This window comes from Lampris incognitus, unplaced genomic scaffold (assembly GCF_029633865.1).
Source record: "Lampris incognitus isolate fLamInc1 unplaced genomic scaffold, fLamInc1.hap2 scaffold_123, whole genome shotgun sequence".
In the NCBI taxonomy this organism is placed as follows: domain Eukaryota; kingdom Metazoa; phylum Chordata; class Actinopteri; order Lampriformes; family Lampridae; genus Lampris; species Lampris incognitus.
In genome coordinates this window covers 70,001-122,500 of record NW_026611097.1, presented here as the reverse complement: position 1 = coordinate 122,500, position 52,500 = coordinate 70,001, and the positions used below count along the sequence as shown (strand labels likewise).

The 52,500-nt window shown below is 50.4% G+C and overlaps 5 pseudogenes; all 5 read right to left on the bottom strand.

Annotated features, from left to right (window-relative positions):
• Positions 1 to 16,235: 16,235 nt before the first annotated feature.
• On the bottom strand, positions 16,236 to 16,434 carry LOC130132186 (small nucleolar RNA U3; annotated as a pseudogene).
• Positions 16,435 to 20,109: 3,675 nt separating this feature from the next.
• Positions 20,110 to 20,283, bottom strand: LOC130132187 (small nucleolar RNA U3; annotated as a pseudogene).
• Positions 20,284 to 21,277: 994 nt separating this feature from the next.
• LOC130132188 (small nucleolar RNA U3) lies at positions 21,278 to 21,472 on the bottom strand (annotated as a pseudogene).
• Positions 21,473 to 23,229: 1,757 nt separating this feature from the next.
• Positions 23,230 to 23,413, bottom strand: LOC130132189 (small nucleolar RNA U3; annotated as a pseudogene).
• A 27,241-nt stretch (positions 23,414 to 50,654) lies between these two features.
• LOC130132185 (5.8S ribosomal RNA) lies at positions 50,655 to 50,798 on the bottom strand (annotated as a pseudogene).
• Positions 50,799 to 52,500: the final 1,702 nt, after the last annotated feature.

The following is a 52,500-nucleotide window of genomic DNA, read 5'->3' as shown; positions in this document are numbered from 1 at the left end:
GATTAGAAATTGTGACATAAGATTAGGAAGGGAGTCGTTTTTATTGCTTTAAACGCATTTTCTCCTCAAGAGAATCATGATTTCATTAAAAACGTTATAATTTAAAAATACTTGTTGTACATGTCTGCAAAGACTCAGAGCCTTAAAATAAGTTTTTCAACCATGCGTTTTTTCACAATTTCGAAACATTATTTACTTTACAGACCCACGTACCTGGAGAAGAAGGGTAAGATGAGCGAGCGGGAGCGAGAGATGCCAGGGTGGTGTTTTTGATGGAGCGGAGGTTGTGAAATAGAATTTTGGTGGCGGTCGTGAAAGTCTGTAACGTCGGAGCAAATGCGGTAGAAACGGATGAGTTGTGATTTGATAATTCCTTTGAATGTGTGTTTGGGGTGATCGCTGCATCTATGGAGTAAGGCGTGTGTATCAGCAGGTTTGAAGTAAACTTTAGTCTGTCGTGTTTTATGTGTTGTATGGCCTAAAAAAACTGTAGTGTCCAGGAAGTTGATGTGTTTTGAGTCTATGGTGTGTTTGACTTTGATAGAAGGGTGGTGGTTATTAAGAATATTGATAAATTCAGGAAAGTGTGAGATGTCATGGGGCCCAATACCAAAAATGTCATCCAGATATCTGAGGTAGAGGGACGGTTGTAGGGGGCATTTGGCCAAGACTTCTCGCTCCCACTCGCTCATATAAAGGTTGGCGTAGGAGGAGGCAAATCTCTGACCCATGGCTGTCCCATTGACCTGGAGGTAATATTGATTATTAAAAAGAAAGTCGTTGTTGTTGAGGCAAAGTTCTATTAGTTGTAGCAGTTCTTCATCTGGTCTGTTCTGGGTTACTATTGAATATATTTCTGAATATTTTTAGGCCTAATTGGGTGTTGATGTTTGTGTAGAGGCTGTCAATGTCTGTTGTGAAGAGATACGATTGGTTGGGGACTGCCATGGGTCCGATGATTTCTATAAAGTGGCATGTATCTCTAATGTAACTGGAGTGTTGGGTGGAGAGGGGCCCCAAAAAGTGGTCAATGTATTGTGAGACGCGATAGGTGGCGCTGTTGCAATGAGACAATCGGTCTTCCGGGAGGGACCTCAAAAGGGGATAGTCCAGGTTTGTGGTTGTTTGTGTATTTTGGGAAGTAGGTAAAAATAACGGGGTCGTGGATTGTCCGGTCCGAATAGATAGTCTTTTTGTTTAGCTGTGATGTACTTTTTGTTGTGTAATTTTTGAACAATGGTCATAACTTTGCTTTGGGTTGGTGGTTGAATTGAGTAGTCCAGTAGTTTATAGTATGTGTTGTTATTGAGTTGTCTATTGCAGGGGGTGTCAAACTCCAGGCCTCGAGGGCCGCAATGTCTACAGGTATTTGTTGCAACCATGCACTACACCACCTGATTTCACTAATTAGCTCACCTCCTGGATCAAGGAGGGAAAGCAACTAGTTTAATCAGGTGGTGTAGTGCATGGTTGCAACAAATACCTGCAGACACTGCGGCCCTCGAGGCCTGGAGTTTGACACCCCTGGTATTGGCTTCCATGAGATATTGGTGGCGAGCCATGGTAACTATTTTAGAGCCTTTATCTGCTGGTTTGATGATATTGGGGTTGCGGGTAAGTTCGGTTAGGGCCCTGCGCTCAGTCCCCGACAGGTTGTCCGAGATGTCTGCCGGGGGCCATGGTGGTGGAGGACTCTTACCTTATTGCTGCAGATGGTTGTTTTGCTGGGGGGTTCTGATCTCGGCTGTCCGGGAGTGGATGGATGATTTTCCCGGGGCCGGGGCCCAGTTCGGCACTGGCTTGTTGCCGCAGACGGTTGTTTTTTTGCTGGGTGGTTCCGATCTCGGCTGTCCGGGAGTGGATGGATGATTTTCCCGGGGCCGATCCTCCGTTCGGCACTGGCTATTCGGGCGGCTGCGGCGAAGAGCAGATGATCAGATCCTGACATTTCGCAGTCTTGCTGCTTCCTCAGGGGATACTGAGAACAGCCAACATTTGACCGTTGGGGGAGGGAGGATTAGTCCCTCCCCCAAGAGTCCATCATCCTATCCTGTGGTCATGAAATGGTGTGGTGGTGTGTTCTGATTGGGTGTGCACTTAATTTTTGGAGGGAAACTAGTTTTAGAAATCTGATTGGCTATTCTGGGTGGCGAGTGTAGATCCGTATGATGTCTGGAGGCTACTGCTATGGATGAGAGTGTGTAGCTCACTTGGGTCGGCCGGGCGCTCCCGACACGAGGGTGCCAGTTTGAATCCCAATGGCCCCAGGCAGAGGAGTCAAAACTGTCCATGGGGTCGGGGCTTTTTTTTTGTGTGTGTTGTAGGTTGTGATTGAAATAGCGGATTTAGATCAGTGGCATGGGCTGGGTTAGGTTTTGGGTAAGTTGGGGTTATAAATTATATTTCTTTAGCACTGGCCTACTGATCTGAGGGATGGTATGATGGAGAAGGCTGCGGTCCCTCCCGCCAGGAACAAGGGTTCAATCCCCAGACAGAGTACAAGGGCAGAGGAAGGAGCGGTCAAATGGGGTTAGATTAAAAGAGAAGCTGCACGGATCCCTGGACGAGAAGGCCACCCAGGGTTAAAATATAAGTTTTTAGGTTAAATAATAAGGTAAAATCTAGAAGCTGGAGGAGGAGTAAGTGCTAAAATAAAAAAAGTGCTATTAAAGGACACACCAGCATAGTTAAAATAATAAAAATAAGACTAAAAACCATAAATAACTCAAAAAACCATGTCGGTGAATGTTCTGATTCATCCAGGTCATGGTTATCCACAGGAGTTGAATCAAGTGCAACTGGACTTGGTATATATCTGTGAAGACGTTAAGCCTCTCATCCAAGAGGCTTCTTCCGTTCGTGCCTTTCTGACTAGACCAAGCTAGTCTGACTGGCTGCTGATGAGACTCAGAATTTATCCTCTTGGAGTCGTTGTCAGAGCTATTGATATGCGTGGCTCTTTGTGATCCGATGTTTACCAACGCCCGTCGCCAACAGAGCCATAGATATGAGTGGCTCTTCTGTGTACCGATGTTTTGCCGCGCCCGTCGTTATCGGAGCTATTGATATTGTAGTGGGAAATGCCTGGGGATGTACTTGGAATGTTGCACTGGGCTCGTGCAGCTAGAGGACCAATCACAGGTTAGCTCGCGCTGTCACAGACGCAACTATATTAGACACCGCGGGAGAGACAAAGCGCCAGAACTGTTTAGTAACCATATCGTAGACTGTCACCTTAGCGTGGGATAGAGCAGGGAAACCTAGCGTATCCTGGGCTAGACAGTAGATACGGTGGCTAGCAGTGGTAGTGTTAGCAGCAGACTGCCTCGGTACCTGTAGCTAGCTGACTACCCCCGAGAGCTTCCCCAGAGAGACAGAGAGACATTCACCCGGTCACACCGGAGCCAGAGTACAGAGAGAGAGAGAGACACGCACCCCGGAGAGCAGCCATCCATCTCCCGCCCCGCCTAGAGCTCAGCCGCCCTGTTCCATCACCAGCCCTGGTCCCAAGGTGAGCTTGCTAACCCATTAGCACACGGCTAACTAGCAGGCTAGCCCTAGCATTGGCGCAGCTATCTAGCTAACGGTGGTGAAGCCCGGTTTGTCGCACCTAAAAGTCCCCGCCTCCATCCATAGTTATCCGGGCTATAGAAAAACCGCGACAAGTGGTGTCAGAAGTGGGATAAAAGGTTGGGATTCGCCATAATCTCAACACCGGAGGATCCTGCCCCGGTCACATGGCGGCATAATTCAGCCTGCACACTGTGAGCTAACCCAGCTAGCAAGAAGCCATTTTGTACTTCTTCGTGAAGTAGAACCCCAACGAAAAAAGTGAATAAGAAACTTCTTTATGAAGTGGAACCCAAACGAAAAAGTGAATAAAAAGACTCATTAGTTTCTCAACGCCATTCACACTGTGAGGATATTGTTTTTCACCGAGTTTCACCCTGAAAGTGCACAAAAGGACGTCCAGTGGCGCTAGCTAATTAGCATTGACATTCTGCAGCATTTCAAAGCAGCATTTAGCAGCTTTTTGGCGGCATCGCTTTAGCTAGCTAGCAACTGAGTGAGTCAGCCATTTTGTGAAGCACTGTTATTTCTTCAGTAGTCACGTAAATCAGTGGAAAAATAAAAATGTCACAGGACAAAGAAAATGTAAAAGAACAGTCTGAGTTGAGTCTGGATGGTGCTGGTGTGGGGACAGAAGACCCCGGAGAGCACGCCTGGATGAAGCTCTTCCTGGCGCAGATGGAAACCATGAACCAGACCCAGGTTCAGATGCAACGCCAGATGGAAAACATGGAACGCCAGACCCAGGTTAAGATGCAACGCCAGATAGAGATGCAGATGGAGGCCCTCACAGCGCGTATCAATGGACTAGCGGAAGCGGTGGTTAAGCGATCTCGTCCCCCCACACCTCCCATTCAGCGCACCAATTGGGCCCGTCATCGTTCAGATATCCAAGGTGAGCCTCCCGGTTTGTCGCCCATCGCTCAAGTAGTGAAGCAAGGGGTTTCTCCTAGTAGCCCTCAAAGCGATAGTGGTGTAGGGTCGGCAGGGGCTGTGCTCGGAGAACGAACTAGCAGAACGGTGCAAGACATGAGCCTACTCTCGCAGTTCACCCCGGCCCGGGAGAACCCAGGGGCCAGACAGCGAGACGGCGCTGATCACCTGTTGCCAGCAGCTATGGCCGCAGTGGCTAACTTGAGCGACCGGCGCAACGAGGAGACGCCAGCCAGGCCGAGCAGCAAAGCGGCCCCAGCAGCCCTGCGCTATACAGGAAATGGACCCAGTGAGCCCGCACCACTTACCAGCACTCCGATCGGTCATGGTGGAAAAAATGGAGCGACTGCAGTACCACCCCCCGACGGGATGCAGGGTGGCCAAATGTCCCTGGACAGCAACGGCGGCCGAAACCTGCTGGATGACAGCGTTGGAGGGCAGGCAGGTTCCTCTAGAGGTCAACAGAGCCAGACAGGAGACCTTCAAAGTCGGAGCGGCAACCGAAGCTCACAAGGTCCCGACCGAGGACACGAAAATGACATCAAGCTCCTCGCCACTTTTGATGGTAAGGGCGACTGGGATAGTTTCGTTGGACCATTCGAACGGATGGCGAGAAAGAGGGGCTGGACCGACGAGACCTGTTTGGACGCCTTGTATCTCCGACTGAGGGACAACGCTATGTCTTTTGTCATCGCGCAGCCGGCTCCGATAAAAGATGACTACCACGCGCTCATCACCCAGTTACGCCGCCGCTACGGTAAAGAGCTGCCTGAGGGAACGGCGCGCCGTAAACTCAGCGAGGTTAAGCAGGCCAGAGAGATGACCCTCTATGAGTTTGGCGAGGAAGTGAGGAGACTTGTCACACTGGCATACCCGCAGGTTGGTGTTACACTGCAGGAGGCCTACGCTGCAGAAGCCTTTCTGCGCGGGCTGAAGAACCAAAACATCGCGTATGAAGTCCTGGGGGCAGAACCCAAAACACTAGCTGAAGCAATCAGGAAGGTTGAGGCACGCGAGTATGACTTTAAAGCGATGCTGGGGCGAGAGGTTGAAGGAAAAGGGAGAATCCGGCGAGTAGCATGGGAAGACGAGCGGCGTCGCGATAGCTCTCCAAGTCCTCCGCCGGTAGGAGACAGCATGAGCACCCCCGAGCTCAAGACCCTGGCCAGTGGCATCGACAACATTAACAAGGTGAAGTTGCACAGGCACATCAGCCCAGACCACCTACTCCAAGTGTGTTCTAGAGTATGTCCACTGCTGGAGAAAGAGGTTCCTGCCAGCGTGCCTGGTCTCCACAGCATCCTGGGAGCCGGCAGGCAGAACCTCCTGCGTACCAACAAGAGCTGCAAGCATGTTGTGTCGAAGGGCTCAGCGCTGGCTGCTCTGCACTGTGGACGACCCCCAGAGCCTCCTATTATCTATGGGAGTCCACCCAATATCGTGGAGACGAGCAATGGGCGTCGGCTCAATGGCTCCTACCGTCTACGCCAGCTACTGCCTACAGCTGTCTACCAGCACATGAAGATGCACAAGAGGATTCTGGGACATCTCTCCTCTGTCTACTGTGTCACCTTCGACCGCACCGGGCGACGCATTTTCACGGGCTCAGATGACTGCCTGGTGAAGATCACGGGCACAGATGACAGGTGCCATGCTCTGTTGTCTGCTCCAGCACCAGCCATAGGGCCGCAGGAAACACCTGAAGGAGGTCCTCCCGCTGCTGACATGGAGGAGCCGGGGGCGCAGAGAACAGAGGAGTACGAAGGAGTGACAGAGCAGGAGGAGATCGATGAAGACCTTGATCTCCGGCTGGAGGACCTGTTCCACGCAAACGACGATGGAGGACCCAGCACACCAGGCTCCCCGGCTCGGTTCCAGCCGCTCCAACACACTGCTGCCAGCTACTCTTCAGGCGAGTCGACAATCACCCAACGTCGTGGGACAGCAGCCTGTGCCCCGGGCGGGCAGTCCAACGCCCCTGACCCAGAAGGAGACGAAGCCGACGCCGCTGAGTCCCATCTCTCGTACACCACCAGACGGGGCCGGCCAGTCCGGAGGCCCGCCTGGCTCCTAGACTAACTTTGACGGACGTGACTAGTTGACTTGGGGGTTACTAGGCTAGTCACAAGAGTCCAGTATGGATAGCGACCACCCACATTTGTTTGACGCCCTTTGTTCCGGGCCTAGTTCATTTCGCGGGTGTTCTGTCCCGTTTATCGTGTTAGATTAATCAGACTGATCTTTGTAGTCTGTTGTTCATTTATGTTGAAGGGACTCAACAGTGCTGGAGGGGGGCAGTGTAGTGGGAAATGCCTGGGGATGTACTTGGAATGTTGCACTGGGCTCGTGCAGCTAGAGGACCAATCACAGGTTAGCTCGCGCTGTCACAGACGCAACTATATTAGACACCGCGGGAGAGACAAAGCGCCAGAACTGTTTAGTAACCATATCGTAGACTGTCACCTTAGCGTGGGATAGAGCAGGGAAACCTAGCGTATCCTGGGCTAGACAGTAGATACGGTGGCTAGCAGTGGTAGTGTTATCAGCAGACTGCCTCGGTACCTGTAGCTAGCTGACTACCCCCGAGAGCTTCCCCAGAGAGACTGAGAGAGACATTCACCCGGTCACACCGGAGCCAGAGTACAGAGAGAGAGAGAGACACGCACCCCGGAGAGCAGCCATCCATCTCCCGCCCCGCCTAGAGTTCAGCCGCCCTGTTCCATCACCAGCCCTGGTCCCGAGGTGAGCTTGCTAACCCATTAGCACACGGCTAACTAGCTAACTAGCAGGCTAGCCCTAGCATTGGCGCAGCTATCTAGCTAACGGTGGTGAAGCCCGGTTTGTCGCACCTAAAAGTCCCCGCCTCCATCCATAGTTATCCGGGCTATAGAAAAACCGCGACAATATGCTCGAAAGGATACCAAACAAAAAACAAAACAATCGCTGTCAAACTGGATAACCAAACCAACATCACATTAGCAGGAGGGTGATCAGACAGAGCAGTTCATCTGAGTTCAGTCAGAAAGTTGAGGCGGGAATAACATTAGGGTTAGGATTAGGGTAAGCAAGCTGACTAAAGTTAGTTAACATTAGCTAGCTAACGACCGACTTAGTTTGAAAAAAGTTTTCATGCAAAAATAAATATTGGGTTGTTGTAGTTACAGCTCAAATAACGTCATTTGTTGGTGATAAACAGCCTAACTGAATGCAGCCAGGACTGAGGAGGAAATAGCAGGTTAAGTTAGCCAATGCTAGCTAGAGCCTACGTTAGCTTTAGGTGTAACAGTTGGCTAAATTTAATGCTCTGCTGATAGCTAGTAACCATTGGCTTGTTCTAACTAGTTCAAATTGTAACATATGACTGTCACATGACATATGGTTGCATTGTGCGTTTTTAGAGAGTTTATAATTTGCTCCATTTGTCAATATCACCAGCGAGGAACAGAGCAGAGAGGGAGCTGATGATGCCAGCATTGGCAGTGAGAGTGACAGCTAGTGGAGACGAGGCTGGCAGGTAGGCTTAAGTTACCTAAAAAGCTGATGAAGGTTATTTAATATGCTATGATACATGTCAAGTATCAGATGTCAGGTTAACTTACATTTGAGCAAAATGCCAACTCACATAATCGATTATAGGGAGGGGGCAGGTCAGACAGGCTAGGAAGCAGGCTGACACTACAGTCACCTGTGACAACGGGGCGATCAGCAAAGACTTGCCAGCAAATGAGGGACAGAGACAAGCTGCCACCATTGAGACTAGTGAAAGAGAAGCTGGCAGGTAGGTTTAGCTAAAGCTTCTCAAAGGGTTGTTAATATGCAATACATGTGTAAAGTATCAGACGTTAGGTTCATATACATTTGAGCAAGTTGCTAATTCACATAATTTAATAATTGATTATAGAGGGAGCAGAGAGCATAGAGGCAGCAAGCAAGCAGACACTTTCCCCTCCCCCTGTCACAACAGGGCAATCAGCGAAGCCTTACCCGACCCCTCAGAATGGCCTTCGCCCGGTCAAGTTAGTGACTCATTCCGTGAAATGATGACCGAGAACAGACCGGTTAAACGCCCTGATGGTCCATTTCTCAGGGCAGAGAAGAGCAAGAGGCAAATTTTCTAAAGCCTACTGTACTCGTTTACTACCGACCGGGCCGGATCTCCGCATAGGCCAACAAGGCTCAGGCCCCAAAATTATGGGGAGAATAATACATTTTAAAATTATTACTATATTAGTAGCATTTTAACAAACAATTCCTATGACACTTACACATCTAATAAATATATGTATATCAATCAGGAATAATTATTATGCCACAAAAACGCAAATTAAACTGTAGTATCCTTCAATTTAACTAACAACCCATCTCCCAGAACGCCATGCCGGATTTGCATTTAAACAAGTTAAGCAGGGATTTTTGAGTTCACCGACAGATAGATGAGGCACAGTCAAGAGGTTTTTGGTTTAAAAAACGATAACGTTTTATTAAATGACATATCGTTCAGCAGCATTTGAACACAGCAAAACATCTGAGATATTTCATATTTCCTTTCCCCAAGCCGCCTCCCTCTGGTGGATGTATTAAATCAAGAGTGCAGCACTCGGTAGCCTCCTGTTGCCTCACACAAGCAATGTAACGGGCATTATGTGGTATTAACTGTAGCCTTTTGAATACTTATTATAATGAACAATACTTATTTAACCCAGCCACTGAGGATGCACAAGCCAGTGCATCCTTAGTGCCGGTCCCAAGCCCGGACAAATGGGGAGGGTTGCGTCAGGAAGGGCATCCGGCGTAAAATCTTTGCCAAATCAAATATGCGGATCATAAATAAGACTTACATACCGGATCGGTCGAGGCCCGGGTTACCAACGACCGCCACCGGTACTGTTAACCAGCAGGGTGTCGGTGGAAAGTATGCTACTGTTGGGCGAAGGAGAAGGAGAGGGGGAAAGCATGTCCAGAGGCAGCTAGAGAGGAGGAAGGGTAGGCGTGTGGAGGTGAGAGTTGGAACTTTGAATGTTGGCACTATGACTGGTAAAGGGAGAGAGCTGGCTGACATGATGGAAAGAAGAAAGGTAGGCATACTGTGTGTGCAAGAGACCAGGTGGAAGGGGAGTAAGGCCAGGAGTATCGGAGGTGGGTTCAAACTCTTCTACCATGGTGTGAATGGGAGGAGAAATGGGGTAGGGGTAATTCTGAAGGAAGAGTATGTCAAGAGCGTGCTGGAGGTGAAGAGAGTGTCAGACAGAGTGATGAGTATGAAGCTGGAAATTGAAGGTTTATTGCTGAATGTTATCAGCGCATATGCCCCGCAAGTTGGGTGTGAGATGGATGAAAAAGAAGAATTCTGGAATGAGTTGGACGACATGGTGGAGAGGGTACCCAAGGAGGAGAGAGTGGTGATTGGAGCGGACTTCAATGGACATGTTGGTGAAGGGAACAGAGGTGATGAGGAGGTGATGGGAAGGTATGGAGTCAAGAAGAGAAATGTGGAAGGACAGATGGTGGTCGATTTTGTGAAAAGGATGGAAATGGCTGTGGTGAATACATATTTCAAGAAGAGGGAGGAACACAGGGTGACGTACAAGAGTGGAGGAAAGTGCACACAGGTGGACTATATCTTATGTAGAAGGCGCCATCTAGAAGGGATGGGAGAGAGGAAGGAAGACAAGGAGACTTGGTGGTGGAATGAGGAAGTACAGCAAATTGTACAGAGGAAAAGGTTGGCAAAGAAGAAGTGGGATAGTCAGAGAGATGAAGAAAGTAGACTGGAGTACAAGGAGATGCAGCGTAAAGCAAAGAGAGAGGTGGCAAAGGAAAAGGCATATGGTGAGTTGTATGACAGATTAGACACTAAGGAAGGAGAAAAAGACTTGTACCGATTGGCTAGACAGAGGGACCAAGCTGCAAAGGATGTGCAGCAAGTTAGGGCGATCAAGGATAGAGATGGAAATGTGCTGACAAGTGAGGAGAGTGTGCTAAGAAGGTGGAAGGAATACTTTGAGGGACTGATGAATGAAGAAAATGAGAGAGAGAGAAGGTTGGATGATGTAGGGATAGTGAATCAGGAAGTTCAGCGGATTAGCAAGGAGGAAGTGAGGGCAGCTATGAAGAGGATGAAGAATGGAAAGGCAGTTGGTCCTGATGACATACCTGTGGAGGCATGGAGATGTTTAGGAGAGATGGCAGTGGAGTTTTTAACTAGATTGTTTAACACAATCCTGGAAAGTGAGAGGATGCCTGAGGAGTGGAGAAGAAGCATACTGGTACCGATTTTCAAGAACAAGGGCGATGTGCAGAACTGTAACAACTACAGAGGTATAAAGTTGATCAGCCACAGCATGAAGATTTGGGAAAGAGTAATAGAAGCTAGGTTAAGAGGAGAGGTGACGATCAGCGAGCAGCAGTATGGTTTCATGCCACGAAAGAGCACCACAGATGTGATGTTTGCTTTGAGAATGTTGATTGAGAAGTATAGAGAAGGCCAGAAAGAGTTGCATTGTGTCTTTGTAGATTTAGAGAAAGCTTATGACAGAGTGCCGAGAGAGGAGGTGTGGTATTGTATGAGGAAGTCAGGAGTTGCAGAGAAGTATGTAGGAGTGGTGCAGGATACGTATGAGGGAAGTGTGACAATGGTGAGGTGTGCGGTTGGAATGACAGATGGGTTCAAGGTGGAGGTGGGATTACATCAAGGATCGGCTCTTAGCCCTTTCTTGTTTGCAATGGTGATGGACAGGTTGACGGACAAGATCAGGCAGGAGTCTCCATGGACGATGATGTTCGCGGATGACATTGTGATCTGTAGCGAGAGTAGGGTGCAGGTTGAGGAGAGCCTGGAGAGGTGGAGGTATGCACTGGAGAGAAGAGGAATGAAAGTCAGTAGGAGCAAGACGGAATACCTATGTGTGAATGAGAGAGAGGACAGTGGAATGGTAAGGATGCAAGGAGTAGAGGTGACAAAGGCATTTGAGTTTAAATACTTGGGGTCAACTGTCCAAAGTAACGGGGAGTGCAGTAGAGAGTGCAGGCAGGTTGGAGTGGGTGGAGAAGTGATTTGCGACAGAAGGGTATCAGCAAGAGTTAAAGGGAAAGTTTACAAGATGGTTGTGAGACCAGCTATGTTATATGGTTTGGAGACAGTGGCACTGACGAAAAGACAGGAGGCGGAGCTGGAGGTGGCAGAGTTGAAGATGCTAAGATTTTCACTGGGAGTAACGAAGAAGGACAGGATTAGGAGCGATTATATTAGAGGGACCGCTCAGGTTGGACGGTTTGGGGACAAAGCAAGAGAGGCAAGATTGAGATGGCTTGGACATGTGTGGAGGAGAGATGCCGAGTATATTGGGAGAAGGATGCTGAATATGGAGCTGCCAGGGAAGAGGAGAAGAGGAAGGCCAAAGAGGAGGTTTATGGATGTGGTGAGGGAAGACATGCAGGTGGCTGGTGTGACAGAGGAAGACGCAGAAGACAGGAAGAAATGGAAACGGATGATCCGCTGTGGCGACCCCTAACGGGAGCAGCCGAAAGTAGTAGTAGATTGCACTCTGTGCATGCTCCGTCCGTGTTCACCAGCTGTCTGTTATATTACATTTACTTTTCATGTTGGTGGGGCCCAAAACGGAGGCAAGGCCTAGTGCCCATTAACATCATGATCCAGCCCTGACTACTAAACGGGGAATGAGTTGACTGCGACTGGCTAATGTACTCTAATAAAACAAAGTTTGCTGCTTTGCGTGCAAACTTTTTGGAGGATCCAAACAACACGATAGTCGCTTAGTTGGTGGGTATAGCAACATCTGTCAGAAGTGTTAAAAAAAAAAAACATGACAGAACCCGATCATATAGATGCTCACCTTGCGTGGAAGGAATTACTAGAATCTCGGTTACGACTGGGAAAATGTATCGACAGTCAACTTCAAAATGCCATCACAGCGGAGAAGGCATGTTGGAAAACTATACTGACTAGAGTGTTAGACTGCATTCTTTTTCTTGCAGAGGAAAATTTGGCATTAAAAGGCAAGAATACTGAACTGGGAAACCCCAGAAATGGAAATTTCCTTGGACTGATTGAACTTTTAGCTCGATATGACCCTACGTTGGCTGAACAAGTCCGTAAAATTGCGACATCAAAGGGTGCTGCTGTGTCATATTTGAGTTGGTGCACGCAAAAGTAGTTTTTCCAGCCCATGTCTGACTGTTATTGATAAGATTTGTGAGAAAATAAGAGCAGCCAACTATTACGCTGCTTAATTTGACTGCACTCCTGATATTTCAAAACGGGAACAAGCTTCTATAATAATCACACGTCAATATAAACGAAAGAGGCAAAAATAGGAGTCATTTGTTGGATTCAGGACTGTTAAGTAACTGAAAACTATCCATTATATTTATCATATGCCATGTTATGTGCACACGCATGCACGCACACTTTGCTATCCAATATAGGTTTCTCTCACAGCTGGGGAACACAGTGTTGTTAAATAAAGGAGGGGGGCACATCTTTTTTAGGACCTCGGTTTGGTTTGGACCCAAGTACAGAAAACATCAGACGGAAACCAGGCTTCAAAACAAGCCAGTCTTTGACTTGACAAACTAAACCAAGAACAAACAATCCAGTCTTTACGACTTGACAAACTAAACCAAGAACAAAATAATCCAGTCTTTATGACTTGAGAAACTAAATCAGGAACAAACAATCCAGTTTTTATGACTTGAGAAACTAAATCAGCATCCCCCAAAAATAGTTCAGGGGACGCTGGTTTTTGTTAAAATTTGTAGGTCCCGGATTGGATTATTTGTTCAGGCACTATTTGAGGATGTGCAGTGAGGGCAGCTTGTTGCTGGTGGGTATATTGTAAAATATCACAGCAACAAAGACTTAACTTTTCATGGTAGCCAAGCTAACAAAGGCAATGACATTTCTGATGGAAAGTACCGAGCTTCTCGGGAGTGAAAGATTGGGATAAAGTTAACAGATGGCTCTATGTTGCCGTAGGTTTTGGGTTAGGGCGTTTACCTGCTCAGGCAGATAGTCCAGTTTTCACGTGACGTCACATTCATACGCCCACCTGGCGGGCAAAATACTTCCCAAAACGGCAGCATTATTGATCCATCCAGAACAAAAATACATACAACTGTCTGCAGTTTTGCAAGCTTTCATCCTGGTGGCAGTGTAAGGAGAGGGATTCTCCACAAGATACACTGCTCAAAAAAATAAAGGGAACACATAAGCAATTCAATGTAGCTCCAAGTCAATCACACTTTTGAGATATCAACCTGTCCAGTTAGGAAGCAACACTGATTTGTGAATCAATTTCACCTGTTGGTAAATTGTCTAATTTCCACCTGGTGGAAATTAGACAATTTGCAAGACAACCCCTATAAAAGGAATGGATTTGCAGGTGGTGGCCACAAACCATTTGCCTGTCCTCATCTTTTCTGGCCGATCTTTGGTTAGTTTTTCATTTTGCTAGTGCCCTCACCACTAGAGGTGGCATGAGGCGGTATCTGCAACCTACAGAAGTTACTCAGGTAGTGCAGCTCATCCAGGATGGCACATCAATGCTTGCTGTGGCAAGAAGATTTGATGTGTCTCCCAGCACAGTGTCCAGAGCATGGAAGAGGTACCAGGAGACAGGCCAGTACACCAGGAGACGTGGAGGGGGCCGCAGGAGGACAACAACCCCGCAGCAGGACCGCTATCTGGTCCTTTGCGCAAGGAGGAACAGGAGGAGCACTGCCGGAGCCCTACAAAACGACCTTCAACAGGCCACTAATGTGCAGGTTTCTGCTCAAACAGTGAGAAACAGAATGCATGAGGATGGTATGAGGGCCAGACGTCCACAATTGGGGCCTGTGCTCACAGCCCAACACCGTGCAGCCCGATTGACCTTTGCCAGAGAACATCTTGGTTGGCAGATTCGCCATTGGCGCCCTGTGCTCTTCACAGATGAGAGCAGGTTCACACTGAACACATGTGACAGACGTGAGAGAGTCTGGAGACGCTGTGGAGAACGTTCTGCTGCCTGCAACATCCTCCAGCATGACCGATTTGGCGGTGGGTCAGTGATGGTCTGGGGAGGCATATCCTTGGAGGGCCGAAAAGACCTCTACGTGCTAGCCAGAGGTACCATGACTGCCATTAGGTACCGGGATGAGATCCTCAAACCCATTGTCAGACCATATGCTGGTGCAGTGGGCCCTGGGTTCCTGCTCATGCATGACAATGCTCGTCCTCATGTGGCCAGAGTGTGTCAGCAGTTCCTGTATGTCGAGGGCATTGATGCTATGGACTGGCCTGCACGTTCCCCAGACCTGAATCCAATCGAGCACCTCTGGGACATCATGTCTCGTACCATCCGCCAACGCGATGTCGCACCACAGACTGTCCAGGAGTTGACCGATGCCCTGATCCAGGTCTGGGAGGAGATCCCCCAGGAGACCATCCGTCGTCTCATCAGGAGCATGCCCAGACGTTGTAGGGAGTGCATACAGACACGCGGAGGCCACACACACACACACACACACTACTGAGTCTCATTTTGAATCGTCTTGAAGAATTTCCACAGAAGTTGGATCAGCCTATGTTCTCATTTTCCACTTTGATTTTGAGTATGATTCTGAATCCAGACCTTAATGGGCTAATGATTTTGATTTCCATTGATCATTCTTAGGTTATTTTGCTCTAAACACATTCCTCTGTCTAATGAATAAAGATTTTCAGCTGAAATATTTCATTCATCGAGGTCTATATTGTGTTTTTAGGTGTTCCCTTTATTTTTTTGAGCAGTGTATATGTAAACATCACCAAATTGGAGCTCCGGCAGGGACTTTGCAATTTTTAGAACCTGAAATACTGCAGCGGGTGCTGTATATGGATTGCAATAGCCTAAAACTTGTAGTCTGAAAATATATGTTTTTCTTCTTTCGTAAGGCGATCTAAACAGTTGTTGCTTTGAACAGCTGGAAAATGGACAGGTCTGTGCTGCTGCTCTACAGTTTCCACTGTTGGAACTTTGTTTTGCCCACATCAGTCACGTGAATGAAAACTATGAATAATACCACAGCAACAGAGTAACTCTTCGCAGTAGCCAAGCAAACTACAACAATGGCATTTCTGATGGAAAGTACAGAGCTTCTCGAAATTAAGGTTTTGGATAGAATTAACGGATGGCTCTTTCTGCATGTATTGGTTAGGGTAAAGGATTTATCTGCTCAGGCAGGAAATACCACAGAAATTACCACAGCAACAGAGATTAGCTCTTCGCAGTAGCCAATCTACGGCAAAGGCATTTCTGATGGAAAGTACCGAGCTTATCGTAGTGACAGTTATGGATAAAATTAACAGATGGCTCTTTCAAGAAGTTTGGGTTGGGGTTTATGTTAGGGTAAAGGTTTTACCTGCTCAGGCTGAATGCCAGAGCCAACGCATGTCAACCGAGTGCCTTCGCCAGCACCCACGTGCTGGCTTACAGATACCCCCAGGTTTAGGTATATGGATAGAGTTTGATGGGTTAAGTATAAGGTCAATTTGGATGTTTATTCTTTACAATCGATCTCCCGTTGTCTTGTATCTTGATTAGTTTTTCCTGTTTTAAACTTGAAGAGTTGTTGGTGGGTTTTGGAGCAATACAAATATTTTTTTTTGGTTGAATTGAACTTTTCTGCAATTTAATTATTTAGGGTTAGGACTAAGTTTTAGATAAAATTAATTGATTAATTTCTGCATTTTTACCACTCAGAACATGTTCCTTCCCTTGATGTTCCCATAAAAAGAACACTGAACGGTCACCAAAAGCATAGCGCGTGTGATTAAACTACTTCTCTGTACCAGCTTCGTGCGCAGGAAGAAGCACCCCAGCTCATCATCGTGGGTGGCGGGACTCACTTTAGAAAAGCATTTCTCAAGATAAGAACTAAACAAATTATCCCCAAGATTAGGATAAGGTTTGGCTAAACTTAACGGGTGGCTCTATATCTTTCGGCTAGGGTATGGGGTTTTAATCTGCTCTGGTAGACAATCCTACAGAGAATGCCACAGCAATTAGAGACCAACTCTTCATGGCAGCCAAGCTAACTACAACAATGGTATTTCTGATGGAAAGTACAGAGCTTCTCAGAGTAATACTTTTGCATAAAATTAACAGACAGTGCTTTCTACATATTTCGGTTGAGGTAGGGTTTGGGTTTTATCTGCTCAGTCAGACAATCCCACAAAAAGAAAACCACAACAGAGAATAACTCTTAGCTGTAGCCAAGATATCCATGGCAAAGTCATTTCAGATAGAAAGTACAGAGCTTTTCAGAGTAAAACGTTTAGATGAAATTAAGGGTTGGCTCTTTCTACAACTTTTGGTTGGGGTGACGCCAAGTGTTTTACCTGTTCAGGCAGACAATCCCACAGCAACAGAGACCAACTCTCCGCAGTAGCCAAACTAACCACGGCAGTGGCATTTCTGATGGAAAGTACCAAGCTTCTAGGAGTGATAGTTTTGGATAATATTAACATATGCTCTTTCTACATGTATGGTTTGGTTAGGGTTTTACCTGCTCAGGCAGACAATCCCACAGAGTACCACAGCAACAGAGACTAACTTCATGGTAGCAAAGCTAACCTCGGCATTTCTGATGGAAAGTACCGAGCGTCTCAGAGTGATAGTTTCGGATAATATTAACATATGCTCTTTCTACATGTTTCGGTTTGGTAAGGGTTTTACCTGCTCAGGCAGAAAATCCTACAGAGAATGCCACTTCAAGAGAGAGTAACTTCGCAATACACAAGCTATCTAAGAGTAAAATTTTTGGATAAAATTAAGGGTTGGCTTTTTCTAAGCTTCTGGTTAGGGTACAGTTACAATAAGGGCTTTATCTGCTTAGGCAATCAATCCCACAGCAACCGAGACCAACTCTTCGTGGTAGCCAAGCCAACCACGGCATTAGCATTTCTGAAGGAAAGAACCGAGTTTCTTCGAGTGAAAAGGTTTTGATAAAATTAACAGGTTTTCTATCTACGCATTTCGGTTAGCAACATCTTTTTATCTGCTCAGGCAAACAATCGCACAGAGAATACCACAGCAACAGAGATTAACTCGTCACGATAGCCAAGCCAACCACGGCAGTGCCATTTCTGATGGAAGTACTGAGCTTCTGGGAGTTAAAGTTGTTGATAAAATTAACAGATGGCCCTTTCTACATGTTTTGCTTAGGATAAGCGTTTTATCAGCTCAGGCAGGCAATCGCACAGAATATGGCTTCACCGTAGCCAAACTAACCATGGCATTTCTGATGGAAAATACCAAGCTTCTAGTGGGAGTTTTAGATACTATTAACGCTGTTAGGGTTTGTGGAAGACCCAAAGCGCACGACACCAAGCAGAGAAAGAGTTTGCCGAAAGTGGCGTACTTTATTTACGGTTCATACAAAGGTCCAACGGGACAACATACACGGCAACGAAAAGAGTCCGGCGAGTCGCTTTGCGGGTAGTCACCAACAAACAGAGAAAATCTCACAGGTAATCCAAATTGCGGACACAGCAGGATGATTCTGCAGGGAAAAAAACTCCGGAGAAAATAGCAAATTCACGGGTTGAGATAAACTCGGAGAGAATAAACAGAGAAGTGTAACCACTTCAACAAGGATGTTACGGCACGAACTGGCAACGGGCTCCGGGAGACGAGCAAACTTAAGCCCAGCCCTGATGACTAAGCCCAGCCCTGACGAGCTGCAGGCGCGGGATGGGCAAGCCGTAACAAACGCACACAGTAAAATTCTGAGTGTTAATTTAATTGAGAGTGTATAAATGGAACCGAAAGGATCCATTTGTACACTCCGAGTTAAAATTAACACTCCATTTTTTACTGTGTATGCTTTTTCTACACGTTTCGGCTTGGTTAGGGTAAGGATTTTACCTGCTCAGGCAGACAATCCCACAGAGACTACCACAGCAACAGAGACCAACTCCTCATGCTAGCCAAGCCAATCATGGCAATGGCATTACTGATGGAAAGCACCGAGCTTCTCCGAATGAAGGTTTTTGATAAAGTTAACGGATTGCTCTTTCTACATGTTTCAGTTAGGTTAGGGTAAGTGTTTTACCTGCTCGGGCAGACAATTCAACAGAGAATACCACAGCAACAAGACCAACTCTTCGCAGTAACCAAGCCAACCACTGCAATGGCATTTCTGGTGGAAAGTACAGAGCTTCATGGATTAATAGTTTCGGATAAAATTAACAGATGACTCTTCCTACATGTTTCGGTTGGGATAGGGTAAGGGTTTTACCTACTCAGGCAGAACATCCTACAAAGAATACTACTGCAACAGGTAATAACTTCGCGATAGGCAAGGTAATCACGGCAATGGCATTTCAGATGGAAAGCACAGAGCTTCTCGGAGTAAAACTAAGGGTTGGCTCTTTCTACATCTATGGTTAGGGTTGGGTTATGGTAAGGGTTTTTTCTGCTCAGGCAGACAAACCCACAGAAGATACCACAACAGAGACCAACTCTTCATGGTAGCCAAGCTAATCACGACAGTGGCGTTTCCGATGTAAAGTACTGAGCTTCACAAGTGAAAAATTTGGATAAAAATCAACGGATCGCTCTTTCTACATGTTTCGCTTAAGGTAAGGGTTTTATCAACTCAGGCAGACAATCGCACAGAGAATACCACAGCGAGACTAACTCTTCGCAGTAGCAAAGCTAACCATGGCAATTCTAATAGAAATTACCAAGCTTCTTGTAGTGATAGTTTCGGATAATATTAACAGATGCTCTTTCTACAAGTTTCAGTTTGGTTAGGACAAGTGTTTTACCTGCTCAGGCAGACAATCCCACAGCAACAGAGACTAATTCTTCATCGTAGCCAAGCTAACCATGGCAATGAGGCTGAAATGTACCGAGCTTCTCAGCATAATGGTTTTAGAGAAAATAAACAGACAGCTCTTTCTACATGTTTCGGTTGACTTAGGGTAAGTGTTTTACCTGCTCAGGCAGACAATACCACAGCAACAGAGACTAATTCTTCATAGCAGCAGAGCTCACCATGGCAATGGCATTTCTGATGGAAAATACCGAGCTTCTCAGAGTAAAACTTTTGAATAATATTACAGGAGGGTCTTTCTACGTTTCGGTTGGGGTTAAGTACCATCTGCTCGGGCGGACAATCCCACAGAATCAGTGACTAACTTTTCACGGTCGCCAAACTAACCACAGCAACGTCATTTGTGAGGGAGAGTACCAAGCATCTCGTAGTGAAAGTTTTGGATCAAATTAACGGATGGTTCTTTCTACATGTTTCGGTAGGGTTTGGGTTAGAGTAAAGTTTTACCTGTTCAGGTGGACAGTGCCCAAGCGCTGGTTTGGAGAAACCCTCAGGATTAGGATTATGGAGAGAGTTTGATGGGTTAATGGTAGGCTCAATTTGGATGTTTTTTCTTCTTTACGATTGATCTCCCACTGTCTTGTATCTTGATTAGTTTACCCCGTTTAAACTTGAAAAATTGATGGTGGGGGTTGGAGCATTATAAATGATTTTTTTTAAGTTCACTGCTATGGCAGTTTGTTTTTAGGGGTAGGTTTAAATAAAATTGATGGCTCTCTGCATTTTACCACTCAGAGCATGCTTCATTCCACAAAAGCACAGAGCTTGTGATTAAACCACTTCTCTATACCTGCTTTATGCTCAGGAAGAAGCATCACAGCTCATCATCGTGGGTGGCAGGACTCACTTTAGAAACATCTCAAGTTAAAAAGTACAAAAATGATTCCTGAAATGGCACATCACGTTCTTCATAAATTTTATGTCCATTAAAATTCTGTTAACCTCTTTCAATGTTGTATTATTTAAATTGCGTGAACACAACATCCATTGCACGCTGTCCGTGTTGGGAGAGAGATCCCTCCTCTGTTGTTCTCCCTGAGGTTTCTTCCTATTTTTTCCTCCCTGTTAAAGGGGTTTTTTAGGGAGTTGTTCCTTATCCGATGAGAGGGTCTAAGGACAGGATGTTGTGTTGCGGTTAAGCCCACTGAGATACATTTGTAATATTGGGCTATACAAATAAAATTGATTTGATAGTAGGATCAGGTTTGGATAAACTTAATGGGTGGCTCTATTTCTTTTGATTAGGGTAAGGGTTTTATCTGCTCCGAAAGACAATCCTACAGGAGAATACCACAGCAATAGAGACTAACTCTTCACAGTAGCCAAGCTAACCACGATAATGGTATTTATAATGGAAAGCACCGAGCTTCTCAGAGTGAGTTTTAGATAAAATTAATTGACGGATCTTTCCACACCTTTGGGTCGGGGTAGGATTTTACCTGCTCAGGCAGACAATCCAACAAAGAACACTACAGCAACAGAGACTAACTCTTCGCAGTAGGCAAGCGAACCATGGCAATGGCATTTCTGATGGATAATACTGAGCTTCTCAGAGTGAAAGTTTAGAGTTGAATGCCCGGGCCAGCGCGTGTCACCAGAGTGCCAGTGCTGGCTTGGAGATACTCCCAGAATTAGAGTTAGGGATATGGATAGAGTCTGATGAATTAAGGATAGGGTAAATTTGGATGTTTCTTTTTTACAATTCACCTCCCATTGTCTGCCATCTTGATTAGTTTACCCTGCTTTAAGCTTGAAAAGTTGTTGGTGGGGTTTAGAGCAATATAAGCTTCTTTTTTGAAGTTGTCTTCTATTGCACTTTAATGTTTTTAGGGTAAGGACTAAGGGTTTAGGTCTGGATAAAACTGGTGGATTTCTGAATTTTCCCCGCTTTTTAACCCCTCAGAATGCGCCCCTTCCTCGAAGCTCCCATAAAAGGAGCACTCAACGGTCATATAAGCAGAGTTTGTCATTAAACAACTTCTCTGTACCCGCTTTGTGCTCAGGAAGATTCACGACAGCCCATAATCGTGGCTGGCGGGAATCACATTTCAAGTTGAGAACGGCAGAAATGATCGCTGAAAATAGTCTTCTGAGCTTTTGGTTAGGATTACGTTTGGATAAGCTTAACGGATGGATCTTACGGTTAGGGCTGGGGTTTGATCTGGTAGGGCGGACAATCCTACAGCAGAGACTGGCTGCCTGAGCAAAAAAAAAAAAAAGAAACCTCTTACCCTAGTTCTACCCCAAGTCTAAGAGAAATGTAGAATAAGCTATCCGTTAATTTTATCAAAACCTTTCACACCGAGAAGCTCTGTACGTTCCATCAGAAACACCACTGCAGTGGTTAGCTTGGCAACCGCCAAGACAGTCTCTGTTACTATGGTATTCTTTGTGGGATTAATTCTTAGCAGGAGTCAAGCTAACCACGGCAATGGCATTTCTGATGGGAAATACTGAGTGTCTTGGAGCTTTAGGTTTGTATACAATTAATGGATGGCTCTTTCTACATTTTTAAGGGTTGGGATAGGTTTAGTATAAGGGTTTTATGTGCACAGGCACACAGTCTCTGTTGCTGTGGTATTCTCTGTGGGACTGGTGCTTTTGAGCAGGAAAAACCCTCACCATAACCCTACGCCAACCCTGACCGAAAGATGTAGAACGAGATAGCTGTTAATTTTATCCAAAACTTTCATTCCGAGAAGCTCAATTACTTTCCATCGGAAATGTCATTGCCGTTGATAGCCTGGTTACGTTAAGTTAGTCTCTACTGCTGTGGAATTAACTCTTGGCAGTAGCCAAGCTAACCACGGCAATGGCATTTCTCATGTCAAGTACCAAGCTTCTCAGAGTGAAAGTTTTGGATAAATTTAGCAGATGGCTCTTTCTACATCTTTTGGTTAGGGCTTTATCTGCTAAGGAAGACAATCCCAAAGAGAATACCGCAGCAACAGAGACTGTCTGCCTGAGCAGATAAAACCCTTACCCCAATACTAACCGAAAGATATAGGATGAGCCTTCCATACATTTCATCTGAGAAGCTCAGTACTTTCCATCAGAAATGCTATTGCAGGGGTTAACTTGGCTATCGCTAAGAGTTAATCCCATAGAGAATACCACAGCAACAGAGACCAACTTAGCAGTAGCCAAGCTTACAACGACATTTCTGATGCAAAGTACCGAGTTTCTCAGAATGAACGTTTTGAATAAAATTAACGGATGTCTCGTTCTACATCTTTTGGTCAGGGTTGGCATAGGGTTAAGGTGAGAGTTTTTCCTGCTCAGAAGTACAATCCCACAGCAACAGACTGTCTGCCTGAGCAGATAAAACCCTTATACTAAACCTATCCCAACCCATACTTTCCATCAGAAATGCCATTGCTGTGGTTAGCTTGACAACTGCCAAGACAGCCTCTGTTGCTATGGTATTCTCGGTGGGATTAACTCTTAGCGGGAGCCAAACTACCCACGGAAATGGCATTTCTGATCGAAGCACCCAGCTTCTCAGAGTGAAAGGTTATGGTTGAATGCCTGTACCAACGCATGCCACCCGAGTGCCTCCGTTACTGCCCAAGTGCTGGCTTGGAGATACTCCCAGGATTAGGGTTTGAGTTTGATGGGTTAGGGTCAATTTGAATGTTTCTCTTTACTATCAATCTGCTGTTGTCTTCTATCTCGATTAGTTTATCCTGCTTTAAACTTGGAAAGTTGTTGGCATTATAACTGATTTTTTTTTTTAAAAGTTGTCTGCAATTGCAGTGTAGTGTTTTTAGGGTTAGGATTAAGGTTTAGGGCTTGGATTTGATAAAATTGGCTAGTGGCTCTGCATTTAAAAAAAATTAACTCTGATCCACTCCTTTCCTTGATGCCCCCATAAAGGAACATTGCACAGACACCAAAAGCACAGAGTTTGTGATTAAACCACTTCTCTGTACTAGCTTCCTGCTCAACAAGAGCCACCGCAGCTCATCATCGTGGGTGGCAGGACTCACACTTTAGCAACACATTTCTCAAGAATTACAGAAATTATTAATTAAAGCAGGGGCGACAAACTCTGGCCTCGAGGGCCACAGGTATTTGTTGCAACCGTGCACTACACCACCTGATTTAACTAATTAGTTCACCTCCTGAATCAAGGAGGGAAAGGAACTAGTTTAAAATCAGGTGGTGTAGTGCATGGTTGCAACAAATACCTACAGACACTGCGACCCTCGAGTTTGACACCCCTGCATTAAAGTATAGTCTTATACATCTATTGGTTAGGGTTACGATTAGGGTTAGCTTTTGATAAACTTAACGGATGGATCTTCCGGTTAGGGTTTTATCTGCCAAGGCAGACAATCCCACAGAGAATACCACAGCAACAGAGACTGTCTGCCTGAGCAAATAAAACCCCAACCGAAAGATGTAGAATGAGCCATCCGATAATTTTACACAAAACGTTCATACCCAGAAGCTCGGCACTTTCCATCACAAATGCCATTGCCGTGGTTAGCTTGGCAACCACCAAGACAGTCTCTGTTGCTATGGTGTTCTTTGTGGGATTAAATCTTAGCGGGAGTCAAGCAAACCACGGCAATGGCATTTCTGATGGAGAGTACCGAGCATCTCCGAGCTTTATGTTTAGATGTAATTAACGGATGGCTTTTTCTGCATCTTTCTGTTAAAGTTGGGATACGTTTCGTGTAAGGGTTTTAGGTTAGGGCTGGGGGGTTTATCTGCTCAGGCAGACAATCCCGCAAATAATACCACAGGAAATTAGACTAACGCTTCACGGTAGCCTAGCTAACCACAGCACTTGCATTTCTGATGTCAAGTACCGAACTTCTCGGAGTGAAGTTTTGGATAAACTTAACAGATGGCTCTTTCTACATCTTTTGGTTAGGGTTTTATCTAATGCAGACAATCCCACAGAAACTAAGGTCTGCATGAGCAGATAAAACCTGTACCCTAACCCTACCCCAACCGAAAGATGTAATAAGATCCATCTATTAATTTTATGCAAACCTTTCACTCCGAGTAGCCCAGTACTTTTCACCAGATATGCCATTGCCGTGGTTAGCTTGGCTTTCGCGAAAAGTTAGTCTCTGTGGTCATCAAAGTGGGATTGTCTGCCTGAGCAGATAAAACTATTTCCCTAACCATACCCTTCCCTAACCAAAAGATGTAGAAAAACCCATCCATTAATTTTATCCAAACCTTTCACTCTGAAAAGCTCGATACTTTCTATCAGAAATCCCATTGCCGTGGTAAACTTGGCTACCGCAAAGTTAGTCTCTGTTGCTGTGGTATTCTCTGTGGGATCCTCAGCCTGAGCAGCCTAACCCCACCCGAACCCTAAGCAAAAGATGTAGAAAGAGCAATCCGTTACGTTTATCCAAACCTTTCACTCCGAGAAGCGCGGTAATTTCCATCAGAAATGCCACTGCCGGGGTAAGCTTGGCTACCGTGAAATTAGTCTGTTGCTGTGGGATTGTCTACCTGAGCAGGCAAAACCCTTACCCTCATTTCCTCGTCGTTTCCTCTATCCACTGCACTGCTGACAATACTGCAAGCATTTCTGCCGTGTATACCGATATTTCCTCATTGATCCTTTCCCCCTACTTTAATATGAAATTCTGGAACAATAAACTCTACTCTATTTACTGAACTCTTTGATGCATCCATATAAATCTGATGTAACTGTGGTAATTATCAATATAAGCCTGTGTTTTATGTGAATCGTAATTCAAATCCTTACATCTGTCTTCTAGCAATGCGGTCGCTGGTCCTAGCTTGCAGAGCAGTACGAACCGGGCTGAGTCTGCGGAGTCCATAATGTGGCCAGTTTATAGGTTCACAATGACAAAGGACCCACAAAGCAGACTGACACAGGCAGCAAAAGCTCCAAAAAGGTTTAACCGGGCAAAAAGGGTCGCTACACGGCAACCAGTCAGCTCAGGCAGAGGCATCAGGCTCATCACCGGGGTAAAGACGAACTGGCAGCATGAGGGAGAAACGCATGGCTTAAATACACACATGGGGGAGATGATGACACACAGGTGCAACACATTAGGGCGGGACCGGTAATCACACAGAAGGGAAACTTGACAGGAAGTGGCATCTGAAAACGAGACACACGTGAATACCACAATAAAACAGGAAACACTGGGGAATATGAAAAACTCATAAAACATGAGCTAGGATGTGGAGCGGGTCATGACGGTCTGAAATGTTGCTTTGGATGTGCTGTGACAGTTGCAGACCACAATGATCCTGTACTGCTTGATAACTTTGGATTTGTAATGCGGTGCTTTAAAACAGGTAATGTACCAGTGGTGTAAGATCAAATGCCCTTGTTACGTCTCCACGTCCGCTAACTCCTGCGCCGCCGCGTTATGTTAATGTGTTACGTTGACTTCCGCTAACTCCTGCGCCGCGTTCCAAGAGTAGCTGGCTGCAGACAAAATGGCGGACCTCCGCAAGAGGCCCCCCCGCAGTTGATAGGACCATCGCGTGACCTCCGCAGTTGACAGGAGCATGCGCAAGAGGCAGTTGACAGGAGCATGCCCAAGAGGCACCTCCGCAGTTGACAGGAGCATGCGCAGGAGGCACAACAATAGCGATACGTTGGCTAGATAACGTTAGCCAACAATGTTAGCAATTGCGTTACGTTAGCTAGATGTCTAACAACACTAGCGAATGCCAGCTAACGTTTGCTATGGATGGTTAGAATGTGGGCTATTTTTCTAACGACTCGACCCTCATTCATCAGTTATTATCGGATACAGAAAGTCACTGCCTGAATGTGTAACAATTATGGTAAGATTTACAGAAGCCCATTGAGGGCAAAATAACCTAGACTCAATGGCAAACAGATGCCCCTTTGAGCAAACACTGTGAGCACAATACACAGGCTCTGATAACATGGTGCCTTATCTAACCACAGTTTAAACACACCCATAAAACCTGCCATTATCTACTGCTGGGACAAATGAGACTGAAGGGGCTATCTACCGAAACTTACAAACACACACAAACTCACTTTGTAGTATAGGGCCCAGGTGAAGTAGTAGTTAAGTCAACATAGGCTTTTAGTATTCAATGTCTAAACGTAAAATACCTTCAAAACCTATCAAGCTGATCCCGAATGTGATGTGTACTCAATTGAGAAATTTGGCATTTCCTCTCATACAAGTCAAATCTTACAATTACCAGTGCCGTTGTGCACACAGTCTAAGCTACATATGACAATGAGACCATTTGTTTTAGCCATAATAACAGTGGGATATCCCACTCTATTAAGGATTAATATGCATGTACAAACAATAAATTGGGTTAAATATAACAATAATCTTTATTAATGTGACATTGTGCGCAACATTTGACATCTTCACATGAAAAACATCTGTGACCAGGGGCTTGGTGGGGGTCCCCGGGGTGGTGGGCTGGATGGAGGGCCCCTGAGGCAGACGCACATTTCTAACCATTACATTCATGTTGTCTATCCATGTAAATAAACCAGTACACATATTTGTACATGTTGTTATCAAAGCACCTCAGTATTGTGTAAAGAGACTAAACTTAGCCAAGGCTACTGTGAAAGAACACGTTCACGTATGCGATGCGAATAACGGTCAATGAACAGGCTTGTTGAACTAGTTAATGTCAAAGAATAAAATTAACACACTAAACAATACATTTACACATGCAAGTCACCCCTGCCTTTATGCTCGGCCTCGATCCACTGTCTCTTGATAATATGGTTAAATATAACAATAATCTTTATTCATGTGACATTGTGCGCAACATTTGACATCTTCACATGGTAAACATCTGTGACCAGGGGCTTGGTGGGGGTCCCCGGGGTGGAGGGCCCCCAAGGCAGACGCACATTTCTTTTTTTCTTTTCTTTTCTTTTTTAAGCAATTTATTTTATTATTTTTCAGTGTTATCATCGGGTTCAGCATTTTACAGAATGTGGTTGAGGTTTTACATAATAATAATGTAAACTACTAATAAGACACGTTAGTCCCTAGCTAACGGGTCTGACCCTTTAGCCGAGCGGTTAGTGATGTCGCCTTGTGGTGCAGTACACTCCGTTCGAATCCCGCACCGGGCAAGAAAATAACCGGTTACAATAACAATAATAATAAACATAAATAAAATAAAATAAAAATAAAATAAAATAGAAATAAAAATATAAATGCTCGGCGTCGATCTACTGCTTCTTCTGCATCTTGATAATATCATTAAATTCTTGCACTTCACTAAAGAATACATTGGGAAAAGAAAAGAGAGAAAAGGAGAGAAGAAATACAATCGATGGGACATGAGAAGTCATGGTGTATCATGAATATTAACACAGCTAGGGGGTGTTAGGAACAAAGTGGTAGACTGATTTCAGACATTTGTACCTTTCATCATACAATGGTCCCGCGTTAAATCTTCTCTTTGCCTCAGCTAGAGAGAGGTTGTCCACTGCCACAAGAGCGTGGACAATGGCCTGGTAGAGATAGATAACCTCCAGTTAAAAGGGCTCCCATATTTACAACACAATACAAATTAGTGGTGGGGCGAGCATAACCCATTCACTAAATCGCGGAATGCCCTTTAACAGTTATAATACAGGCTTTGATGACTGGATAAACAGACAAGTATTGAAATCAATGTAACTAAGATCAGATGGTTGAGTTGAAATCAATGTAACTGGAGTTAAACCTCACCTTAGGCATCAGCACATCCAACACGAAGCTGACTCTCTGGAACTCTGTCGACATAAGGTGCACATTTTGTTGCTCCTTTGAGGACCAAGTTGATGTGCTTAAAAGCTTCATCAATTTGGTCGTCCTCTTCCAGGTAGGTGAAGACCCTGTCTGGTTTCGTAGACCTGAAATTCACCAGCCACTTGGAGCTGCCTTCACCTGTGATTATTTCCTACAGAAACAAAGACCATGTCAAATAAATGCACTGCAGAAGATCAGGCTTTGATCATCTTTTGTTATGCTCGCGCACCAGAACCCGACCCGTGTGGCGAAACCCAAGGCAGACAGATACAGGATGACTTCGAAATCCAAAAAGGGCGGTGTTATGGTGGGAGGGGAATGTATGGTGCAAAAAACGTTCCGTTAGTGGGATGTGTGAATAAACTATGTGTGGTGTCCCGTGGTTTGCGTGTATAACTATGTGTGAGTGTTCTTAGCCTATGTGTGGTGCGGTATGTAAATGACAAGGAGGTGTTGAAATAATGTGCGTGCACCTGGCGAGAAAGTCCAGTCCGTGATCCATGAGGGGTTGTCCGAGGAAGTCCGGCTCCGAGATCCGGGAAGTCGAGTCCGAAAGGAGGGATTCCAGATAGAGGGACAAGAGGGGAGATCGCAGGAGAGGTCAGGGGAAAAACGTGAAGGTCGCTGGGGACGAGGGAGACGCGGGGAGCCGTGGAAGTCGCGGAGGGAGAGTCTTGGGAGGAAACAGAGACACGAAGATAAGACACTGGGGAATAAACAGAATGCAAAGAACGCTGGAGGGCTTGTCAGAACTTTACCGCAGGGTTCAGTACGTCGAAGCCCGGAGTGGTGTTCTGGGAGACTTCTTGTAGAGGGCTGCCTGATTGCCACAGGTGTGCCTGATGGATGATGGCAAACACCTGGTGCAGTGCAGCTCTCGTCTCCTCAGAGCGCGAGCCGAGCGCTCGGATGTTTCCGGCACGTCCGAGCTGGGGGAGTGGCTTGAACGTGCCGGGGAGGCAGCTCGGGGCGGTGTAACCACAACATCTTTTTTGCAATTAGAATTGTTTTTATGTCCAAGCATTATTATTATTGGTATCATACCCAGTGTTGTAGTACTCGAGTCCAGGACTCGGACTCGAGTCCGACTCGAGTCCTGATTTTCATGACTCGTGACTCGACTTGGACTTGAGCACTGATGACTCGACTCGGACTCGAGGTTCAGTGACTCGACTACAACACTGATCATACCAGTAGCCGTTTGTCCGACCCCTTCAGCTTCGTGATGAAGTCCACCAATCTTTCATTGGCAGACCTGCGAGCTTCTCTTGCACGTTTTGCATCTTTGCTGTAGTGGTCATCAAGTAATGTAAAGGAACCTGTTGTGGTTACACCGCCCCGAGCTGCCTCCCCGGCACGTTCAAGCCACTCCCCCAGCTCGGACGTGCCGGAAACATCCGAGCGCTCGGGTCGCGATCTGAGGAGACGAGCGCTGCACTGCACCAGGTGTTTGCCATCATCCATCAGGCACACCTGTGGCAATCAGGCAGCCCTCTACAAGAAGCCTCCCAGAACGTCTCTCAGTGCTTCGACGTACTGAACCCTGCGGTAAAGTTCTGACAAGCCCTCCAGCGTTCCTTGCATTCTGTTTATTCCCCAGTGTTGTGGTTGCACCGCCCCGAGCTGCCTCCCCGGCACGTTCAAGCCACTCCCCCAGCTCGGACGTGCCGGAAACATCCGAGCGCTCGGAGGAGACGAGCGCTGCACTGCACCAGGTGCAGGTGCGATCTCCCCCACCAGGTGCGATCTCCCCCCTTGTCCCTCTATCTGGACCCCTCCTTTCGGACTCGACTTCCCGGATCTCGGACCTGGACTTTCTCGGACAACCCCTCTTGGATCACGGACTGGACTTTCTCGCCAGGTGCACGCACATTTTTTCAACACCCCCTGGTCATTTACATACAGCACCATACATAGGCTAAAAAAACTCACACATAGTTATACACGCAAACCACGGGACACCACACATAGTTTATTTACACATCCCACTAACAGAACGCCTTTTTTCCCCATACATTCCCCTCCCACAATAAAACCCCCCTTTGTAGATTTTGAAGTCATCTCGCGTCTGTCTGTCTTGGGTTTCGCCACACGGGTCAGGTTCTGGTGCGCGAGCATAACAGAACGTCGAAGCCATTATGGACCCAGGCAAACCCAAGGAGCGGACGGTCCCTGTGACGCTCCAGAGCCCTGTCCCCCTAGAGGCAGTAGTAAGAAGTCACAGTTGCCAACTTGCCTCTCTCCGCTCAGAGCTTACTACTGCCTTCACCCGTGTCACCGGAGAGATCAGCGATCTTCAGTCCGGCTCCCAGGCCGCGACGAGCGCGTTAGATGCCCTCACCGCGCAGATCGCTGCACTCTCCACAGCGGTCTCCAGGATGAGTGACCACCCTGCCCTGGCCTCGGTCTCTGCCCCCAGCTCGGCCTCCGGTTTCCCCGTTTCTGGTCCCGACGTTCCCCCTCCTCCGAGTTCCCCCACTGGACCCCCGGTGAGAGCCTAACCTCCCCTGCCCCAAGGCCTTCGGTGGCGAGTTCGAGCTGTGCAGGGGTTTCCTTGGTCAGTGTGAGCTCCTGTTCAAACACCAGCCAGCTAGGTATAGGACAGGAGAGACCAAGGTAGCCCTTGTCATGTCCCTCCTCACCGGCAAAGCCCTCAGCTGGGCCATAGCGGCGGTAGGCCATACCGAGCAGCTCGCCTCGGACTATGGTGCCTTCCGCCGCGAGGTCAATCTGGTGTTCGACCACCCAGCTGACGGGCAGGACGCTGCCGGCCGCCTCCATTCCATCCAACAGGGAGCCAGGTCGGTGGCAGATTATTCCTTTGAGGTAAGGATACTCTCGACAGACAGTGGGTGGGATGACACTGCGCTCAAGAGCGCGTACAGGAGGAGGCTGAGCGAGCCCATCAAAGATCTCATCGTTCGGGACCGCCCTGCCTCCTTCAACGAGCTCGTAACCCTCGCCCTCCAGATGGACGAACGGCTGCGGGAGCGGCGCCAGGAACGCGCACCGCGCGCTGGCCCCTCCCATAGACCAACCCCCGTCCGTCCTACCGGTGCCTTCCCTGGGTCAGCGTCCCGTGGGCTCTCTCCACCCTCACATTCCCCCTCGCAACCCTGGGTGGCTTCTGGATCCAGGCCGGAGGAGGAGCCCATGCAGTTGGGTCGGTCACGGCTCCCGCTGGAGGTTAGGGAGCAGAGGATGCATGGCCACCTCTGCCTCTACTGCGGGAGGTCGGGCCACTATATCAAGGCCTGCCCGACTCGCCCAAAAAGACCCGGCTCACTAGTGAGGGGTGTCCTAGTGAGCCTGACGACCCTTCCTCAGCCCCAGCCCAAGGAGCACAACCACCTTTTTCCGGTCACTCTCACCTGAGGTAACCACTCACTGTCTGTTGGTGCACTCCTGGATTCGGCGGCGGACGAGTGTTTGATGGACATCTCGCTGGCCCGGCAGGCCGGCATTCCACTCGTCCCCCTAGACACACCCCTCACAGCCCAAGCCCTAGATGGTCGTTCACTTGGTAAGATCACACACAGCACTGCTTCCCTCACCCTCACGCTTTCGGGTAATCACGTGGAAGCTATCCGTTTCTTGGTTTTGCACGCCCCCACAGCGCCCCTGGTGTTAGGAAGACCGTGGTTGGAATGGCACGATCCCTACATCTCTTGGTCTACAGGGCGGATTTTGGGTTGGAGCGTTGCGTGTCATGCCAACTGCCTTCGCTCCGCCCACTCCCCGTCCAGCGGCCTCAGACCCGTGCCTCCTCCCACGGATCTCACTGGTGTTCCTTCCATTTATCACGATTTAGCCCCTGTATTTAGTAAAGACAGTGCACTTTCCCTCCCCCCTCACCGTCCCTATGATTGTGCCATAGATCTCTTTCCCGGGGCCGCCCTTCCCACCGGTCGGTTGTATAACCTATCTGTCCCGGAGAAGGAGGCTATGCGCAATTATATCACAGAGTCCCTGGCCTCAGGAATCATAAGGCCCTCGTCTTCCCCGGTGGCGGCGGGCTTCCTTTTTGTGGCAAAGAAGGAGGGCAGCCTGAGGCCTTGCATAGATTATCGAACGCTAAATAATATCACGGTGAAAAATAAATATCCACTCCCCCTTATGAGTTCCACGTTCGAGCCACTCACTCACGCCACGGTGTTCACGAAGCTGGACCTGCGCAGCGCGTACCACCTGGTGCGCATCCGGGAAGGGGATGAATGGAAGACGGCCTTCAACACCCACCTAGGGCATTTCGAGTACCTCGTTATGCCCTTCGGCCTCACCAACGCCCCGGCCGTCTTCCAGGCATTGGTCAACGACGTGCTCCGGGACATGCTGAACACGTTCGCGGTGGTGTACCTGGATGACATCCTCGTGTTTTCCAGGACTGAGGAGGAACACCACCAGCATGTCCGCCTGGTCCTCCAACGGCTGCTGGAGAACAGGCTCTTCGTGAAAGCCGAGAAGTGCGTGTTCCACTCCGCCTCCGTGGAGTTCCTTGGCCACATCGTGGAGAAGGGGTTCGTCCGCACTGACACCAGGAAGACCCGAGCAGTGGAGGAGTGGGCACGGCCCACCAACAGGACGCAACTCCAGCGCTTCCTGGGGTTTGCAAACTTCTACCGGCGCTTCATCTGGGGGTTCAGCCGTGTGGCCGCCCCCCTCACTGCACTCACCTCCAACCTCCGCCCCTTCTTCTGGACCTCGGAGGCAAAAGCCGCCTTCTTGGCCCTGAAGAGGCTGTTCACAACGGCTCCGGTGCTCGCCCACCCGGACCCGTGCAGGCAGTTCATCGTGGAGGTGGACACATCGGACACGGGCATGGGAGCCGTCCTCTCCCAGCGGTCGGAGGAGGACCAGAAGATCCACCCGTGCGCCTTCTTCTCCCGGCGTTTCAGTCCTGCGGAGAAGAATTACGACATCGGCAACAGGGAGTTGCTGGCCGTCCACGCCGCCCTAGAGGAGTGGAGACACTGGCTGAAGGGAGCAGGGCAGCCGTTCATCGTATGGTCCGATCACAAGAACCTGACCTACGTACGGACGGCTAAGAGGCTCAACCCCAGGTAGGCGCACTGGGCTCTCTTCTTCAGCCGGTTCGACTTCACCCTCACCTACCGCCCGGGCACCAAGAACGTCAGGGCAGACGCCCTCTCCCGTCTGTTTCCCGTGGGGTCCCCTGACGCCCAAGACACCATCCTTCCCCCGGCCCGGGTGGTGGGTGTCGTCACCTGGGCCATCGAATCAGTGGTGAGAAGGGCCCAGCGCGCCCAGCCCGACCCAGGCAATGGACCCCGGAACGGGCTATTTGTGCCTCCCTCTGTCCGGCCCCAGGTGCTGGAGTGGGGCCACTCCAGCCATCTTGCCTGCCACCCCGGTGTCTACCGAACGGCGGCCTTCATCCGCAGGGGTTTCTGGTGGCCCACCATGGAGGTAGACACCAGAGAGTTCTTGGCAGCCTGCACCACCTGCGCCCGCAGCAAGGCTCTCCATCGCCCTCCAGCAGGTCTCCTGCGCCCCCTTCCTGTCCCCGGCCGACCTTGGTCCCACATTGCAATGGACTTTGTAACTGGCCTCCCCGTGTCCCAAGGCAATGACACCATTCTGACCATTGTCGACCGGTTTTCCAAGGCCGTCCACCTTGTTGCCCTCACCAAACTCCCCTCTGCAGCCGAGACGGCGGACCTTCTCGTCTCCCACGTCGTCCGACCCCATGGGATTCCCCTGGACATTGTCTCTGACCGTGGTCCCCAGTTCACTTCGAAGGTATGGCAGGCCTTCTGTAAGGGGATTGGGGCCACGGTCAGCCTCTCCTCCGGGTATCACCCCCAGACCAATGGGCAGGCAGAGCGGGCCAATCAAGCCCTGGAGGCGGCTTTGCGTTGCGTTACCACCAGCAGCCCCGCCTCCTGGAGCAAGTACCTGCCCTGGGTGGAGTACTCGCTCAACTCCATGGAGAGTTCGGCTACCGGTTTGTCCCCCTTCGAGTGTTCCCTGGGCTATCAACCCCCTCTGTTCCCCCATCAGGAGTTGGAGGTGGCGGTCCCGTCCACGAGGGCCCATCTCCGCCGATGTCGGCACGTTTGGAAGACCGCCCGGGCCGCTATGTTGCGAGCTACAGAGCGGGCCCGGCGCAGCGCCAACCGGCGGAGTGCCGGCCCCAGCTTATCGACCTGGCCAGAGGGTATGGCTCTTGGCCCGGGACCTGCCCCTCCCTACCCTCAACCGGAAGCTGGCTCCCCGCTACGTCGGTCCCTACACCATCGACCGCATCGTCAACCCTTCGGCGGTGCGTCTCCATCTCCCTACTCACTCAAGATCCATCCCGTCTTCCATGTCTCGCGCCTCAAACCGGTAGCCACCAGCCCCCTGTCTCCCCCTGTCCAAGCTCCTCCACCCCCCAGGGTCCTCGACGGTGGTGACATGGTCTGGGATGTCGACCAGCTACTCGCCGTACGCCGCCGGGGGCGTGGGTACCAATACCTGGTGGACTGGGTTGGCTACGGGCCCGAGGACCGCAGCTGGGTTCCCCGGTCCTACCTGGCCGACCCCGCACTCCTGGAGGAGTTCTATCGGGCCCACCCCAACGCCATCGGACGGTCGCCCGGTGTCTCCCGTAGGAGGGGGGGGTCCTGTTGTGGTTACACCGCCCCGAGCTGCCTCCCCGGCACGTTCAAGCCACTCCCCCAGCTCGGACGTGCCGGAAACATCCGAGCGCTCGGCTCGCGCTCTGAGGAGACGAGCGCTGCACTGCACCAGGTGTTTGCCATCATCCATCAGGCACACCTGTGGCAATCAGGCAGCCTTCTACAATTAGCCTCCCAGAACGTCTCTCAGTGCTTCGACGTACTGAACCCTGCGGTAAAGTTCTGACAAGCCCTCCAGCGTTCCTTGCATTCTGTTTATTCCCCAGTGTCTTATCTTCGTGTCTCTGTTTCCTCCCAAGACTCTCCCTCCGCCATTTCCACGGCTCCCTCGTCCCCAGCGACCTTCACGTTTCTCCCCGGACCTCTTCTGCGATCTCCCCCCTTGTCCCTCTATCTGGACCCCTCCTTTCGGACTCGACTTCCCGGATCTCGGACCTGGACTTTCTCGGACAACCCCTCTTGGATCACGGACTGGACTTTCTCGCCAGGTGCACGCACATTTTTTCAACACCTCCTGGTCATTTACATACCGCACCACACATTGGCTAAAAACACTCACACATAGTTATACACGCAAACCACGGGACACCACACATAGTTTATTCACACATCCCACTAACAGAACGCCTTTTTTCACCATACATTTCCCTCCCACAATAAAACCTCCCGTTGTGGATTTTGAAGTCATCTCGTGTCTGTCTGTCTTGGGTTTCGCCACACGGGTCAGGTTCTGGTGCGCGAGCATAACATCTTCCCCATCTTTACCTGGACGAATGTCCCCCAGCCTTCCAGGGAGAGGTTGTGTGGGCCGGCCAGTCCCCCTCTAGGCCGACACTTGGTCGTTTCCCGGTTCAGAAGACGCGACTTGTAATGAATGAAAGGTCACGTGTTTAACTTGACCTACTCACGGGTGTACGTGTGGTGCGTGTGACGTATACAGGAAGTGAGACGAGGAAGTTAGAAGCGCATGTTATGAAGGTTGTAACTCGGATGAACGCTAGTAAAAGCTACACAGTTAAGAACCTACGAAATCGGCTCGTTCTTGAATTATTCTTATGTCAGTAAGACAAGGCGTCTACGGACATTACATGGTGTCAGAATAGTCTGTGTATCGGAACACGAGCGGTCATACCGAAGTTTAATCCGCCGAGTGAATTCAAGTTTGACTGCCCCGTTGAATGGCCGGAGTGGAAACAACGGTTTTCGCGCTTCAGGCTCGCGACAAAGCTGGATAAAGACGACGGGGAGATTCAAGTGAGTTCGCTGATTTATGCAATGGGCAGCGAGGCTGAAAATATATTCAGCTCGTTTGACTTCGCGGCGGAGGGTGATAAAGTGGACTATGATATCGTACTGAAAAAGTTCGACGACTACTTTATTCCCCGCCGTAACATCATACATGAGAGGGCGTGCTTCTATCAACGTAGCCAGGAGAGACAGCGGAGATGTACATCCGGACATTGTATGAGCTGTCTGAACACTGTGAGTTTGGGGACAAGAGGGATGAACATATCAGAGATCGTCTGGTAGTGGGCATAAAAGATAAGGTGCTCTCCCGTCAGTTCCAGCTCACAGCGGACCTTACTCTGGTGAAAGTCATTGAACAAGTGCGCCAGGCGGAGGCAATAACAAAGCAGCTCAGCCTCCAAGCTAACCAACCAGAGGCCCAGCTGGCTAACGTCAATGTTGTCCGATGGCGGGACGAACGCCAAAACAAAAAGGGCGGACAGCGTCATGGTGGCAGCAGACCTGCAACCAACAAAGTAGATGAATGCGGGAGGTGCGGCAAGACGCAGCACACCGATGAGCGGAAGTGTCCTGCAACGAACAGTAAGTGCAACAAGTGTCATAAAAAGGGACATTGGGAGCGTGTATGTCACTCTAAAGCGGTGAGAGAAGTCACTGAAGAGGTTAAACAGCTGTACTTTCTGGGAGAAGTTGGCAAAGAGAGCAGTCAGGAAGATTGGACTGTTAGTTTAACAATAAGTGATGTACCAATAACCTTCAAAATTGACACGGGGGCTGACGCTACTGTTATCAACCAAGGGACATTTAAAAAGCTGAAGCCAAACATAAAACTGGGACCTCCTGACACATGCTTCATAAGCCCAGGTGGAAACATCAGCTGCATAGGACAGTTTCAAGCCACAACCAACTACAAGGAGAAACAATACTCCTTTCCAGTGTATGTGATCAAGGGGAGAGGCAGCTGTCTGCTGAGTCGTCCAGAGGCAGTGGAGATGGGTCTAGTGAAGTGGATGAATGAGGTCAGTGGAGTTTTCGGTTCAAGTGGACTGCTGAAAACAGACCCAGTGAAAATAGCTCTGGTGGAGGGTGCCCAGCCATACGCGGTGCATACAGCCAGACGGATACCGCTGCCACTTGTACCACTGGTTAAGAAAGAACTGCAGCGCATGGAAAATGAGGGCATTATTGAAAAAGTGACTCAGCCCACAGAATGGTGCGCCGCTATGGTGCCGGTGCTGAAACCGAACAAGAAAGAGGTTCGCTGCTGCGCTGACCTCAGGAGGCTGAATCGAGCGGTGAAACGTGAGAAATATGTGCTGCCCACTATGGAGGAAATAATGCCAAGGCTCGCAGGGTCAAAGTTCTTCACAACGTTGGATGCAGCAAGTGGGTTTTACCAGATCCCCTTGCATGAAGACAGCAGGGGGCTCACCACTTTCATCACCCCATTTGGGAGGTATGCTTTCTGCCGCCTTCCATTTGGTATAACGAGTGCTCCAGAGATTTTCCAGAGAAAGATGGCGGAAACTCTGACCGGGCTAGAGGGCACAGAGGTGTACATGGATGACATCCTTATACATGGAGAGACTGAGGAAATCCATGACAGGCGCCTAGCAGAGGCGCTGGGGGTCATTGAAACAGCAGGTCTCAAACTGAACCAAGCGAAATGCAAGTTCAAACAGAAACAAGTCCGCTTCCTTGGTCATATCACCAACGAGGCAGGCATCAGACCTGACCCGGACAAAGTGGCCGGAATAGAGAACTTTCCTCAGCCCCAGAACGTGACGGAACTCAAGAGGTTCCTCGGGATGGTGAACTATTTGGCAAAATACGTCCCAGAGCTGTCCACTGTAGGTCAGCCGCTTTATGGACTGCTTAAAGCAACGACAGAGTGGCTGTGGGGACCTGCACAGAACACAGCATTCCAAGACCTTAAAGCAGCACTCGCCACCGCCCCGGTACTCACCTTTTACGACGTCACTAAGGCTACGGTGGTGTCAGCAGATGCCAGCAGCTACGGGCTGGGAGGCGTTCTGCTCCAGCAGCATGGGGAACACTGGAAGCCCGTGGCCTACTGCTCCCGACGGCTGAGTGACGCAGAGACAAGGTACGCACAGATCGAGAAAGAGTGCTTAGCCAGCGTCTGGGCATGTGAAAGGTTCGAGAAGTACTTGTTTGGGCTTGACAATTTCAGACTTGTCACCGATCATAAACCACTAGTGCCTCTCATGAACAGCAAATACTTGGATAATGTGCCCATTAGGTGCCAGAGACTGTTAATGAGGCTGATGCGTTTCAATGCAGTGGCTGAATACGCACCAGGCAAGACTTTAGCTGTGGCTGATGCACTCTCCAGAGGCCCAGAGCAGTGCTACGGAGATGGTGCTTCTCATGATGATGTTGCAGCGCATATTGATGCCATCGTGTGCCAGGTGCCTGCCACACCTCAAAGGATGCAGGAGATAAAACAGAGCACGGATGGGGATCTGCAGCTCCAGACAGTGTTGGGCTTCATCAGACACGGCTGGCCTGAGTATGTCGATAAAGTGCCGGAGACAGTCAGAGACTTTTATCAGGTGAGAGGGGAGTTATCTGCGGTAGATGGTTTAGTCATCAGAGGCAGTCGTATCGTCATTCCCACAGAGATGAGGGAGGTGATCTTAGACAGAATACACGACGGGCACCAGGGGATAGTTAAGTGCAGAGAGAGAGCTAGCCAGTCAGTGTGGTGGCCCAAAATGACAGAGCACATTACAACAAAGATACAGCAATGTCAATTCTGCAGAGAACACAAGAACACACAGAGAAAAGAGCCTTTAATGTCAAGTGAGCTCCCATCCAGACCATGGCAGAAAGTTGGCATAGACCTGTGTGAGTACAAAAAGCAAAACTACTTGATAGTGTCTGACTATTATTCCAGGTTTTTGGAGATCCTAAATCTACCAACAACTACTAGCAGTCAGGTTGTAGCTAGGCTGAAGGCTACATTTGCACGTTTTGGTATCCCTGAAATTGTAGTTAGTGATAATGGGCCACAGCTAGTTTCAGAAGAGATGAGGAGGTTCAGTGAGGATTATGATTTCATCCATGTGACTTCAAGCCCACACTACCCCCAGAGTAATGGACAGGCAGAGAGGGCTGTTCAGATAGCCAAAAGCATATTAAGGCAGGAAGACCCTCTCCTCGCCCTGTTGACATACAGAGCTACACCCTCTTCTTCCACTGGAGCCAGTCCAGCGGAATTGCTCATGGGTAGGAGACTCAGAACCACCTTACCCACATTGCAGCATAACCTGAAACCGGCCTGGCCTAAAGAGGAACTGATCAAAACCGCTGACGCCGCAGCCAAATCGAGGCAGGCTTTCTACTACAACCGCAGGAACGGCGTGCGGACACTGCGCCCACTGAACTCGGGTGACGCAGTACTCACCAAACCTGATGGACAGAAAACATGGACAATGCCAGCAGTTGTTCACAGTCAGAGCTCCACTCCCAGATCCTACATAGTAGAGACAGCTCAAGGTGAACATTACAGAAGGAACAGGCGCCACCTGTTGGCCACACCTAAAACACTCACCTTTGTCAGCAGGGATCCTGACCATGTCACTCCAGGGGAGAGTGGAAACACGGATGAGTCCCGAGCAGCAGAAATGCCAACTTCCACACCATATGTTACTCGCTCTGGCAGGGTGAGCAAGCCAGCAATCCGGCTGGATTTGTGAGGCGTATGGACTTGTGTACTGTGGGGGATTTTTTATTTTTTTTGTGAAAAGGGGGGTGATATACAGGTTAGAAAATCATCTTAGAGGGGGAGATGTAATGAATGAAAGGTCACGTGTTTAACTTGACCTACTCACGGGTGTACGTGCAGTGCGTGTGACGTATACAGGAAGTGAGACGAGGAAGTTAGAAGCGCATGTTATGAAGGTTGTATGTCGGATGAACGCTAGTAAAAGCTACACAGTTAAGAACCTACGAAGTCGGCTCGTTCTTGAATTATTCTTATGTCAGTAAGACAAGGCGTCTACGGACATTACACGACTACTTGGGTGACAGGCCTCCGTACTCGTTGGTAAAAGCGTGTGTTTGTCTTCTGACACTGCCTTCTTTGGTGCCCACAGCCCCGGCACAGAAATGTCTCTGCTCGTCGTGTTGCCTGGACGAATGTGCGTGGCCCCTCTTCACTTTCCTGCAGTGCCCGCACATGATGGTGCAGTGTTGGGGCCGCTCCTTTTTCCGCCATAATGGCCTCCACCTCCTCTGCCCTACGCAGCGCCTCTTCAATGGTGAGTGGCTTTGCAAGCCGCACCTGTTGCCTGAGGTGAGGTGGCTGTAAAGCCCGTAGGAAGGAATCCAGGCTCAGGCATTGGATGGCAGATTGGGGTATATCAAGATACGCATGGCTAACCAGGCGTTGAATGTCAGCCACCAGGTTACCCAACTTCTCCTGGCCTTGTCTCTGTCTTGAATGGAGTTGATCCCGGAGGCTAATCAACGATTGGGTGTTGCCAAACCGGCGACCCAGGGCAGTGGTTAGCGCCCCCAGTGATATCTCTCCAGCCGCCAGGTGCCTGCCTTGCTTCTCCCTCCAGGGCTACTGCTAGGTTGACTACTTGTTGATTTTCTGTCCATCTCATCACCCTAGCAATCGGGTTGAACTGAGCAAGGAATCCTTCCCAGCTGGAGCTCCCGTCGTAGTGCCCCAACTTCACGGAGGGAGTGTTTGGGCTTGGCCAGGGGTCGGGTACAGTTGGTGAGGTTTGTACTGGAACCATATCTGCAAGGTGTGTTCCACTCTCCAGTAGTGGCAAATGGGGCAGTGTGTAACTTGGGTTGAAGTTCCCTCTCTGTAGATCTTGTCCAGCTTGCTGCTGATGTTTCCCCCTGGTGACATACTCTCCAGTCGTGCCCAACTTGCTCCTGATGGCCGCCGCTGGTGGCTGTCTCTCCACGGGTCATGTCCAACTTGCTTCTGGTGGCTTCCCCGTGGCTTGAAGCGCCTGCTGTTTTTCGTCGCACAGTCGGGGCAGGCCGCGGCGGGGACTCCTCATTGGACTCGCTCTGAAAGAGAAGACATTTTCCATTTCCTTGGGACTCCGCCCCTCGGACATTACCCAGCGCGTCTACCGCACTCAGGGGTGGGCACGGGTCTCCCCCTTCCTGAGGCCGCACTGCGCTACTCCCATCTGGCAGACAGAGCAGACTTCTGATCTCCTTTTCGAGAGCAGCGATTTCCATGCGCTCACCGGCCGACTTTCGGTTACGCCCTTCGGCCAACGTTTGCTCTCTAAAGAAGTCCATCCCACTTCTGACACCGTTGTGACTTGTTTAAATAATGGACTTCTTAGCCAACCTTTCGGAGATAACAAGTAAGCTTTTAATGACCGCAAGTCAAAACAGACAAGTTTTTATGGGTCTTAGCCCCCCCCCCTTTTCTTGGCCACCGAAGCGACCTTATCTATTCGCCAACTCTTTACCCTCATGGTGGGAAATAGCATGTTGTCTAATACAACTTCTCTCATAACGTCCCCATTACCTTCCACCACATCACCGCTATCTGAAACACATATGTTGTGGTGACCCACATCTATATAGCGAGAGACATTCACCTAAGAGGACGTTGTACCTTTAAGGGAAGAGGCGAGGGGTCAGATAATGCACTTCCGCTTCCGGTTCACAGTTCAGTGTCGTTGTCGAATGTATGACATGCTAAGTTGGAGCTAGTAAACTACCTCGACTACGTCTACTCTCACGTCTCCTGTCTCGTTGTTTTCTAATTCCACATTGGTGACCCCGACGTGGTCGAACTACTAATACGAGTATGTCTGACAATGAAGACGCCGGGAATAATGCTGCCGCGGTACCCGCTTCCGACGCCGGTGCTAACAACATGGCTATTGCTAACGCTAGCATTTACGCCGCTACTGTGAAGCTACCCGACTTTTGGCAGCATAATCCACGGCCGTGGTTTCAACATGTGGAAGCCCAGTTCCAGCTGAGAGGGATAACGCAGGATGCAACGCAGTACTTCCACGTAGTGGCGGCGTTAGACGCATCGACAACGGCGCGAGCAATGACGCTGTTGGAAGCTCCGCCAGCTGCTGGCAAGTACGATGCTATAAAGACATTCCTCCTGAAACTATTAGAACTGTCGGAGCTGGAGAAGGCAGACCGTTTACTGTCCCTGAATGGCCTCGGCGACGGCAAACCGTCTGAGTTAATGGAAAAAATGCTGTCTGTGCTGGGATCGGCTGATCCGGCCTTTCTTTTCACACGCATTTTTCTGAGGCAGCTCCCCGCACCTGTACGCACAGCACTGACCAGTTCTCCTCTCGCCGCCTCCAAGGACTACCGTTCTCTGGCTGCTAAAGCAGACAGGGTTTTCCTGGCCAACCGGCAACAGTTTGTGCATGCCCTGCTACCCCACAAGACCGCCCCACCACCACCTGTGTACGACTGTATGGACACCTTTGCTGCGGTGACAGCCTGCCGCCAACCTGACGACGGCCTCTGTTATTACCATGCCAGGTTTGGGGCAAAAGCAAAACAGTGTCGCAAACCCTGCAGTTACAGGGTTCAGGGAAACGCCAAGGCCGGCGCTCGTTAATGGCTATGGGCGCCGGCCGTGACTGCAAGCTGCTGTTCATCAGAGACTCCTTGTCGGGCCGGCGGCTGCTGGTTGACTCTGGCGCTCAACGCAGCGTACTACCAGCACAAGCTGTGGACACGATGACCGACAGTCACGGCCCCCAGATGGACGCCGCCAACGGCACGTCCATTCGGACGTACGGTATCAGACATGTGGACGTGTGTTTTGGCGGCCGACGTTTCGGCTGGGACTTTGTGATGGCTGCTGTATCCACCCCGCTCCTAGGTGCGGATTTCCTCTGTGCTTTCAAACTGCTGGTGGATGTTAAAAACTGTCGCGTGATTGATGCCGTCTCTTTTGCGTCATACCCCTGCACGCTTGGGGGGGCTGGAGCGCTGTGCCTCGCTAACACACTCTCCACCGGGGATCCATACCAACGCCTGCTCGCCAATTTCCCCGAGCTCACCACACACACCTTCTCCTCGGCGGTGGCCAAGCACGGCGTGGAACATCATATCACCACAGTGGGCCCCCCAGTTTACGCCCGCGCCCGACGCCTCGACTCGGCCAAGCTCGCAATAGCCAGGGAGGAGTTTTCGACTATGGAGCGCCTCGGCATTGTCCGCCGTTCTGACAGCCCCCGGGCTTCCCCTCTTCACATGGTTACTAAGGCCGACGGGGGTTGGCGCCCGTGCGGGGACTACCGTCGCCTAAACAATGCCACAACCCCCGACCGGTACCCCATACCGCACATACAAGATTTCTCTACCCACCTGGCGGGCGCTGCCATCTATTCCAAAATCGACTTAGTGCGGGGGTATCACCAAGTGCCGGTCCACCCACTGGATGTCCCAAAAACGGCTGTCATCACACCCTTTGGGCTCTTTGAGTTCTTACGTATGCCTTTCGGTCTTAAAGGGGCGGCGCAGACGTTTCAGCGCCTTATGGATTCTGTGCTCCGCGACATGCCATTTTTGTTTGTGTACCTAGACGACATCCTCGTGGCCAGCGCGTCGGCGGAGGAACACATGACGCACCTCAGACAGCTGTTCGACAGGCTCAGCGAACACGGCCTCATCATCAACCCAGCTAAGTGTCAGTTCGGGGAGTCGTCCATCACCTTCCTCGGGCACCACATCACTCCACAGGGGGCCGTTCCCCTCCCTGCCAGGGTTGAGGCTGTCACCATGTTCCCCCGCCCCCGCACTGTACAGTCGCTGCAGGAATTCCTGGGCATGGTGAACTTTTATAACCGTTTCCTGCCCCGTGCCGCCCACATCATGCGTCCCCTGTATGAGGCCCTGCGGGGTAAGAAGTCTAAGGACGAGCTGGACTGGTCTTCGGGGATGGACGAGGCTTTTGTGGCCGCCAAGACCGCGCTGGCCAACGCTGCGCTGCTAGCTCACCAGTCGCCTACCACCCCCATAGCCCTTACAACGGATACCTACGCCGTGGGGGCCGTGTTCCTATTGGAGGGCCGACAGTTCACCGCTTTCGTGGACCACAAACCGCTGACGTTCTGTATGGCCAAAACCTCAGAACCGTGGTCTGGGCGTCAGCAGCGCCATCTCGCGGCGGTTTCCGAGTTTACCACGGACATACAACACGTGTCGGGCAAGGATAACTTCGTCGCCGACTGCCTTTCACGGGCAGTTGTTAACGCCGTTCACTTGGGACTCGACTACGCCGCTATGGCAGCGGACCAACCCAAGGACGCGACCGTTCAAGACTACCGGTCGACCCCTACGGCGCTACGGCTGGAGGACGTGACGTTCGACGCGGCCAACACCACCCTCCTCTGTGACATCCCCACCGGTCAACTGCGCCCCCTGGTGCCTGCTTCCTGGCGGCGCCGAGTTTTCGACACCGTCCACGGCCTTTCCCACCCGGGAGTGAAGGCCTCGACCGAGCTGGTGAGCGTCAAGTTCGTTTGGCCTGGGCTCCGTAAGGATGTTAGAGCCTGGGTCCTCCTCACTATTGTGGACAGGGCCAGAGGCTATTCCCTTGTCCTCCACGACGGCAGCTGGGTGGCCCTTTTCGGCATATCACGAGCGACCGGGGCTCCCAGTTTACCTCGGAGCTCTGGACGGCGGTCGCTGAGCACCTGGGGGTGAAGATCCACCGCACTACGGCGCACAACCCGCAGAGCAACGGACTTTGTGAGCGGTTCCATCGGGACATGAAAGCCGCTCTGCGCCCTCCAGACCTCCTCCGCTGAGCTGGTGTATGGCCAGCCCCTGCGGGTTCCGGGGGAGTTTCTTCCGGATGCTACGGCTCCCTGGTCGGCCGCCTCTCACCTCAGTGCGCAGTAGAAACACTCTAGTAGAATTCGCCACAATAGCAAATCCACTTCAACGAGGATGTTACGGCGCGAACTGGTAACGGGCTCCGGGAGAGCAAAGGTTTACTTACTGTACTGCCAGTGGCTGGGTTAAACAGACGGAACCGTAAACAAAAGAATATATTACCCCCCCCAAAAAAAAATAAATACAACTAAAAAAGACCCAGTAATTTATTTTTAAGTTTTATTCTCTTTGAAATTCGATTTGTTTTGACCCAAACCTGAGTTCTTTACGTGTGCGAGAGAGAGAACAGCAGCAGATGATATGGCTGCCGTCACCGCCACTGCTCTCCAGCGGCAACATTCCTAGGGAGACGAGCCAAGGCTTCGCGCGCCCCTGGTACCCCCAACTCTGCACTTTTTTTTTACAGTACACCCCCCTCATGGGGAGATGTACTGTAAAGAATCAAATCAAATTTATTTGTACAGCCCAACATCACAAATTTGCCTCAGTGGGCTTAACAGCAACACAACATCCTGTCCTTAGACCCTCTCATCGGATGAGGAAAAACTCCCTAAAAACCCCTTTAACGGGGAGAAAAAGTAGGAAGAAACCTCAGGGAGAGCAACAGAGGAGGGATCTCTCTCCCAAGACGGACAGCGTGCAATGGATGTTGTGTTCACGCAGTTTACACAATACAACATTGAAAGAGGATAACAGAATTATAATGGACATAACATTTATGAACATGATGCCAAGCAGTGTCCACATGGCATTGAGACAGAAAACCAACCCGCCATCCAGTACAGGTTGTGAAGCACTCATCTTAAAGGCTGTGGTGGACACGTATTGGGGAAAGAATTCAACCCAGGAACTAAGGGTTAAGTCATGGTTGCCCAGCCAGTTTTCTGGTTATTCTTGCCACCTCCGCTCAGTCGAGCTGTGGTTTTGTTGTCTCTCTGATTTACCGTGGATTAAAGAAAGTTGCCTACACGGCTCAAGTGTGAACCTACGGTCTTCTCCGTTCCTTCGGCTCTACACTAGTGACCCCGACGTCGGTTTTCGGATAAGTTTTCTGAAACCACACACATTATGGCTACGAACGCCGTTGCAATTAAGCTACCCGACTTTTGGGAGTCTTGCGCGGCTACATGGTTCGCGCAGGCTGGGGTGCGCTACGGCTTCCAGGATAAGCGCTTTCATAACCAACCCACCGGCCGATGGTAAATACGCGGCACTTAAACATCTCCTCCTTGAAACTTTTGAACTGTCAACAACGGAGAGAGCACGTCGCCTCTTCGCAATTCATGGCTTGGGAGATGGCAAACCATCGGAGCTCATGAGCAGGATGTTAAACCTACTGGGTCAAGAAAAGCCATGTTTCCTGTTTATGCGCAACATGCCGCCCCACGTCCAGACTGCGCTGGCTAACTCCACCATCACTGATCCCCGTGAGCTGGCAAAGGAGGCTGACCGATTCTTCGTCGCTACACAACGTTCCTCCCATGCCGGGGTGCTGGCTCCTACCTTCTCTGGCCCCCCGCCGACATCGCGGGCGTGGCATGACGGTGGCGCCACAGCGTCAGACCGCTACAAGCCCTCTGGACTCTATGTACCACGCTCGACGTGGTGCGAAAGCTAAACGGTGCCGTTCCCCCTGCAACTACAGGCCGACGGGAAACGAGAGGGCCAACACTCGGTAGTGGCCATGAGTGTTGCGATACGAGCAGGCTACTCTTCATCCTCGACACCATCTCCGGTCGGCGATTTCTCTGTGACACGAGCGCACAGAGAAGCGTGCTCCCTGCTACTGACGTCGACATCATGGGCGGGGCCCCCAGTTGGCGACGGCTGACGGCAGCCCTATTCACACCTACGGCGTGCGGTCTGTAGAACTGTGTTTTGGTGGACAACGTTCCACGTGGGAGTTCGCCATGGCCAATGTAACGCTTCCCCTCCTCGGAGCTGATTTTTTGTGCGTTTACGGTTTTGCTAGTGGACATTCAGAACAGCCGTCTGGTCGATGCCTTAACCTTCTCCTCCTTCGCATGTACGCGGGGGGAAGCGGCCTATGCAGGTCTAGCCAACTCTCTCTCAGACAAACTCGCCATTGCCAAGTCTGACTTCGAGCACCTGGAACGGATGGGGATCATCCGCCGCTAAGCCTGATGGAGGTTGGCGCCCATGCGGGGACTACCGCCGACTAAATGACGCCACCACGCCCGACCGCTATCCTGTCCCGCATATCCAGGACTTCTCTGCAAACCTGTCTGGCAAACGCGTCTTCTCAAAAGTCGACCTGATCCGTGGTTAACATCAAGTTCCCGTGCACCCCTCGGACATCCCCAAGACAGCGGTGACTACCCCATTCGGCCTATTTGAATTCCTACGAATGCCATTTGGACTCAAAAATGCGGCCCAGTCCTTTCAGCGGCTGATGGATTCAGTGCGCCGTGGTCTTCCTTTCCTCTTCGTCTATTTGGACGACATACTCATCGCCAGCGCCTGCGAGGAAGAACACCTGTCCCATCCACATGCCCTCTTCACACGCCTCAGCCAACATGGGCTGAGCGTCAACCCTGCGAAGTGCCGGTTCGGGCACTTCGATTTCCTCGAGCACCGCATCACTGGGGACGGGGCAGTCCTCCTGCTCTCAAAGGTGGAAGCGGTGGCGGCCTTTCCGCGCCCCCAAACAGCTCGTGCGCCCAGGGAGTTTAGCGGGATGGTGACATCTACCACCGCTTCATTCCCCGAGCCGCCTTTATCATCCGGCCACTGTACGAGGCGCTGAAAGGCAAGTCCCCCAACCAGGCGGTCGGCTGGACAGCAGAGCGGGACCGTGCGTTCACCGAGACTAAAGCTGCGATCTCCCAGGCTACCCTGCTAGCGCATCCTTCACCTACAGCATCGAACTATGCTGTTGGTGCGGTTCCCGAGCAGTAGGTGGGTGAGGGGGCTTGGCAGTCTTTGGCCTTTTTCAGTCGCCAGCTTACACCCCGAGAGCGCAAGTATAGTACTTTTGACAGGGAACTGCTCGGTCTCTGGCTCGCCGTCCGGCATTTGCGTTTCCTGCTAGAGGGCCGCGAGTTTACTGCGTACGTGGACAACAAGCCTCTCACGTTCGCTGTGTCCAAGACGGCCGAGCCATGGACCGCTCGCCAGCAGCGACAACTCTCCTACATTTCGGAATTCACTAACGACATCCAGCACGTCGCTGGTAAATCTAACCAGGTGGCTGACTACCTCTCTAGGGCAGTGATAGAAGCGGTCCACCTCGACACGGGGCTCTGCCTGCAGGACATTCCTTTCAGCGTCACAGGTGTCACCCTCCTGTGTGACATCTCCACAGGACAGCCCAGGCCCATCGTCCCGCACAGCTGGAGACGCCCCGTGTTTGAGGCTGTGCACGGCCTCTCTCATCCAGGCGGTAAGCCATCCGTGCGCCTGACCTCTGCTAAGTTTGTGTGGGAGGGACTTAGTGACGTGAAAGCGTGAGCCGACTCGTGTGTTGCCTGTCAGCGGGCTAAGATACACTGCCACATTAAGGCGCCCCTGGAAAGCTTCGCAGTACCGGAGAGACGATTTGACCATGTCCACGTCGACCTGGTGGTCCTCTACCCCCCTCCCATGGGTTCACCTACCTCTTCACTGTGGTGGACAGGACTACGCGCTGGCCTGAAGCTGTTCCCCTGGCATCCACGAGGTCTGCTGATATGGCCCGGGCTTTTATTAGGTCGTGGGTCTCACGTTTCGGTACGCCTGCCCACCTTTCATATGACCGCGGGCGGGCCGCAGTTTACCTCAGAGCTATGGAATGCTGTGGGTGAGGCTCTGGGCGTCAAGCTTCATCGCACTACCGCCTACCACCCTCAGGCGAACGGCCTATGTGAGCGCTTCCACCGGTCCATGAAGGCTGCGCTTCGGGCTACTCTCAAAGACTGTAACTGGGTCGACAAGCTCCCATGGGTCATGCTGGGCCTGCGGACCGCGCCGAAGGAAGACCTACAGGCCTCCTCTGCGGAGCTGGTGTACAGCACGCCGCTGCGAGTCCCAGGCGATTTCATGCCCAACGCAACGCGTTCCTGGTCAGCTGTGGACCAACGAGCCTCCTTGCTGGACGGGGTCAGAGCTTTCACACCCGTCCCTACCGCCCAACACGGCGCTCCGGTGTCCCAGGTGCCCCCAGGTCTGCAGTCAGCGGACTACGTGTTCATGCGTCACGACGCACACCGCCCCCCTCTGCAACCCCCTTATGACGGCCGCGGCCTGGAACGGGGAACTAAGCACCTGGTGGTGGATTTTGGGGGCACGGCCAAGCATGTTTCAGTGGACCAAGTTAAACCCGCACACCTGGACTTGACGCAGCCGTTGGAGTTAACCCAACCTCCTCGTCGCGGTCGTCCCCCGGCTCCGCCTCTTCTGCTCCTCAGGCCCGCGTCAATGCCTCCCAGAGACACTCCGCCCCTGTTAACCGGAGCCGCCGCGGACGGCCTGTCGACCCCCGCGCCTGCCTGACTGCGATTACTAGGGCGAATTCTGGGGGGGCTCATGTGGTTGACACGTATTGGGGATAGAATTCACCCCAAGAACTAAGGGTTAAGTTATGGTTGCCCAGGCAGGGGTCTGGTTATTCTTGCCGCCTCCGCCCAGTCGAGCTGTGGTTTTGTTGTCTCTCTGATTTACCGTGGATTAAAGAAAGTTGCCTACACGGCTAAAGTGTGAACCTACGGTCTTCTCCGTTCATTCGGCACTACAAGGCAACTAATTGTAAGCTAAGGCAAAAAGATGAGTTTTAAGTTTGGATTTAAAGTCTTGCAGATTTAAAAGCAGAAAGTTAAGTTACATCCAGTTTTTCACAGTAGCCAAGGCGCACGGAAGGCGTGTGTGGGAGAACGGAGCATAGAAGGGCTGCGCTGAAATCGAAACATCGTAACTTGTGGGAGACGACAGGGCGGAAGTTTGCGCCACCCCAGCCGGGGGTGGAAGAGGTTAACCTTTCGCTGTGTAGCTATAAAGCGGTGTAGCCATCGGTCCCGTTTCTCAACGTATGGGGGACAAAATTCACCCCAGGAATTGAGGGTTAAGTTAGGGTTGCCCTGGCAGGTTAACGGAGGGTTAACTTATGGTTGTTCAGCCATCGTTTCGGCCACAACACCTCTAACCCTTCGCTTTACCAGATAAAACTTCGGTTTCAAAGCGCCAGTTATCCTGAGGGAAACGTCGGAGGGAATCAGCTACTAGATGGTTCGACTAGTCTTTCGCCGCTATCTATACTCTGACTTCACCCTACACAGGCATAGTTCGCTTCCTGTCGCAAGCGCTCATGCTCCACATCTCCGACGGTGTGGGCGAGACGGGCCGGTTGTGCGCGGACTGCCGGGCGCGCACCGACCCTCACTTTCATTGCACCACGAGGTTCCGTAAAGTTCTCAGACTCGCGCTCGCGTCAGACTCATTGGTCCGTGTTTCAAGACGGGTCGGGTAGGTAGCCGACATCGCCTGTGGGAGTGAGTGGCTAATTTGCGCGCCTGGTGGCCACACTTATTCTCTCATCCTGGCAGAAGGATGTACCACAGAAGAGGACCATAGATGGCGCGTGTGCGAGGCTGACGGGCAGGCGTACAGCTCCCGGAAACCCCGACCCACACGCGTAAGCATCTTAACTTGTGGGAGACGAAAGCGCGGAAGCTTGCGACACCCCAGCCGCGGGTGGAAGAGCTTACCCTCTCTTTCGCGATTGATGGCAAAGCGACGCTCAGACAGGAGTGGTCTCTAGCGGGGCCGCAAAGTGCGTTCAAAGTGTCGATGATTGTGTCCTGCAATTCACATTAGTTCTCGCAACTAGCCGCATTCCTCATCGAGGCAAGAGCCGAGTGATGCACCGCTAAGACTTGTACGCTGCACTTTCAGGCGTCAGCAATTGACTACTCATCCGAACACAGGCATGTTCCCAAGAAAACCCAACTCCGGGCGCTCCGCCACGCACCGAGCCAGCGGAGGCCCTCTGCAGCCGTGTTTGAGAAAATCAACCAGGTAGCCTCATGTCACTGCGCTCAGCAAGAAACACCGGTCGCCACTAATCAATACACCAGACCGGAGGAACCAATCCCCCGAAGCCAGCCAGCGGAGGCCCTCCGAGGGAGTGTTTGAGAAGGTCAACCAGGTAGCCTCATGTCGCCGAGCACGGTAAGAAACACCGGTCGCCACTAATCAATCCGCCAGACCGGAGGAACCAATCCCCCGAAACCATCAAAGTCAATTACACGTTATTTATACAATGAAATTAGCTCTACATTTAACCCCTCCTAGCTGTGTAGGTGGCGAAACACTATTTGCCCACACCTCTTCTCTCACCCTGGCAGAGAAGACGGTGTGGACATTACAGTCTCGTTTCTCAAAATCAAGTAATTCCAAAGCACGAGCCAAGGCTGAGGCAGGTATCTCCAAGATGGCCTATGCTCAGAGGGAGATGGAACTTAAACTACTTACTGTGTACGGCTCACCTGCGGCAAGCGAAAAGACTCAATACACTTGACAAGGTTCCGGAGGGGACGCAGAAAGACCCGTACAGGCTCTGCAAGCTGGGTGACCTGCTCCTAGAGGTGGACGACTACTTACTTGGACACCTCCAGCGGAGAGGCTCCCCTCGTCACCCTGGAAAGCACTGTCCCAACCACGACAAGCCTCACCCAGTGGGGAAATGTAGATGCTGCGGGGAAAAGACACTAGAAGACCGAAAACAGTTCCTCAAAGACCATCACATATGCAAGTTAGCTGCTGGGCGCCGGCAGGGGGGGGGGTCTCCAGGCGGGCGCCGTAGCCGTGGAAATCCATTCCAGGGCGCCCTGCCCTTCACAGGGAGGGCTCTCCCCGGCGCTCCCACCAGCCTCTGCGGGATCATTTGCGTTTCCTCACTAGACGCCCCGCTCATCTCCACTCCAGATTCGGGGATCTGAGCCCTTCTCCAACTCGGCCTGCTAAATCCACATATAAACATTTGCTACTACCATCAAGATCTGCACCCAGGACGGCTCCACCCGGGCCCGCGCCCAAAGCTTCCGTGCTCACCGTGGCAGCCCTCCTACTCGTCGCGGCCTAGCCATGGGGGATCCTGCTGCCGGCAACGGCCGGGTATAGGCCCGACGCTCCAGCGCCATCCATTTTCAGGGCAAGTTGATTCGGCAGGTGAGTTATTAGTAACGCCTTAGAGGATCCCGACTTCCATGGCCACCGTCCTGCTGTCTATATCAACCAACACCTTTTCTGGGCTCTGATGAGCGTAGGCATCCGGCGCCTTAACCCGGCGTTCGATTCACCCCGCAGCGCCGGTTCTGCTTATCCAAGGTGGCCCACTGGGCGCTCGCATTCCACGCCCGGGTCCAAGCCAACGAACCGGACTTCTTAGCCATTCAAAGCTTGAAAATAGGTTGAGATGGTTTCGGCCCCAACACCTCTAATCATCCGATTTACCAGATAAAGCTGCGGTTTCACAGGGCCAGCTATCCTGAGGGACTCTTCAGAGGGAAACAGCTACTAAACTGTTCCCTCCGAAAATCCTGCCGAAACCCGTCAGTAAAAAATACTACAGCGACGAC